We start from the raw sequence: 72089 nt of genomic DNA, 5'->3' as shown, positions 1-72089 counted from the left end.
AAATATATGAATGTTTGCAACACGTATCTACAAACCCTAAAAAATCCAGATCCAAATTTGATATACACATTGAGAAGCAAAAAAGACAAACCTGTTGTGAATAGTGTAGCTTTTCACACTTTTCATGTTTTTTTTCTTTATCGACACTATTTATGCTGAATTTATCACGGAAGCATCTAAGTGATGGTATCATCTGCCATTCTCCCCTGTGTATTGCTCCTGCAGCTCGTCTAGTGATTTTTTTTTTCATTTTTTATCTATTGAAATTTATGATGCATTAGAAGTGTAAATATTCTTTTTTATGGTTCCGATATGCGGGGTTTGTTCGGCCGTAACCCGTGCGAGCCCGCAAAACGCGTGTTTTTTCTTCTTCTGAATTTGACACATATCTCATATATTACACAAAATTATGAATTTAAAAAACATAAAATGTGAATATTATGAATCCAAATGACAATAACAATTCAAATCACTGAATAAAACTAATAATTCAATACAACAATTGTCCCGAATACAACAAATGGTACCGACTGTCGGTGGCAAAACCGGCATATCTCGGGTAGGGGGTCCCGAACTGTGCGTCTAAGGATCGATGGTAACAGGAGACAGGGGACACGATATTTACCCAAGTTCGGGCCCTCTTGATGGAGGTAATACCGTACTTCCTACTTGATTGACTTTGATGAGTATAGGGGTTACAACAGTTGATCTATCACGAGATCGTAATGGCTAAACCCTAGATGTCTAGCCTATATGATTATGATTGTGATTGCCTTTATGGACTAAACCCTCTAGTTTATATAGACACCGGAGGGGAATAGGGTTTGTACAGAGTCGATTTACAGAGAAAGAAATCTTCATATCCGCAGGCTAAGCTTGCCTTCCACGCTAAGGAGAGTTCCATCCGAACACGGGGAAAGTCTTTCGTCTTGTATCTCCACGGCCCATTAGTCCGGCCCATATCACTTAGCCCGGACGCCCGAGGATCCCATAATACTAGACTCCCTCAGTAGCCCCTGAACCAGTCTTCAATGACGATGTGGCCGGCGCGCAGATTGTCTTCGACGTTGCAAGGCGGGTTCCTCCTCCGAATACTTCAAATCAGTTGATCGTCAGTACTATATTTGGCTCTATACAACAATCATACCTCTGAATTACAAGGGCAGAATACAGATAAGCTCTGTCTTCTGAAGATTTCACTAGTGAGACATTACGTCCGGCCATTTTGTTACTTCAAACCATTTCTTGTTGGTTTAGTGATTCTCTCGTGTTTCCCCTTGTGTTTCCCCTCGTGTTTACCCTCGTGTTCTTCGTGTTCATCGCGGGATCCACTCCTTTCGTGAAAGATCGGCCCCTAGGGTTCCCACCCTACATCATCTTGGTATATAGAGCCATGTTGATCACGATTTCGGATTCTCCCTATTGTGTTTCTAGCCTTGTTTTTGTTGATTTTGTCCCTAATTCAAAAATTCCCCACAAAAATAGCCCCAATTTTTTTGTGATTTGTTGGTGTGATGTGTTGGATTTGATCCATGGATTTCATGTGTTGCAGGTAGATCTAACTTTCAATCCACTTTTCCCCAATTTCCGTTCACAAATTCCTTCAAATTTTGCCCGGATTTGCCACCTTCCACGCGGAGTTCGTCCGGGTCTAGAGCTCGGACATCCGGCCCGATAGCCCGGACATCCGGCCATCAAGCCCGGACATCCGGCCCCTGGCAGCAACATCTCCATCCACCGCCCTATTTTCCGTCCATATTTCGCCAAATATTGTTCCGGTACCCACATACACTTCCGCATACCACCACCACTTCCGCATAGCACCGCCATATACCACATACACAACCATCGCTTACCACTACCAACTACGACAATTTTGTCACTTTTTGCCTTGAGAATTTGAGTTGCGGTTACGTGTCCTATTTGTGTTTCGGCTATTTAGGTACGGTTCGACATCAACATCACCGCCGCTCATCTTCGCCACGAACGCGTCATCGACAACAACCAATAAACCATTTTGACACCATACCGTAAGCAAGAAGCGGTAACCTCATCTTGATATTGGATACATCATTCTTGCCATTACATTGATAGCCATCATAGCCTTACTCTTTTGCGTCGCTTACCCATCGAGACTAGCCTTTGAGTATTGCCGGGAACGTGACTTGTGCACATTAGTGATCATACTTCCCATAGCATACATACATCTCATGGGTGCATATCTTGGTATCATCTTTTGTGTCACAAGGTTGTCATTGCATGCACAATTGCTATATTGGTCCGTGAAGTATTGCATGAGAAAAGAGCTCAAACACGAAGAGCCAAACAAGCTTTTAAGCACAAGGGAAAGATAAGCAAAGAGCTTTTAAGCAAGAACCATAGCATCATACAACATTAAGATTGTCATACTAGATCATCTTGGATCATATCATTGAAACACCATACATAGAGCATACTTGGGATAGAAGTCATTGCATTTTTGCTTAGTAGTTTGTGCACAAGTCTTTCGTATCTGCCTATTGTGCAATCGTGCTAGCGTCTCTCTAGTGTTGTGCAACACGAGCATTTTTGTGGATTTCACATTTTGGCTCATCCTTGGTTGCACGACCCCATTTATCTCTTTGCGCATGTGTTTCCGTGTACCTTATATTTCTTGGTCTACTTGTTGCATTGCAAACTTGCGAATCTTTTCCAACATTATTGAATCTCACTAACAATTGCATCAAATTTTGTGCCACCATCCTAACCAAGCTCCACCATAAGCTTTTACTTGTGTAGGTGTGAGAGACCGACAAGAATCGGTACCAATTGTGCTATTTCCTTGTTCCACATTGGAGTGATCTTTGATCCACCTTCAACTTCGGTCAAGGTACATTTGGTATACGTTCTTCTATTTCTACCACTCACATATTTCTCTTAGAATGATGGATAGGCCAAGCACTTCTACCAACCCACTTTTCATCGGGCAAGACGATGACATGAACTCCTACGTCATAAAGAGCCACCTCTTTGGTGCACAACGTGCTTTGCATCAAGAGAAACAAGCAATGAGTGAACGCATCGACAACCTCGCCACTGACTTGCGACTCTCTGAGCAACGTACAAGAGACTACTTCGACCACAAGCTTGACAATCACAAGCAAGAGAACAATGCAAGAATGGACGAGATTCGTGCTTTGTTACTCAACCGCTCTTCTTCCACTTCGTCCTCATCAAGACAGACCCGCTCAAGTCGACACTCCGACTTCACCCTCTCCGGCTCAAGTACACCGACATCGAACACTCTTCGTCGTGCCACGTGCAACGATCGTCAAGCAAGCCTCAATCCTCTACGTGACACCGACTCTCAAGAGCACCGACACCGTCAAAACCAAGCTACCTTTGCGCAAGCACGAGAACGGCAACAACTACGCCAACACGGAGAGGAAGAGCGAGCACGCCTTCACCAAGAAGCACAAGATGCCGAGGCACAACGTCACAAGTAACAATTGCGATATGCTCAAGCATTTGAGGCGTAACAAGCCCTCTGAGAATCAAGGAGAGCCGTAGCCAATCGAGGTCGGCAAGCTCGTGAACATGAAGAAGCAGTTCGCGAAGAAGCTCACGAATGACGATATCAAGCTCGCGTGCAATGTCAAGCTCGACAAGTTCCTCCACAAGCTCGCCAACAACATCAAGTTCACCAAGAGCATGAAGACAATGGAAATCATCCACAACAAGAGAAACATGTGGTCGACAACCCTCCTCGCCAAGAGCAACACGAGTTTGACAATCCTCAACAACATGGGCGTCATCATCCCCGACCCCAACACAATGAAGAGCAATGCTACGGCAAGCTAAAGTTCACCATGCCCAAGTTCAATGGAAGAAACGATCCCGAAGAGTACCTTTCATGGGCATTGAAGGTCGACAAAATCTTCCGCTTGCACAACTATGAAGAAGAGAAGAAGATCGCGATGGCATCCCTTGAGTTCGAAGACTATTTCCTCATTTGGTGGGAACAAGTCATCGAGCGCCATGAGGCAAAAGGTGAACCACCCATCACTACTTGGGCGCAAATGAAGGATGTCATGAGAGCACGCTTCATGCCCACCTACTACAACCGCGACCTCTTCAAGAAACTCCAACTACTCAAGTAAGAAACCAAGAGCGTTGAAGAGTACTACAAGGAGATGGAGATTTCCATGATAAGAGCCAATGTCACGGAAGATGATGAGCAAACTATGGCACGTTTCTTGAATGGACTCAACCATCCTATCAACAAGATCGCCGACTTCCAACCATACTCGAACCTCATCAAGCTAGTGCATCAAGCTACCAAAGCGGAACGCCAAGTGGAAGATGATTACAAGCATGCCAAATTCTCATCCAAATCATATGGTTTCTCCAACACCCAAGCTTCAACGAATCCAATAACGCCTTCGTCAACAAAGCCTTCTACAAGCAACGTCGACAAGCCGAATTACAAGAAAGCTTCGTCAACCCCAAGTCATCCTTCTACGACGAGCAACTTCAAGCCGAGAGTTTCATCATCATCCACCCCAACCGATGAGACCGTCAAGACAAGTTCCTTCAAATGCTTCACATGCAGAGGTCGAGGCCACAAGTCCTTTGATTGTACCAACAAGCGAACCATGATCCTCAAGGACGATGGTACATACGGCTCCATGAGCGAAGGAGAAACGGAAGCACTTGAGCAAGTCACCATGCACCGGCAAGTGAACGATGAAGAGGAACAAGTATTTTGTGATGAAGATTCAAGTCCCGCTCTAGTTTTCTCCAAGGTCTTGACTCTTAAACATCACCAAGAAGAATACCAACGATGCCACATATTCCATACCAAGGCCGGCATCAATGGAAGATCCGTCAAGGTCATCATCGATGGAGGGAGTTGTCATAACCTCGCAAGTGAAGAACTTTGCTCCAAGCTCCAATTGCCCAAGATGAAGCATCCACATACCTACAAAGTTCAATGGCTTAGCGACTCCGACACTATCTAAGTTGAGCATCGAGTACAAGTCTCCTTCAAAATTGGCGCTTACGAAGACACTTTGGAGTGTGATGTAGTTCCAATGACCGTTTGTCACCTTCTTCTGGGACGCCCATGGCAATTTGATAGAGGTGTCATCCACAACGGCCGAACGACCCACTGCATCTTCAAGATGAAAGGAAAGGAATACGTACTTTGTCCTATGTCTCCAAGACAAGTGATCGCCGACAAGCAAGCCACCCATCGTGGAGAGAATGGCGAGAGAGCGAACCACCAAAAAGAGAGTGAGCGCCACAAGCCCAAATTGAGTTCCTCCATGATGAGGGAAAAGAAGAACCTAGTTCTATTTGCCACCAAAAGTGAGATATGAGGAGTGTGTGAGAACCCATCTAGTGTCCTACACTATGTCCTTTTGCGCAAGGACAACGCACCAAAAGCTAACACCTCTCATGCTCTACCTTTAGTGTTGTCTTCTCTTTTGCAGGAATTCCAAGATGTTTTCCCCGACGAGCTACCTCTGGGACTACCTCCACTATGAGGCATCAAGCACCGCATCGACCTCATCCCTGGAGCACCTCTTTCGAACAAAGCTCCCTACCGAGTCAACCCCGACGAAATGAAAGAAATACAAAGGCAAGTATAACACCTCATAGATCATGGCCATGTACGCGAAAGTTTGAGTCCTTGTGCCATTCCGGTCATTCTTGTGCCAAAACGAGACGGTAGCTTTCGCATGTGCTCTGATTGTAGACCTATTAATGCCATCACCGTTCGCTATAGGTATCCCATTCCAGGCCTTGATGATATGCTTGATGAACTTAGTGGTGCCACCATATTTTCTAAAATCAATCTTAAAAGTGGTTACTATCGAATCCGCATACACGAGGGTGATGAATGGAAAACCGCTTTCAAAACAAAGTTTGGTTTGTATGAGTGGTTAGTCATGCCTATGGGTCTATCGGAAGCACCGGGTACTTTTATGCGTCTTATGAATCATGTCTTTCGCCCTTACAGCCGTGAGTTTGTTGTGGTCTACTTCGATGATATCCTTGTTTATATCAAATCTCTTCAAGATCATGTTACGCATGTGCGAACCGTTTTGCAACCTCTTCGAAAAGGGCATCTCTATGGTAACATGGAAAAGTGCCTTTTTGGCGTTGATAAGCTCGTTCTTGGGTTTTGTTATTTCCTCTAAGGGTGTTCATGTTGATGACTCTAAGATCAATGCTATTGAAACTTGGCCCCAACCAACAAATTTGCAACAAGTGCGTAGCTTCCTTGGTCTAGCCGGTTTCTATCGTAGATTCGTGAAGGACTTTAGCACCATTGCTTCACCTTTGCATGCTTTGAGCAAGAAAAATGCGCCTTTTGTTTGGGGACCATCCCAAGACACCACTTTTAATGAGTTTAAGAATTTGCTCACTCATGCTCCCGTGCTTGCATTACCCAACTTTGACAAACCCTTTGAGATTCATTGTGATGCTAGTGGTAATGGCATAGGAGGTGTGTTAATGCAAGAGAAGCGCCCCATAGCTTACTTTAGTGAGAAACTTTCCGGAGCGCAACTCAATTACCCCATCTATGACAAAGAGTTATATGCTTTAGTGCGAGTTTTGCATGAATGGGAACACTATCTTCACCCTCATGGATTTATCATTCATACCGATCATGAAACGCTTAAATACCTTAAGGGTCAAACCAAGTTGAACAAGCGTCATGCTAAGTGGAGTGAATTCATTGAGTATTTTCCTCATGTCATCAAGTACATCAAAGGTAAGGAAAATGTTGTGGCGGCTGCTCTTTCCCGCATATGCATGCTTGTTACTCAACTTGAATTGGATGTCATTGGCTTTGAGCACATAAAAGACTTGTATGAGCATGATCCTACTTTTGCTATTCCTTATGCCAAATGTTTGAAGCATACCTCTTGGGACCGCTATTACATCAAAGATGGATATCTTATGAGAGCTAACAAGCTTTGCATCCCCGAGTCTTCCCTTCGTTTGTTGCTTTTGCAGGATTCTCATGGAGGAGGACTAATGGGACATTTTGGATGCGATAAGACTTATGCTACGCTCTCCAAGAACTATTATTGGCCCAAGATGTTTCGCGGCATCAACCACTTCACCAACCGATGCTCTACATGTCGCAAAGCTAAGTCTAAAGCTCAATCCCATGGCCTTTACATGCCTCTCCCAATTCCATACCAACCATGGGAAGATATTAGCATGGATTTTGTACTTGGATTGCCTAGAACTCGAAATGGAAAGGATTCGGTACTTGTTGTTGTGGACCGTTTCTCTAAGATGGCACATTTCATTCCTTGCAATAAGATAGACGATGCTTCACATGTTGCCAATATCTTTTGTAGGGAAATATTGCGTCTATATGGAGTGCCAAAGACTATTGTCTCAGACTGCGACATCAAGTTCCTAAGCTACTTTTGGAAGATCCTATGCGCCAAGCTCGGAATCAAGCTACTCTTCTCCACGGCTTACCATCCTCAAACCGATGGCCAAACGGAGGTGACCAACCGCACACTCTCCGCTCTACTTCGAGTGCTCATCAAGAAGAACATCAAGGAGTGGTAGGAGTGTCTACCTATCGCCGAGTTCGCCTACAACCGCGCAAGACACTCAACAACCGGCAAGTCCCCCTTCGAGGCCGTCTACGGATTCAACCCTTTGTCCCCATTGGACATTCTACCTCTACCACTACAAGAGCGCATCAATATGGATGCAAGTGCACGTGTGAACAATCTCAAGAAGGTGCATGAAGATACAAGGCAAACCATCAAGCGCCAAGTACAACGACTTGCGACCAAGCGCAACATCAACAAGAACCCCATGGTATTCAACATTGGAGATCTTGTGTGGCCACACCTTCGCAAGGACTGCTTCCCCCATGAACGCAAGTCCAAACTTTGACCACGAGCGGATGGACCCTTCAAGGTGCTTGAACGCTACAACAACATCACCTCAAGATCGACCTCCCGCGCGACAAGTACTTCGTGAGCGACATCTTCAACGTCAAGGATCTCTTGCCCTACCATGGCGATGAGGATTTTGATCCGAGGTCGCATCTTCCCCAAGGGAGGGGATACGATGCGGAGAATCCTACGGTCATCCCCATGGACCTACCATCGTCTCACAAAGTGCCAAGAGGACCCATGACTCAAGCTAGAGCTAGAGCTCTCGAGACCGAGGTGACTTCTCTCCTTAGTGATATTACATATGATCCTCTCGAGACATGGCTACTACCTAAGTCCGAGATGTTGTGCATGATTAGGTACCAAGAGGACCCTCCTGAAGATGCACATGAAGACGGACAAGCCGCCAAGTCCACGGATGAAGAGGAACGACGAAAGAAGAAGAAGGCATCTCCAGGGCCCGGACATCCGGCCCCGAGCCCGGACATCCGGCCAATGGAGACATCAGCTACAGCAACCTCCCAGCCGCTGGACATCTACAGGCCCCGGACATCCGACCTCAGCCCGGACATCCGGCCCCGGCCCTGAAATCCGGCCTCTCGCCCGGATATCTGGACAAGCTGCAACAGAGAACAGAAGGAAACCCCCGCCAGCCCAGAAATCCGGCCCCTCCAGCCTGGACATCCAGCCTTCCACGAACGCCCGGACACCCGGCCCGACGCCCGGATGTTCGGCCTCCCTTGTCTGCGCACAGTGTAAGGGCCCGAGGCACGTGTACCCCTTCGCCCAGCTAGACTATATATACTCTTCTCCTACCTACGTTTTAGGGTTAGCATTGGTTTAGCTCATACTTGAGATAGAGCTTTGCTCATCCACATCGGATCTACTCCATGCGAGAGACCGCAACCCCTCTTCGGAGAAGATCCCTTTGGATTCAAGACCTCCTTGTGGAGAAGACCATCAAGACCTCCTCACGGAGAAGACCCGTTACCTTTTGTATCGTCCTTAGTTGACCGTGGATCATGTGATCTCTTATGTACTCGAGGATCTAGCATATGTGTGACTATTTCTTGTTGGTTTAGTGATTCTCTCTTGTTTCCCCTCGTGTTTACCCTCGTGTTCTTCGCAGGATCTGCTCCTTTCGTGAAAGATCGGCCCCTAGGGTTCCCACCCTACATCACAAATGTACACCAAGAAAGGTAAATACCATCTGTAAGATAGTACCCCTTTGTAAACTCATGCCCATTCACCGTGAAGTTGCAAGCAGGAGCATCACCACCGGCAAGTCTAGCAAACATATGAGACCGTTGAAACACATTGATATCTTTGAGAGTACTCGAATACCAAAAAACATTGTCAAATCCATAAATCCTTGTATGCTACGGCCTCTAGCACAATTGTTGCATCACGAGACTTCCCACAATATTGCTCGTGCCATGCCTTCGGGCAGTTTTTCCAAGTCCAATGCATGCAATCAACGCTCCCTAGCATGCCAGGCCAATCTCACCTCTTGTTGGTTGCCATCAACTTTTTTGTGTCTTTCATGTTGGGTGCACGAAGATATACATGACCAAAGACGCGGATGATCACTTTGGCGAACCTACACACTGACTCAATTGTGGTATCTTCGCCAATGCGAAGATACTTGTCGGCATAGTTAGCCGGAATGCCATATGCAATTACCCGCATAGCTGCAGAGATTTTTTGATATGCGCTAAAACCCAACAAACACACGACGTTTCTCCTTTGAGTAAAAAATCGAGAATTAACCTCGCAAGCTTGCACAATTTTTATGAAGAGGGATCGTCGCATTCGATACCATCTCCGGAAGAGGTTTGGCAGATAGGTAGGATTGTCTGCGAAGTAGTGCATCAACATCATGCCGAGATGGTGGTTGGCGAAGGATGCAAAGACGGCCATCGCTTGGTCCTTGCCGTCTCTTGCAGTTTCGATCCTCGACCACTTTCATGGCTAGGACCGCCACCACCATCTGCTGCCGATGGAGCTCGAGCATCGATTCCACGTTCAACTCGTTGGACGAGGATGAATCCTCAAGAAAAAATTGCTCGCAAAGGCTTAAATCCATCTAAAAATGACATTCGAGCTTGCATCAACAAAAATTCACCCGCGATTGAGCTAAAGGGGGAGAAAAGGGGCTCACTGGTGCGGCGGCGACCGGGGGCTCACTCGGCGAATCCGGGGAGGGCGGCAACTTGTTGGCAGTCGATCCAGGGTGACGGTGACCGGGGGCTCACTCGGCAAGTCCGGGGAGGGTGGCTACTCGTTGGCGGTCGATCCAAGGCAGTGGCGACCCGAGGGCGGCTCGGCTCGGCGGATCCGGGGCGTCGATGAGTGGACCCGGGTGTAGTGTGGCCCAGCTGCGCGATTCCACTGGGGGAAATTGTCGGGGAACGTAGCAGAAATTAAAAAAAATTTCCTACGAATCACCAAGATCTATCTATGGAGAGACCAGCAACGAGTAGAAGGAGGAGTGCATCTACATACCCTTGTAGATCGCTAAGCGGAAGCGTTCAAGTGAACGGGGTTGATGGAGTCGTACTCGTCGTGATTCAAATCACCGATGATCAAGTGCTGAACGGACGGCACCTCCGCGTTCAACACACGTACAGCCCGGTGACGTCTCCCATGCCTTGATCCAGCAAGGAGAGAGGGAGAGGTTGAGGAAGACTCCATCCAACAGCAGCACAACAGCGTGGTGGTGGTGGAGGAGCGTGGCAATCCCGCAGGGCTTCGCCAAGCACCATGGGAGAAGAGGAGGAGGGAGAGGGGCAGGGCTGCACCAACGAGAGATCAAATCATGTGTTATGGGCAGCCCCTAGGCCTCATATATATAGGGGAAGGGGAGGGCTGCGCCCCCTTTAGGGTTTCCCACCCCAAGGGGCGGCGGCCAGCCTTCAGATGGGAAAAGGGCGGCGGCCAAGGGAGGATTCCCTCCCCCCCAAGGCACCTAGGAGGTGCCTTCCCCTCCTAGGACTCTTCCTTAGGGTTCCCCCTTGACCCTAGGCGCATGGGCCATGAGGGAAGTGGCGCCCCAACCCACTTTGGGCTGGATCCCTTCCCACTTCAGCCCATGGGACCCTCCGGGATAGGTGGCCCCACCCGGTGGACCCCCGGGACCCTTCCGGTGGTCCCGGTACAATACCGATGACCCCGAAACTTGTCCCGATGGCCGAAACAGGACTTCCTATATATAAATCTTTACCTCCGGACCATTCCGGAACTCCTCGTGACGTCCGGGATCTCATCCGGGACTCCGAACAACATTCGGTAACCACATACAAGCTTCCTTTATAACCCTAGCGTCATCGAACCTTAAGTGTGTAGACCCTACGGGTTCGGGAGACATGCAGACATGACCGAGACGTTCTCCGGTCAATAACCAACAGCGGGATCTGGATACCCATGTTGGCTCCCACATGTTCCACGATGATCTCATCGGATGAACCACGATGTCAAGGACTCAATCGATCCCGTATACAATTCCCTTTGTCTATCGGTATGTTACTTGCCCGAGATTCGATCGTCGGTATCCAATACCTTGTTCAATCTCGTTACCGGCAAGTCACTTTACTCGTTCCGTAACACATCATCCGGTGATCAACTCCTTGGTCACATTGCGCATATGATGATGTCCTACCGAGTGGGCCCAGAGATACCTCTCCGTTTACACGGAGTGACAAATCCCAGTCTCGATCCGCATAAAACAATAGATACTTTCGGAGATACCTGTAGTGCACCTTTATAGTCACCCAGTTACGTTGTGACGTTTGATACACCCAAAGCATTCCTACGGTATCCAGGAGTTACACGATCTCATGGTCAAAGGAAGAGATACTTGACATTGGCAAAGCTCTAGCAAACGAACTACACGATCTTTTGTGCTAGTCTTAGGATTGGGTCTTGTCCATCACATCATTCTCCTAATGATGTGATCCCATTATCAACGACATCCAATGTCCATAGCCAGGAAACCATGACTATCTGTTGATCACAACGAGCTAGTCAACTAGAGGCTCACTAGGGACATATTGTGGTCTATGTATTCACACGTGTATTATGATTTCCGGATAATACAGTTATAGCATGAATAAAAGACAATTATCACGAACAAGGAAATATAATAATAACACTTTTATTATTGCCTCTAGGGCATATTTCCAACAGTCTCCCACTTGCACTAGAGTCAATAATCTAGTTCACATCACCATGTGATTAACACTGACAGGTCACATCACCATGTGACTAATACCCAAGAGTTTACTAGAATCAGTAGTCTAGTTCACATCACTATGTGAGTAACACTCAATGTGTTTTATGTTTGATCATGTTGCTTGTGAGAGAGGTTTTAGTCAACGGGTCTGAACCTTTCAGATCCGTGTGTGCTTTACAAATCTCTATGTCATCTCCTAGATGCAGCTACCACGCTCTATTTGGAGCTATTCCAAACAACTGTTCTACTTGGAGCTATTCTAAATTATTGCTCCATTATATGTATCCGGTCTCTTTACTCAGAGCTATCCGTATAGGTGTCAAGCTTGCATCGTCGTAACCCTTTACGACGAACTCTTTTTACCACCTCCATAACCGAGAAAATTCCTTAGTCCACTAGTGATTAAGGATAACCTTGACCGCTGTCCTGTGAGCCATTCTTGGATCACTCTTGTACCCCTTGACTGACTCATGGCAAGGCACACTTCAAGTGCGGTACACAGCATAGCATACTGAAGAGCCTATGTTTTAAGCATAGGGGACGACCTTCGTCCTTTCTCTCTATTCTGCCGTGGTCGAGCTTTAAGTCTTAACTTCGTACCTTACAACTCAGGCAAGAACTCCTTCTTTGACTGGTCCATCTTGAACACCTTCAAGATCATGTCAAGGTATGTGCTCATTTGAAAGTATTATTAAGCATTTTGATCTATCCTTATAGATCTTGATGCTCAATGTTCAAGTAGCTTAATCCAGGCTTCTAGAAATTCTACATCATCTCTGATCAACAATATGTCAACAACATATACTCATCAGAAATTCTATAGTGCTCCCACTCACTTCTTTGGAAATACAAGTTTCTCATAAACTTTGTACAAACCCAAAATCTTTGATCATCATCAAAGCATACATTCCAACTCCGAGATGCTCACTCCAGTCCTTAGAAGGATCGCTGGAGCTAGCATACCTTTTAGCATCCTTAGGATCGACAAAAACTTTCTGATTGTATTACATACAACCTTTCCTTACGAAAACTGGTAAGAAAACTCGTTTTGACATCCGTCTGCCAGATTTCATAAATGCAGCTAATGCTAACATGATTCCGACGGACTTAAGCATCGCTACAGATGAGAAAATCTCATCGTAGTCAACTCCTTGAACTTGTGAAAAAAACTCTTCGCCACAAGTCGAGCCTCATAGACGGTGACATTACCATCCACGTCCGTCTTCTTCTTAAAGATCCATTTATCTTAATGGCTTGCCGATCATCTGGCAAGTCCACCAAAGTCCATGGATCCGTTCTCGGATTTTATGGCCTCGAGCCATTTATCGGAATCCGGGCCCACCATCGCTTCTCCATAGCTCGTAGGTTCATTGTTGTCCAGCAACATGACTTCCAAGACAGGATTACGTACCACTCTGAAGTAGTACGCATCCTTGTCATCCCACGAGGTTTGGGAGTGACTTGATCCGAAGTTTCATGATCAATATCATAAGCTTCCACTTCAATTGGTGTAGGTGCCACAGGAACAACTCCCTGTGCCCTGTCACACACTAGTTGAAGAGACGGTTCAATAACCTCATCAAGTCTCCACCATCCTCCCACTCAATTCTTTCGAGAGAAACTTTTCCTCGACAAAAGGACCCGATTCTAGAAACAATCCATATTGCTTTCGGATCTGAATTAGGAGGTATACCCAACTGTTTTGGGTTTCCTATGAAGATGCATTTTATCCGCTTTGGGTTCGAGCTTATCAACCTGAAACCTTTTCATATAAGCGTCGCAGCCCCAAACTTTTAAGAAACGACAACTTAGGTTTCTCTAAACCATAATTCATACGGTGTCATCTCAACGGAATTACGTGGTGCCCTATTTAAAGTGAATGTGGTTGTCTCTAATGCCTAACCCATGAACGATAGTGGTAATTCGATAAGAGACATCATGGTACGCACCATATCCAATAGGGTGCAACTATGATGTTCGGACACACCATCACACTATGGTGTTCTAGGCGGTATTAATTATGAAACAATTTCCACAATGTCTTAATTGTGTGCCAAAACTCGTAACTCAGATATTCATCTCTATGATCGTATCATACACATTTTATCCTCTTGTCACAATGATCTTCTACTTCACTCTGAAATTACTTGAACCATTCAATAATTCAGACTTGTGTTTCATCAAGTAAATATTCTCAACATCTACTCGAATCATCTGTGAAGTAAGAACATAACGATATTCACTGCATGCCTCAGCACTCATTGGACTGCACACATCAAAATGTGTTACTTCCAACAAGTTGCTATCTTGTTCCATCTTACTGAAACCGAGGCTTTTCAGTCATCTTGCCCATGTGGTATGATTTGCATATCTCAAGTGATTCAAAATCAAGTGAGTTCAAACGGTCCATTTGCATGGAGTTTCTTCATGCATATATACCAATAGACATGGTTCACATGTCTCAAACTTTTCAAAAATGAGTGAGTCCAAAGATCCATCAACATGGAGCTTCTTCATGCATTTTATACCATGATGACTTACATGGCAGTGCCACAAGTAAGTGGTACTATCATTACTATCTTATATCTTTTGGCATGAAAATGTGTATCACTACGATCGAGATTCAATAAACCATTCAGGTTTAATACTAATCTTGATGGTAGAGGGAGCGTGCGATGCTTGATCACATCTAGCTTGGAAAAACTTCCAACACATATCGTCAGCTCACCTTTAGCTAGTCTCCGTTTTATTCCGTAGCTTTTATTTCGAGTTACTAACACTTAGCAACCGAACCGGTATCTAATACCCTGGTGCTACTAGGAGTACTAGTAAAGTACACATTAACATAATGTATATCCAATATACTTCTATCGACCTTGCCAGCCTTCTTATCTACCAAGTATCTAGGGTAATTCTGCTCCAGCGGCTATTCCCCTTATCACAGAAGCACTTAGTCTCGGGTTTGGGTTCAACCTCGGGTTTCTTCACTAGAGCAGCAGCTGATTTGCCGTTTCATGAAGTATCCCTTCTTTCCCTTGCCCTTCTTGAAACTAGTGGTTTCATCAACCATCAACAATTGATGCTCCTTCTTGATTTCTACTTTCGCGATGTCAAACAACACGAATACCTCAAGGATCATCATCTCTATCCTTGATATGTTATAGTTCATCACGAAGCTCTAGCAGCTTGGTGGCAATGACTTTGGGGAAACATCACTATCTCATCTGGAAGATCAACTCCCACTCGATTCAAGTGATTATTGTGCTCAGACAATCTGAGCACAAGCTCAACGATTGAGCTTTTCTCCCTTAGTTTGCTGGCTAAGAAAATCGTCGGAGGTCTTATACCTCTTGACATGGGCACGAGCCTGAAATCCCAATTTCAGCCCTCGAAACATCTCATATGTTCCGCGATGTTTCAAAAAACGTCTTTGGTGCCTCTACTTAAACCATTTAACTGAACTATCACGTAGTTATCAAAACGTGTATGTCCGATGTTCGCAACATCCACAAACGACGATTGGGGTTCAACACACTGCACGGTGCATTGAGGACATAAGCTTTCTACTGTCCGCATAATTGCTACTATCAACTTTCAACTATATTTTCTCTAGGAACATATCTAAACAGTAGAACTATAGCGTGAGCTATGACATAATTTGCAAAAGGTCTTTTGACTATGTTCATGATAATTAAGTTCATCTTATGAAATCCCACTTAGATAGACATCCCTCTGGTCATCTAAGTGATCACATGATCCGAGTCAACTAGGCCGTGTCCGATCATCACGTGAGACGGACTAGTCATCATCGGTGAACATCTTCATGTTGATCGTATCTACTATACGACTCATGCTCGACCTTTCGGTCTCCGTGTTCCGAGGCCATGTCTGCACATGCTAGGCTCGTCAAGTTAACCCTAAGTGTTTTTGCTGTGTAAAACTATCTTACACCCGTTGTATGTGAACGTAAGAATCCATCACACCCGATCATCACGTGGTGCTTAGAAGCGACGAACTGTAGCAACGGTGCACAGTTAGGGGAGAACACTTCTTGAAATTTTGTAAGGGATCATCTTATTTACTACCGTCGTCCTAAGTAAACAAGATGCATAAACATGATAAACATCACATGCAGTCAAATAGTGACATGATATGGCCAATATCATTTTGCTCCTTTTGTTCTTCATCTTCGGGGCTCCATGATCATCATCGTCACCGGCACGACACCATGATCTCCATCATCATGATCTCCATCATCGTGTCTTCATGAAGTTGTCACGCCAACGACTACTTCTACTTCTATGACTAACGCGTTTAGCAATAAAGTAAAGTAGTTTACATGGCGTTCTTCAATGACACGCAGGTCATACAAAAAATAAAGACAACTCCTATGGCTCCTGCCGGTTGTCATACTCATCGACATGCAAGTCGTGAATCCTATTACAAGAACATGATCAATCTCATACATCACATATCATTCATCACATTCTTCTTGGCCATATCACATCACATAGCATACCCTGCAAAAACAAGTTAGACGTCCTCTAATTGTTGTTGCATGTTTTACGTGGCTGCTATGGGTTTCTAGCAAGAACGTTTCTTACCTACGCAAGACCACAACGTGATATGCCAATTGCTATTTACCCTTCATAAGGAGCCTTTTCATCGAATCCGTTCCGACTAAAGTGGGAGAGACTGGCACCCGCTAGCCACCTTATGCACCAAGTGCATGTCAATCGGTGGAACCTGTCTCACGTAAGAGTACGTGTAAGGTCGGTCCGGGCCGCTTCATCCCACAATACCGTCGAAAGAAGATTGGACTAGTAACGGTAAGCATATTGAACAACATCAACGCCCACAACTACTTTGTGTTCTACTCGTGCAAAGAATCTACGCAATAGACCTAGCTCTGATACCACTGTCGGGGAACGTAGCAGAAATTCAAAAAAATTTCCTACGAATCACCAAGATCTATCTATGGAGAGACCAGCAACGAGTAGAAGGAGGAGTGCATCTACATACCCTTGTAGATCGCTAAGCGGAAGCGTTCAAGTGAACGGGGTTGATGGAGTCGTACTCGTCGTGATTCAAATCACCGATGATCAAGTGCCGAACGGACGGCACCTCCGCGTTCAACACACGTACAGCCCGGTGACGTCTCCCACGCCTTGATCCAGCAAGGAGAGAGGGAGAGGTTGAGGAAGACTCCATCCAACAGCAGCACAACGACGTGGTGGTGGTGGAGGAGCGTGGCAATCCTGCAGGGCTTCGCCAAGCACCATGGGAGAAGAGGAGGAGGGAGAGGGGCAGGGCTGCACCAACGAGAGATCAAATCATGTGTTATGGGCAGCCCCTAGGCCTCATATATATAGGGGAAGGGGAGGGCTGCGCCCCCTTTAGGGTTTCCCACCCCAAGGGGCGGCGGCCAGCCTCCAGATGGGAAAAGGGCGGCGGCCAAGGGAGGATTCCCTCCCCCCCAAGGCACCTAGGAGGTGCCTTCCCCTCCTAGGACTCTTCCTTAGGGTTCCCCCTTGACCCTAGGCGCATGGGCCATGAGGGAAGTGGCGCCCCAGCCCACTTTGGGCTGGATCCCTTCCCACTTCAGCCCATGGGACCCTCCGGGATAGGTGGCCCCACCCGGTGGACCCCCGGGACCCTTCCGGTGGTCCCGATACAATACCAATGACCCCGAAACTTGTCCCGATGGCCGAAACAGGACTTCCTATATATAAATCTTTACCTCCGGACCATTCCGGAACTCCTCGTGACGTCCGGGATCTCATCCGGGACTCCGAACAACATTCGGTAACCACATACAAGCTTCCTTTATAACCCTAGCGTCATTGAACCTTAAGTGTGTAGACCCTACGGGTTCGGGAGACATGCAGACATGACCGAGACGTTCTCCGGTCAATAACCAACAGCGGGATCTGGATACCCATGTTGGCTCCCACATGTTCCACGATGATCTCATCGGATGAACCACGATGTCAAGGACTCAATCGATCCCGTATACAATTCCCTTTGTCTATCGGTATGTTACTTGCCCGAGATTCGATCGTCGGTATCCAATACCTTGTTCAATCTCGTTACCGGCAAGTCACTTTACTCGTTCCGTAACACATCATCCGGTGATCAACTCCTTGGTCACATTGTGCATATGATGATGTCCTACCGAGTGGGCCCAGAGATACCTCTCCGTTTACACGGAGTGACAAATCCCAGTCTCGATCCGCATAAAACAATAGATACTTTCGGAGATACCTGTAGTGCACCTTTATAGTCACCCAGTTATGTTGTGACGTTTGATACACCCAAAGCATTCCTACGGTATCCAGGAGTTACACGATCTCATGGTCAAAGGAAGAGATACTTGACATTGGCAAAGCTCTAGCAAACGAACTACACGATCTTTTGTGCTAGTCTTAGGATTGGGTCTTGTCCATCACATCATTCTCCTAATGATGTGATCCCATTATCAACGACATCCAATGTCCATAGCCAGGAAACCATGACTATCTGTTGATCACAACGAGCTAGTCAACTAGAGGCTCACTAGGGACATATTGTGGTCTATGTATTCACACGTGTATTACGATTTCCGGATAATACAGTTATAGCATGAATAAAAGACAATTATCATGAACAAGGAAATATAATAATAACACTTTTATTATTGCCTCTAGGGCATATTTCCAACAGAAATGGCCGGAATCGCAGGCGGTGATAACCCACAAGTATAGGGGATCGCAACAGTTTTTGAGGGTAGAGTATTCAACCCAAATTTATTGATTCGACACAAGGGGAGCCGAAGAATATTCTCAAGTATTAGTAGCTGAGTTGTTAGTTCAACCACACCTGGAAACCTAATATCTGCAGCAAAGTATTTAGTAGCAAAGTAATATGATAGTAGTAGTGACGGTAGCAAAAGTAATAGTTTTGGTTTAATAGTGATTGTAACAATAGCAACGGAAAAGTAAATAAGCGAAGAACAATATGTGAAAAGCTCGTAGGCATTGGATCAGTGATAGATAATTATGTCGGATGTGATCCCTCATGCAATAGTTATAACATAGGGTGACACAGAACTAGCTCCAGTTCATCAATGTAACGTAGGCATGTATTCCAAATATAGTCATACGTGCTTATGGAAAAGAACTTGCATGACATCTTTTGTCCTACCCCTCCCGTGGTAGTGGGGTCCTATTGGAAACTAAGGGATATTAAGGCCTCCTTTTAATAGAGTACCGGACCAAAGCATTAACACATAGTGAATACATGAACTCCTCAAACTATGGTCATCACCGGTAAGTATCCCGATTATTGTCACTTCGGGGTTAACGGATCATAACACATAATAGGTGATTATAGACTAGCAAAATAGGATCAAGAACTCACATATATTCATGAAAACATAATAGGTTCAGATCTAAAATCATGGCACTTGGGCCCTACTGACAAGCATTAAGCATAGCAAAGTCATAGCAACATCAATCTTAGAACATAGTGGATACTAGGTATCAAACCCTAACAAAACTAACTCGATTACATGATAAATCTCATCCAACCCATCACTGTCCAGCAAGCTTACGATGGAATTACTCACGCACGGCGGTGAGAATCATGAAATTGGTGATGGAGGAAGGTTGATGATGATGATGGCGACGGATTCCCCTCTCCGGAGCCCCGAACGGACTCCAGATCAGCCCTCCCGAGAGAGATTAGGGCTTGGTGGCGGCTCCGATCATAAAACGCGATGAATCATTGTCTCTTATTTTTTTCTCCCCGAACACGAATATATAGAGTTGGAGTTGAGGTCGGAGGAGCACCAGGGGGCCCATGAGGCAGGGGGCGCGCCCAGGGGGTAGGCCCGCCCCCACCCTCGTGGACAAGGTGTGTCCCCCTGGCCTTGATTCTTTCACCAATATTTTCTATATATTCCAAAAATAATCTCGGTTGATTTTCATGCCATTCCAAGAACTTTTATTTCTGCACAAAAATAACAGCATGGTAATTCTGCTGAAAACAACGTCAGTCCGGGTTAGTTCCATTCAAATCATGCAAGTTAGAGTCGAAAACAAGGGCAAAAGTGTTTGGAAAAGTAGATACGATGGAGACGTATCAACTCCCCCAAGATTAAACCTTTGCTTGTCCTCAAGCAATTCAGTTGACAAACTGAAAGTGATAAAGAAAAACTTTTACAAACTCGGTTTGCTCTTGTTGTTGTAAATATGTAAAACCAGCGTTCAAGTTTTCAGCAAAGATTATGAACTAACCATATTCACAATAACATTTAGGTCTCATGTTTACTCATATCAATGGCATAATCAACTAGCGAGCAATAATAATAAATCTTGGATGACAACACTTTCTCAAAGCAATCATAATATGATATAACAAGATGGTATCTCGCTAGCCCTTTCTGAGACCGCAAAACATAAATGCAGAGCACCCCTGAAGATCAAGGGCTGACTGGAAATTGTAATTCATGGTAAAAGAGATCCAGTCATACTCAATGTAAACTAATAATAATACATGCAAATGACAGCGGTGCTCTCCAACTGGTGCTTTTTAATAAGAGGGTGATGACTCAACATAAAATTAAATGGATAGGCCCTTCGCAAAGGGAAGTAGGGATTTGTAGAGGTGCCAGAGCTCATTTTTGAAATAGAGATGAATAATATTTTGAGTGGCAATACTTTCATTTTCAACATAACAAATGAGAGATCTCGATATCTTCCATGCTACACACATTATAGGCGGTTCCCAAGCAGAATGGTAAAGTTTATACTCCCCCACCAACAACAAGCATCAATCCATAGCTTGCCTGAAACAACGGGTGCCTCCAACTAACAACAATCCTAGGGGGTTTTGTTTGCAATTATTTTGATTTGGTTTGAGCATGGGACTGGGCATCTCGGTGACCAGCCATTTTCTCGTGAGTGAGGAGCGGAGTCCACTCCTCTTGAGAATAACCCGCCTAGCATGGAAGATACAGATAGCCCTAGTTGATACATGAGCTATTCGAGCATACAAAACATAATTTTAATTTGAAGGTTTAGAGTTTGGCACATACAAATTTACTTGAAACGGCAGGTAGATACCGTATATAGGAAGGTATGGTGGACTCATATGGAACAACTTTTGGGGTTCATGGAATTGGATGCACAAGCAGTATTCCCTCTTAGTACAGGTGAAGGCTAGAAAGAGACTGGGAAGCGACCAGCTGTCATGAACATGCATTACAATTAATCAATACCGGATGCAAGCATGAGTAGGATATAAATCACCATGAACATAAATATCGTGGAGGCTATGTTGATTTTGTTTCAACTACATGCATGAACATGTGCCAAGCCAAGGCACTCGAATTGTTCAAAGGAGGATACCACCCTATTATACCACATCACAATCATTTTAATAGCATGTTGGCACGTAAGGTAAACCATTATAAACTCCTAGCAAATTAAGCATGGCATAAGAAACTATAATCTCTAATTGTCATTGCAAACATGTTTCATTCATAATAGGCTGAATCAGGAATGATGAACTAATCATATTTACAAAAACAAGAGAGGTCGAGTTCATACCAGCTTTTCTCATCTCAGTCAGCTCATCATATATCGTCATTATTGCCTTTCACTTGCACAACCGGATAGCGTGAATAATAATAATAATAGTGCATGTGCATTGGACTAAGCTGGAATCTATAAGCATTCAATTCAAGGGAGAAGACAAGGTAATATGGGCTCTTTGTTAGATCAACAATAATGCATATGAGAGCCACTTAACATTTTCATGATGGTCTTCTCCTCTCGACCCCCAAAGAACAAGAAAAGAAATAAAAATATTTACACGGGAAAGCTCCCAACAAGCAAAAGAAGAACAAGAAATCTTTTTAGTTTTTCTTTTTAATTACTACTACTACAGGCATGGAAAGTAAATTAGATAAAATCTACAACTAATTTTTTTGGTTTTTCTATTAAGGTTTTTCAAACACACGAGAAGAAAGCTTAAAAAGAAAATAAACTAGCATGGATGGTACAATGAAAAAGTATGAGCACCGACAACTGGCATGAGTGTGTGAACATGAATGCAATGTTGGTGAGAGATATGTACTCCCCCAAGCTTAGGCTTTTGGCCTAAGTTGGTCTATGCCCATGGATCAAAGTTGTAGCTGGGGTCGTACTGAGATGCAACGGCAATTGCCTCATGAGCTGCAGCTTGGAGGCGAGCTGCCTCCGTTCTCCTCTCGTACTCGTTCGCCTCCTCCCTGGTTATAACAAATCTCCCTTTTGTCTGAAAATCAAAGAAAGTAGGAGCAGGGAGAGCAACATGGAAGGTGCACCGTCTATCAAAGATTAGTTGGTACTGGAGGAACTGATCGTTCCTCTCAACAAACTAATGACAAACCATAGCATTATAATCCAGATAAGTAGGGGGCAACTCCATATCATACCCACGTATGGGTACCTCAAGAAAATTAGCTAAACAGGTTGCGTAAATTCCACCGAACAAATCTCCATTAATACTGTTATTATGCAACCTACGTGCAACAATAGCCCCCAAGTTATATTGTTTATCTCCTAATACAACACTCTTGAGAACACTAAGATCGGGAACACACATGTGACTTGCCTCATCCTTACCGTTAATGCATCTACCTATAAAGGGAGCAAAATAATATATGGCAGGAAAATGAATGCTCCCTATGATAGCTTGTGTTATTTCTCTAGATTCCCCCACAGTGATACTAGCAAGGAAGTCTTTAAATTCAGATTTGCGAGGTTCACTAACACTACCCCACTACGGGAGTTTACAAGCAGTATTAAAATCTTCTAAGTCCATGGTATAAGATTTATCATAAAGATCAAATAGGACATTGTGAGAATTACGCGAGGATGTAAACTTAAACCTTATCACAAAGGAATCAGTTAGGTGATAATATTGGGGGCACTTATCTGACACGAAGCCCTCAAGTTCAGCATTACGCACACACGTGTCAAATTCCCCCTTAATTCCTGCTTGGACCATAAAATCTTCTGACGGACATTCACAAGGCCGCACTTGAGCTTCTCTTGGTAGTTCATGTCTGGCTCACGTATCGCGGGCCTGGGTCCTTGCTTCCTTGAGGAACCACCTTGGTACATTTTTCTAAACATATTTCTTCCTCTGAAAAATTTCTGAAATTTTTAGTGACTCAAAATAAAAGTGAACCAAACTCAACAAAACTGATAGCAACTACTCCTACAAGTGCCTAGAGGCTATATCATGCATTAAAACTACTTTTGACCACACAAATTTGACATGCAAGCTCAAGAATAGGGTGACCTAAGCAGCAAAAATTTGCAATAAATAAAGCACTAGAACAAAAACTAATTGGACTATTGGAGGAGTCTCATACCGAAGAACAATCCCCCAAAGCAGTTTTGTGAGTGGAGCTTTGAGCAAGGAGATCGAAAATGGCAGCAAGATGATCTAGAACTCGGGTTTGAGCTGGTGGGTGATTTTTTCTGGAGGAAGACGAAGTGTGTGGGTGAAATAATAAGTGGAGGGGACCCACGTGGGGTCCACGAGGCAGGGGGCGCGCCCTCCACCCTCGTGGGCACACGGTGGGTCCCCCTGGAGTGTTCTTAGTGCCAAAAATTCTTAAATATTCTAGAAAAAAATATATTTTATTTTCAGGGCATTTGGAGAACTTTTATTTTCGGGGTATTTTTTATTGCAAGGATAATTCAGAAAACAGACAAAAAATACTATTTTTTACTTTATTTAAGATAAATATCAGAAAGTAAAAAGATGGTACAAAAGGTTGTGCTTTCTAACTTCATCCATCTCATGCTCATCAAAACGAATCCACTAACAAGGCTGATCAAGTCTTGTTAACAAACTCATTCCGAATCGCATGAAACCGGAGAAATTTCGAATAACACTAGGTTACCTCAACGGGGATATGCACATCCCCAAAAATAAGAATATCATATTTCTTCTTGACAGTAGGAAGATGAAATTCAAAACCTCCAATAGTAATCGTTGAATTTTTTCCAATAGAATTGATACTGTGGACTTGAGGTTGTTTCCTCGGAAAATGTACCATTAACATGAAAAGTGACATCGCCTTTGTTGCAATCAATAACAGCCCCTGCAGTATTCAAAAAGGGTCTTCCCAGAATAATGGACATACTACCGTCCTCAGGAATATCAAGAATAACAAAGTCCGTTAAAATAGTGATGTTTGCAACCACAACAGGCACATCCTCACAAATACCGACAGGTATAGCAGTTGATTTATCAGCCATTTGCAAAGATATTTCAGTAGGTGTCAACTTATTCAAATCAAGTCTACGATATAAAGAGAGAGGCATAACACTAACACCGGCTCTGTTGGGGATATGACTATTAGGTATGACCCGCCCAGGAGGGGCCGGGTCATCCCTATGGCGATTCATCTCCATGAAGCCCAAGAGCGTATTAACAATGGGCGGTTCATAGATAGGCTTAGTAGAGGGCCCAAACCCGAAGGCGGATTAAGGCCCATGGATATAAACCTCCATGTATGTAAACTTGTATTGTAAGGTATGTAAGAAAGGTCACTGAGCCGGATACATTGTATGAGCCGGCCGGGACTCTGTAGGCCGCAGGGCGTCGACCTGTGTATATAAGGAGACGACCCAGTGGCGGCTTAGGAGAAGAAAAACAATAGATCGAGAGCTAGGTTAATCGTATTCGCTCCCTACTCATCGAAACCCTAGCAATACCACCTCAAACTGGATTAGGCTTTTACCTTCACCGTAAGGGGTCGAACCAGTATAAACTCCTCTTGTCCTTTGTCCTGATTAACCCCTTTAAGCTAACCCCATTGAGATGGATGCACGACTAAGTCCTCAGACTAGGACACCTGCCGTGACAATTCCATGACAGTTGGCGCCCACCCTGGGGCTATCGCACGATGGCTTAAAGTTCTTAGAGGGCAACTTTGAAGGGATCAAGGGATATGCCGTGGGCCAGATGACCAAGAGTCGCTGCGGTAAGCTCTACATCGACGACGCAGGCTAGGGCCCCGAGGCCGGCTCAATTGAGTACGGGTACCGGGTCCCATTCGGCGGAATTCACGTCTTCATCAGCAAGATCGATGAACCGGGCCGTGAGCCGGATATCTGCACCGACATCATCGAGACGGCTCAGCGTGCGAGACCCGCCCAGGTTTGGCCCGCCATGAATCGCGCCTTCGTAGGATTTATCCATGGAGCGAAATCTGAGGATAGATCGACATCTGGTGGTGAGACCGTCGTTTACTCTGATGGTGAGTCATCCACCGGTGAGACCGAGTCATTGTATCAACTGCAAGACGGCCGGTGATACTTCTCCAACGTATCTATAATTTTTGATTGCTCCATGCTATATTATCTACTGTTTTGGACTATATTGGGCTTTATTTTCCACTTTTATATTATTTTTGGGACTAACCTATTAACCAGAGGCCCAGCCCAGAATTGCTATTTTTTTGCCTATTTCAGTGTTTCGGATAAACAGAATATCAAACGGAGTCCAAACGGAATAAAATCTTCGGAAACGTGATTTTCTCACCGAACGTGATCCAGGAGACTTGAACCCTACTGCAAGGGATCAAAGAGGTGGTCACGAGGGTGGGGTGCGCCCCCCTAGGGCGTGCCCCCTGCCTCGTGGGCCCCTCGGTGCTCCACCGACGTACTCCTTCCTCCTATATATACACACGTACCCCCAAACGATCAGAACAGGAGCCAAAACCCTAATTCCACCGCCGCAACTTTCTGTATCCACGAGATCCCATCTTGGGGCCTGTTCCGGAGCTCCGCCGAAGAGGGCCGTCATCACGGAGGGCTTCTACATCATCCTAGCCCCTCCGATGAAGTGTGAGTAGTTTACCTCAGACCTTCGGGTCCATAGTTAGTAGCTAGATGGCTTCTTCTCTCTCTTTGAATCTCAATACAAAGTTCTCCCCCTCTCTTGTGGAGATCTATTCGATGTAATCTTCTTTTTGCGGTGTGTTTGTTGAGACCGATGAATTGTGGGTTTATGATCAAGTCTATCTATGAATAATATTTGAATCTTCTCTGAATTCTTTTATGCATGATTGGTTATCTTTGCAAGTCTCTTCGAATTATCCGTTTGGTTTGGCCAACTAGATTGGTAGTTCTTGCCATGGGAGAAGTGCTTAGCTTTGGGTTCGATCTTGCGGTGTCCTTACCCAGTGACAGAAGGGGCAGCAAGGCACGTATTGTATCGTTGCCATCGAGGATAACAAGATGGGGTTTATTTCATATTGCATGAATTTATCTCTCTACATCATGTCATCTTGCTTAAGGCGTTACTCTGTTTTTAACTTAATACTCTAGATGCATGCTGGATAGCGGTCGATGAGTGGAGTAATAGTAGTAGATGCAGAATCGTTTCGATCTACTTGTCACGGACGTGATGCCTATATACATGATCATGCCTAGATATTCTCATAATTATGCACAATTCTATCAATTGCTCAACAGTAATTTGTTCACCCACCGTAGAATACTTATGCTCTTGAGAGAAGCCACTAGTGAAACCTATGGCCCCCGGGTCTATTCTCATCATATCAATCTCCATCACTTTTATATTGCTTTGCTATTTACTTTGCCTTTACTTTTTACTTTGCATCTTTATATAAAAAATACCAAAAATATTTTATCTATCAGATCTCACTCTTGTAAGTGACCGTGAAGGGCTTGACAACCCCTAATCACGTTGGTTGCGAGTAGCTATCGCTTTGTGCAGGTACGAGGGACTTGAGCGTGGGCTCCTACTGGATTGATACCTTGGTTCTCAAAAACTGAGGGAAATACTTACGCTACTCTGCTGCATCATCCCTTCCTCTTCGGGGAAAACGAACGCAATCTCAAGACGTAGCAAGAAGGATTTATGGCGCCGTTGCCGGGGAGTCTACGCAAAAAGTCAACATACCAAGTACCCATCACAATCCCTATCTCTCGCATTACATTATTTGCCATTTGCCTCTCGTTTTCCTCTCCCCCCAATTCACCCTTGCCGTTTTATTCGCCCTCTCTCTCTCTCTCCATCCTCCCTCTCTGTTTGCCTTTTTGTTTGCTCGTGTGCTAGTTTGTTTGCTTGTCGTCATGGCTAGTCTCATATCTTCTCCATTGTTTCCCGAGAGTGAAGTTCTAAATTTTAAACAAAGGGAGGGAGAAAATCTAAAAGGTGCTTGGTATAGAATTTGCAATGCTCAAAATAGATCTACCAGGAAACAATCTACCTTAGTTCTTCTTCGCAATTTTTATGTAGGTGTTAATCCTTGGTATAGATATATCCTCGATACCATTACTGGAGGGAACTTCTTGGGTAGCCATACTTTTGATTCTTATAATGCTATGATAGATTTATTTTGCTCACCACCTCTTTTGGTTAATGGAACCATGTTAACTTTGGAGCATGTTATGCAAAGACTTGAAATTATTGAAAATAAAGTTGCTACTATTGAATCAATTGAAAATCTAGATAAAAAGATCCACAATCAAATTACTCAATATGGATCTAAGGTAGGAATGACATTGGAAAATATTAAGGAAAAGGAACCCATAGTTAATGAGAAGATGAACTTAGATTCTACTAGAATTGATAAACTTGAGGGTATCATTGCAAATTTGGGAACCGCTTTTTCTTCCGTAAAGAATACTCCTAGTCCTGCTACTAAAATTGCCAAGCTTATGTATGTTCCTAAAAATAAGGGTGAATCATCTAGTAAGGAAACTGCTGATCTTAAATCTATAAGTATTCATCCCAATCTTTTTGCTATCATTAAAGAACCATTTATTACAAATGAATTTTTCGATCTTGTGCCTAAAATTTTGATAATTAATAAAGAGAAAGAAATTCCTAAATATGGTAGATGCCTAATTTAAGAATTACCTACCAAAGATGGCAATACCTAGATCTATTCTTGCTCGTTATGCCTAGCTAGGGGCGTTAAACGATAGCGCTTGTTGGGAGGCAACCCAATTTTATTTTTATTCCTTGCTTTTTGCTCCTGTTTAGTAATAAATAAATTATTTAGCCTCTGTTTTTGTTGTATTTTTTGTGTTTAATTAGTGTTTGTTCCAAGTAGAACCGTTGGGAAGACTTGGGGAAAGTCTTGTTGAACTTGCTGTAAAAAATAGAAACTTTAGCGCTCACGAGAACTGCTGTCATTTTTATTTGAAGAGTGATATTTAGTTAATTATTTTTGCATATGATTAATAGATAAATTCCTCACGTCCAGCAATTTATTTTAGAATTTTTGGGGTTCCAGATCTTGCGCTAGCTACAGATTACTACAGACTGTTCTGTTTTTGACAGATTCTGTTTTTCGTGTGTTGTTTGCTTATTTTGATGAATCTATGGCTAGTAAAATAGTTTATAATCCATAGAGAAGTTGGAATACAGTAGGTTTAACACCAATATAAATAAAGAATGAGTTCATTACAGTACCTTGAAGTGGTCTTTTGTTTTCTTTCGCTAACGGAGCTCACGAGTTTTCTATTTTGAGTTTTGTGTTGTGAAGTTTTCAAGTTTTGGGTGAATTCTTTTGATGGATCATGGAACAAGGAGTGGCAAGAGCTTAATCTTGGGGATGCCCATGGCACCCCAAGATAATCCAAGGACACCAAAAAGTCAAAGCTTGGGGATGCCCCGGAAGGCATCCCCTCTTTCGTCCACTTCCACCGGTAATTTACTTGGAGCTATATTTTTATTCACCAACATGATATGTGTTTTGCTTGGAGCATCTTGTATTATTTGTGTCTTTGTTTGTTAGTATGCCACAATCATCCTTGCTCTACACACCTTTTGAGAGAGCCATACATGAATTAAAATTTGATAGAATACTCTATGTGCTTCACTTATATCTTTTGAGCTAGATAATTTTGCTCTATGTGCTTCACTTATATCTTTTGAGCTAGATAATTTTGCTCTATGTGCTTCACTTATATCTTTTGAGCCAGATAATTTTGCTCTATGTGCTTCACTTAGATCTTTTAGAGCACGGTGGTGGATTCGTTTTAAAGAAACTATTGTTCTCTCATGCTTCACTTAAATTAATTTGAGAGTCTCTTAATAGCATGGTAATTTGCCTAATAATAATATGCTTGGTATTCAAGATTTGTGAAACTTTCTTTTGAGTGTGTTGAATACTAAGAAAAGATTGAAGCATGATAATTGTTTTGAGATATGGAGGTGATAATATTAAAGTCATGCTAGTTGAGTAGTTGTGAATTTAAAGAATACTTGTGTTGAAGTTTGTGATTCCCGTAGCATGCACGTATGGTGAACCGTTATGTGATGAAGTCGGAGCATGATTTATTTATTGATTGTCTTCCTTATGAGTGGCGGTCGGGGACGAGCGATGGTCTTTTCCTACCAATCTATCCCCCTAGGAGCATGCGCGTAATACTTTGCTTTGATAACTTCTAAATTTTTGCAATAAGTATATGAGTTCTTTATGACTAATGTTGAGTCCATGGATTATACGCACTCTCACCCTTCCACCCTTGCTAGCCTCTCTAATACCGCGCAACTTTCGCCGGTATCATACACCTACCATATACCTTCCTCAAAACAGCCACCATACCTACCTATTATGGTATTTCCATAGCCATTCCGAGATATATTGCCATGCAACTTTCCACCATCTAGTTCATCATGACATATCCATCATTGTCATATTGCTTAGCATGATCATGTAGTTGACATAGTATTTGTGGCAAAGCCACCGTTCATAATTATTTCATACTTGTCACTCTTGATTCATTGCATATTCCGGTACACCGCCGGAGGCATTCATATAGAGTCATACTTTGTTTTAGTATCGAGTTGTAATCATTGAGTTGTAAACAAATAGAAGTGTGATGATCATCATTCAATAGAGCATTGTCCCAAAAAAAGAGAAAGGCCAAAGAAAAAAAGAAGGCCCAAAAAAAGGGGCAATGCTACTATCCTTTTTTCCACACTTGTGCTTCAAAGTAGCACCATGATATAGCGAGTCTCATATATTGTGCTTCAAAGTAGCACCATGTTCTTCATATAGAGAGTCTCATATGTTGTCACTTTCATATACTAGTGGGAATTTTACGTTATAGAACTTGGCTTGTATATTCCAATGATGGGCTTCCTCAAATTGCCCTAGGTCTTCGTGAGCAAGCAAGTTGGATGCACACCCACTAGTTTCTTTTGTTGAGCTTTCATACATTTATAGCTCTAGTGCATCCGTTGCATGGCAATCCCTACTCACTCACATTGATATCTATTGATGGGCATCTCCATAGCCCATTGATACGCCTAGTTGATGTGAGACTATCTTCTCCTTTTTGTCTTCTCCACAACCACCATTCTATTCCACCTATAGTGCTATATCCATGGCTCACGCTCATGTATTGCGTGAAGATTGAAAAAGTTTTGAAAAAGTTAGAGTATGAAACAATTGCTTGGCTTGTCATCGGGGTTGTGCATGATTTAAATACTTTGTGTGGGGAAGATGGAGCATAGCCAGACTATATGATTTTGTAGGGATAACTTTCTTTGGCCATGTTATTTTGAGAAGACATAATTGCTTTGTTAGTATGCTTGAAGTATTATTATTTTCTATGTCAATATAAACTTTTGTCTTGAATCTTTCTAATCTGAATATTCATACCACAATTAAGAAGATTTGCATTGAAATTATGCCAAGTAGCACTCCGCATCAAAAATTCTCTTTTTATCATTTACCTACTCGAGGACGAGCAGGAATTAAGCTTGGGGATGCCTGATACGTCTCCAACGTATCTATAATTTTTGATTGCTCCATGCTATATTATCTACTGTTTTGGACTATATTGGGCTTTATTTTCCACTTTTATATTATTTTTGGGACTAACCTATTAACCGGAGGCCCAGCCCAGAATTGCTGTTTTTTTGCCTATTTCAGTGTTTCGGATAAACAGAATATCAAACGGAGTCCAAACGGAATAAAATCTTCGGAAACGTGATTTTCTCACCGAACGTGATCCAGGAGACTTGGACCCTACTGCAAGGGATCAAAGAGGTGGTCACGAGGGTGGGGGGCGCCCCCCTAGGGCGCGCCCCCTGCCTCGTGGGCCCCTCGGTGCTCCACCGACGTACTCCTTCCTCCTATATATACACACGTACCCCCAAACGATCAGAACAGGAGCCAAAACCCTAATTCCACCGCCGCAACTTTCTGTATCCACGAGATCCCATCTTGGGGCCTGTTCCGGAGCTCCGCCGGAAGAGGGCCGTCATCACGGAGGGCTTCTACATCATCCTAGCCCCTCCGATGAAGTGTGAGTAGTTTACCTCAGACCTTCGGGTCCATAGTTAGTAGCTAGATGGCTTCTTCTCTCTCTTTGAATCTCAATACAAAGTTCTCCCCCTCTCTTGTGGAGATCTATTCGATGTAATCTTCTTTTTGCGGTGTGTTTGTTGAGACCGATGAATTGTGGGTTTATGATCAAGTCTATCTATGAATAATATTTGAATCTTCTCTGAATTCTTTTATGCATGATTGGTTATCTTTGCAAGTCTCTTCGAATTATCCGTTTGGTTTGGCCAACTAGATTGGTAGTTCTTGCCATGGGAGAAGTGCTTAGCTTTGGGTTCGATCTTGCGGTGTCCTTACCCAGTGACAGAAGGGGCAGCAAGGCACGTATTGTATCGTTGCCATCGAGGATAACAAGATGGGGTTTATTTCATATTGCATGAATTTATCTCTCTACATCATGTCATCTTGCTTAAGGCGTTACTCTGTTTTTAACTTAATACTCTAGATGCATGCTGGATAGCGGTCGATGAGTGGAGTAATAGTAGTAGATGCAGAATCGTTTCGATCTACTTGTCACGGACGTGATGCCTATATACATGATCATGCCTAGATATTCTCATAATTATGCACAATTCTATCAATTGCTCAACAGTAATTTGTTCACCCATCGTAGAATACTTATGCTGTTGAGAGAAGCCACTAGTGAAACCTATGGCCCCTGGGTCTATTCTCATCATATCAATCTCCATCACTTTTATATTGCTTTGCTATTTACTTTGCCTTTACTTTTTTACTTTGCATCTTTATATCAAAAATACCAAAAATATTCTATCTATCAGATCTCACTCTCGTAAGTGACCCTGAAGGGCTTGACAACCCCTAATCGTGTTGGTTCCGAGTAGCTATCGCTTTATGCAGGTACGAGGGACTTGAGCGTGGGCTCCTACTGGATTGATACCTTGGTTCTCAAAAACTGAGGGAAATACTTACACTACTCTGCTGCATCATCCCTTCCTCTTCAGGGAAAACCAACGCAAGCTCAAGACGTAGGAGCAGGCTTGGGGGCTGTTCCGATGGCGACAGTATTCCGGACCCCTGTGAGCCACCGAACCGGGTTGTAATCTTCATGGCCGGTACACAGCCCGTGCAGCACTAATCAATGGCAGCAGAGATGATTTCTAGGCCGGCGGCGGCAGCGGCTGCTGGGGCAGGAAGCCCTGAGCGCCCGTCGGCTCAGGTCTTAACCGACTTACTGGATAAACTAACAGCGCTGTTAACAGCGGTGGTTAACCCGGCGGATCAAGATCAGCATAATGCAACAGTCACGAAGTTGCGTGATGAGATAGCACATGCCAAGGAGGGGCTAAACGCAGAAAATGCTAGGATGGCCGAGGAGCGGGCTGCTTTGGATGCTGAGGCACAACGAATTCAGTCACAGTCTTACCGGCTCATGCTAGATCAGAACAGTTCAAACGAAGTCATGAGGAGGAGGCATCAGACTCGTCTGCCGTCGGTTTATGAGGCAAGAAATCTCTTTAACACGCCAGGAGCAGGAACCAGTGACCCGGCAGTGGTAAATCGGGTCGAAGCACCTGGGACAGGTATGCCGGTTCAGCCATGCATGACGGACCCGCCTCGTCAGAATAATAACCCGCCGCAGCACGTGCCGATGCCACCGGGTCATTATTCTAACCCTTTAGATAACATGATCGATGCGGCGTCACGATTGGCGGCTCTCCCGGTTGATGGTGAGTGGCCGACGACAGTTGAAACACGGAGGGCTAGAGAGCTTCTTTAGACAGCACTGACTCAGCAGCAGGCTTATTCTTACAGTCGTGAAAGGATTCACTCCACCCCTCGCCCAAGCCAGAGTTACAACAGACATATTGACGAGCCGGCTGTGTCAAGCAGTGGACGGAACCATAACCCGCCTCGTGGACATAACCCAGCGGGCGAAGGTGCTGATGCTCAAAATGTAGTGGATCAAGGAAGAGCACGTCGAGAGGCCGAGCTGGCGGCACAGTATGCAGCCTGTCAGGCTACTCCGGTTCGTCCAACCACTTCTGTGGAGCCAGGTGTGACCTTTAGAAATTTGGGCATGCCATGCTTAGTACCGGATCTACGTAATGAGCGTCTGCCCAAGGATTTCAAAGGTCCTCGCAAGGTGCCTAACTATACAGCCAATTTAAGTCCTGAGGCATGGGTTGAGAGTTATGAGATGGCCATGGAATTGCTAGATGTCAGCGAGGCTGCGTGTGCTAAATATTTTCCCCTGATGCTGGAAGGAACAACCCACACTTGGTTGAAGGGGCTCCCTGCCAATTCCATCGGGTCATGGGCTGAGTTAAAAGCCCGGTTCATCCAGCATTTCAAGGATACATGTAAGCAGCCCATGTCAATTGTGGATTTAGCCTCCTGTGTCCAAGAAGAAGGTGAGTCGACAACCCATTGGGTGTGTCGTGTCTCAACAATCCTGCACTCGTCGGATCGTATCAATGCCGACTCAGCGGTGTTGATGTTGGAGAACAACTGTCGTTTCACGCCCCTAAAGCAGAAGCTAGGGCGGTTCAAATGCCAGTGCAATGACATGGGGACACTCATGGCGGCTCTGGTTACGTATGCCGACTCTGATAGTACCAAGGACCCCGAGTCTGATGATGAAAATCCGGGAAAGGGAAAGAAGAGCAGCAAGACCAAGGGGTAGCAGCATAACTCGACGAACCAGGGAGGCAACGGTAAGCTCAAAGCTGATAGTAGTTTTTACTTTGTGGCTAACATCAATGGACAGAATAATGGTCAGCATTGTAAGGGTAAACCGCCCCCATTGGCCGGAGGATCCGGTGTCAATCTTGAACAGATGTTAAATCAGCCTAGCCCAAGACATGGTACGCGAGAAAGACTGTCCGAGCACATCTGGAAGGATTGTTACATTATGAAGGAGTACAAGAATTCCAATCTTTTTCAAGACAGTCATGGGCCAGGTGGCGGTTCAGGATCTGGCTCTCTCGGACCGGGTTATGGCGGTGGCGGCTCTAACTCTGGATTCCAAGGAAATCTTCGGGAACGTGATTTTTGGAACGAACAAGATCCAGGAGACTTGGACCCTACGTCAAGAAACCAACAGGGAGCCACAAGGTAGGGGGCGCACCTACCCCCCCCCCCCCAGGCGCACCCTCCACCCTCGTGGGCCCCCTATTGCTCCACCGACATACTTATTCCTCCTATATATAACTACATACCCCCAAATGATCAGATACGGAGCCAAAACCCTAATTCCACCGCTATAAGTTTCTGCATCCACGAGATCCCATCTTGGGGCCTATTCCGGAGCTCCGCCGGAGGGGGCATCGATCACGGAGGGCTTCTACATCAACCCCATAGCCCTTCCGATGAAGTATGAGTAGTTTACCTCAGACCTTCGGGTCCATAGTTATTAGCTAGATGGCTTCTTCTCTCTTTTTTGATCTCAATACAAAGTTCTCCCCCTCTCTTGTGGAGATCTATTCGATGTAATCTTCTTTTGCGGTATGTTTGTTGAGATCGATGAATTGTGGGTTTGTGATCAAGTTTATCTATGAACAATATTTGAATCTTCTCTGAATTCTTTTATGTATGATTGGTTATCTTTGCAAGTCTCTGCGAATTATCAGTTTGGTTTGGCCTACTAGATTGATCTTTCTTGCAATGAGAGAAGTGCTTAGCTTTGGGTTCAATCTTGCGGTGTCCTTTCCCAGTGACAGTAGGGGCAGCAAGGCACGTGTTGTATTGTTGCCATCGAGGATAACAAAATGGGGTTTTCATCATATTGCATGAGTTTATCCCTCTACATCATGTCATCTTGCTTAAAGCGTTACTCTGTTCTCTTGAACTTAATACTCTAGATGCATGCTGGATAGCGGTCGATGTGTGGAATAATAGTAGTAGATGCAGGCGGGAGTTGGTCTACTTGTCTCGGACATGATGCCTATATACATGATTATACCTAGATATTCTCATAACTATGCTCAATTCTGTCAATTGCTCAACAGTAATTTGTTCACCCACCATAAAATACCTATGCTCTTGAGAGAAGCCACTAGTGAAACCTATGGCCCCCGGGTCTATCTTCCATCATATTAATCTTCCAATACTTAGTTATTTTCATTGCTTTTATTTTACTTTGCATCTTTATCATAAAAATACCAAAAATATTATCTTATCATATCTATCAGATCTCACTCTCGTAAGTGACCAAGTAGGGATTGACAACCCCTTATCGCATTAGCTGCGAGGATTTATTTGTTTTGTGTAGGTGCGAGGGACTCACGCGTAGCCACCTACTGGATTGATACCTTGGTTCTCAAAAACTGAGGGAAATACTTACGCTACTTTGCTGCACCACCCTTTCCTCTTCAAGGGAAAACCAACGCAAGTGCTCAAGAGGTAGCAGCGCCCAATTTGATCATGAAGGCAATTCTGCACATATCTCTGATAAGTCGCCTGGGCACTCTTAAGCCCAAAAGGCATAGACACATAGCAGAAGGCTCCAAAGGGAGTTATGAAAGTTGTCTTCTCCTGGTCCTTAACTACCATCTTGATCTGATGATAACCAGAAAAGCGTCCAAAAAACTCAAACGCTCACAACCCGCCATAGCATCGATAATCTGATCAATACGAGGGAGAGCAAAAGGATCAGCCGGACAAGCCTTGTTTAAATCCGTGTAGTCCACACACATAAGCCAAGTGTCGTTCTTATTAAGTGGCATCACCTGGTTAGCCAACCACTCAGGATGGAAAACTTCAATGATAAACCCGGCTGCCCAGAGCCGGGCCACTTCCTCTCCAATGACCTTCTGCCTCTCCTTGTTAAATCGGTGAAGAAACTGCTTAACCGGCTTAAATTTTGGATCAATATTAAGAGTGTGCTCAGCGAGTTCTCTCGGTACAGTCGGCATGTCTGAAGGCTTCTATGCAAAGATGTCCCGGTTCTCACAGATGAACTCGATGAGTGCTCTTTCCTATTTCAGATCCAGATTGGCACTGATACTGAACTACTTCGACGAATCGCCAGGAACGAAATAAACTATCTTAGTGTCATCGGCTGACTTAAATTTAAGTGAAGGATCCTGCTCTATGGTTGGCTTCTTCAGAGACGTCATGTCCATTGGGTCAACATTATCCTTATAAAATTTCAGCTCCTCAGTTGCACAATCCGACTCAGCATAAGCAGCGTCTCGTTCCTCACACTCCAAAGCTATTTTCCGGCTCCCATGCACCATGATGGTTCCCACGTAACCCGTCATCTTGAGCTGCAGATACACATAACAAGGCCACGCCATGAACTTGGAATAAGCCGGCCGCCCAAACAGAGCGTGATATGGGCTGTGGATCTTGACTACTTCAAAGGTCAATGTCTCCGACCTAGAGTCATGATTATCTCAAAAAACAACTTCTAGAGTTATCTTACCAACTGGGTAGGCCGACTTACCAGGTACCACGCCATGGAAGACAGTGTTTGATTGCTTAAGATTTTTATCAGTCAACCCCATGCAACAGAAAGTTTCATAATAAAGGATATTGATGCTGCTCCCTCCGTCCATGAGTACCTTGGTGAACTTATACCCTCCGACCTGAGGTGCGACCACCAAAGCCAAGTGACCCAGATTATCAACTCGGGGCAGGTGATCTTCCCGACTCCACACAATGGGCTGCTCAGACCAGCGTAAGTAATGGGGAACTGCCGGCTCAACATCATTGACTGCCCTCTTATGAAGATTCTGGTCACGCTTACATAAGCTAGTGGTGAAGACATGATACTGTCCACTATTCAACTGTTTCGGGTTGCTCTAATAATCAGACTATTGCTGCTGTTGACTCCCCTGATTACTCTGCTGATTGTAACTACCCTGGTTGCCGTGATTATCTTTCATTCCGTTTGGACTCCGTTTGATATTCCTTTTCTTCGAAACCCTAAAATAGGCAAAAAAAAAACAATTCTGGACTGGGCCTCCGGTTAGAAGGTTAGTCCCAAAAATAATATAAAAGTGTACAATAAAGCCCAATAATGTCCAAAACAGTAGATAATATAGCATGGATCAATCAAACATTATAGATACGTTGGATACATATCAAGCATCCCCATGCTTAATTCATGCTCGTCCTCGAGTAGGTAAATGATAAAAACAATTTTTTTGATGTGGAATGCTACTTGGCATATTTTCAATGTAATTCTTCTTAATTGTGGTATGAATATTCAGATCCGAAAGATTCAAGACAAAAGTTCAATATTCACATAGAAATAATAATACTTCAAGCATACTAACTAAGAAATTATGTCTTCTCAAAATAACATGGCCGAAGAAAGTTATCCCTACAAAATCATATAGTTTGGCTATGCTCTATCTTCACCACACAAAGTATTTAAATCATGCACAACCCCGATGACAAGCCAAGCAATTGTTTCTTACTTTTGACATTCTCAAAACTTTTTCAATCTTCATGCAATACATGAGCGTGAGCCATGGACATAGCACTATAGGTGGAATAGAATGGTGTTTGTGGAGAAGACAAAAAGGGAGAAGATAGTCTCACATCAACTAGGCGTATCAACGGGCTATGGAGATGCCCATCAATAGAAATCAATGTGAGTGAGTAGGGATTGTCATGCAACGGATGCACTAGAGCTATAAGTATATGAAAGCTCAAAAAGAAACTAAGTGGGTGTGCATCCAACTTGCTTGTTCACGAAGACCTAGGGCATTTTGAGGAAGCCCATCGTTGGAATATACAAGCCAAGTTCTATAATGAAAAATTCCCACTAGTATATGAAGGTGATAACAAAGGAGACTCTCTACTATGAAGATCATGGTGCTACTTTGAAGCACAAGTGTGGTAAAAGGATAGCATTGTCCCTTTTCTCTTTTTCTCTCATATTTTTTTATCTGGGCCTTTTCTCTTTTTTATGGACTCTCTTTTTTATCGTCCGGAGTCTCATCCCAATTTGTGGGGGAATCATAGTCTCCATCATCCTCCTCACTTGGGACAATGCTCTAATAATGATGATCATCACACTTTTATTTTATTACAACTGAAGAATTACAACTCGATACTTAGAACAAAATATGACTCTATGTGAATTCCTCCGGCGGTGTACCGGGATATGCAATGACTCATGAGTGACATGTATGAGAGAATTATGAATGGTGGCTTTTCCACAAATACAATGTCAACTACATGATCATGCAAAGCAATATGACAATGATGGAGCGTGTCATAATAGACGGAACGATGGAAAGTTGCATGGGAATATATCTCGGAATGGCTATGGAAATGCCATGATAGGTAGGTATGGTAGCTGTTTTGAGGAAGGTATATGGTGGGTGTATGATACCGGCAAAAGGTGCGCGGTATTAGAGAGGCCAGCAATGGTGGAAGGGTGAGAGTGCGTATGATCCATGGACTCAACATTAGTCATAAAGAACTCATATACTTATTGCAAAAATCTACAAGTTATCAAAGCAAAGTATTACGCGCATGCTCCTAGGGGGATAGATGGTAGGAAAAGACCATCGCTCGTCCCCGACCGCCACTCATAAGGAAGACAATCAATAAATAAATCATGCTCCAACTTCATCACATAACGGTTCAACATACGTGCATGCTACGGGAATCACAAACTTTAAAACAAGTATTCCTCAAATTCACAACTACTCAACTAGCATGACTCTAATATCACCATCTCCATATCTCAAAACAATTGTCAAGCATCAAACTTCTCATAGTATTCAACACACTCATAAGATAATTTTATTGTTAATCTTGTATACCTAGCATATTAGGATTATTTAAGCAAATTACCCTGCTATTTAAGACTCTCAAAATAATCTAAGTGCAGCATGAGAGATCAATAGTTTCTATAAAACAAATCCACCATCATGCTCTAAAAGATATAAGTGAAGCACATAGAGTATTCTAATAATTTCCGAATCATGTGTGTCTCTCTCAAAAGGTGTGTACAACAAAGATGATTGTGGTAATCTAAAAAATAAAGACTCAAATCATACAAGACGCTCCAAGCAAAACATATATCATGTGGTGAATAAAAATATAGCTCCAAGTAAAGTTACCGATAGAAGTAGACGAAAGAGGGGATGTCTTCCGGGGCATCCACAAGCTTAGACTCTTTCCACTCCTTGTTCCATAATCCATCAAATCCTTACCCAAAACTTGAAAACTTCACAACACAAAACCTAAAGTAGAAAATCTCGTGAGCTCCGTTAGCGAAAGAAAACAAAAGACCACTTCAAGGTATTGTAATGAACTCATTATTTATTTGTATTGGTGTTAAAACTACTGTATTCCAACTTCTATATGGTTTATAAACTATTTTACTAGCCATAGATTCATCAAAATAAGCAAACAACACACGAAAAACAGAATCTGTCAAAAACAGAACAGTCTGTAGTAATTTGTAGCTAGCGCAAGATCTGGAACCCCAAAAATTCTAAAATAAATGGCCGGACGTGAGGAATTTATCTATTAATCATCTTCAAAAATAATTAACTAAATATCACTTTCCAAATAAAAATGGCAGCAATTCTCGTGAGCGCTAAAATTTCTGTTTTTTACAGCAAGATTAACAAGACTTTCCCCAAGTCTTCCCAATGGTTCTACTTGGCACAAACACTAATTAAACACAAAAAACACAATCAAAACAGAGGCTAGGTAAATTATGTATTACTAAACAGGAGAAAAAATCAAGGAATAAAAATAAAATTGGGTTGCCTCCCAACAAGCGCTATCGTTTAACGCCCCTAGCTAGGCATAAAAAGCAAGGATAGATCTAGGTATTGACATCTTTGGTAGGCAATCCATAAGTGGCTCTCGTAATAGATTCATAAGGTAATTTAATTTTATTTATAGGAAAGTGTTCCATGCATTTCCTTAACGTAAATTGGAATCTAATATTTCCTTCCTCCATATCAATAATTGCACCAATCGTTCTAAGGAAAGATCTACCCTGAATAATAGGACATGAAGGATTGCAATCTATGTCAAGAACGATAAAATCTACGGGCACATAATTACTATTTGCAACAATAAGAACATCATTAATTCTTACCATAGGTTTCTTAATAGTGGAATCCATAAGCTGCAAGTTTAGAGAGCAATCATCAAAATCACGGAAACCTAACAAATCACACAAAGTCTTTGGAATCATGGAAACACTAGCACCCAAATCACACAAAGCATAGCATTCATGATCTTTAATTTTAATTTTAATAGTTGGTTACCACTCATCATAAAGTTTTCTAGGGATAGAAACTTCCAACTCAAGTTTTTCTTCATAAGATTGCATCAAAGCATCAACGATATGTTTGGTAAAAGCTTTATTTTGGATATAAGCATGAGGAGAATTTAGCATGGATTGTAACAAGGAAATACAATCTATCAAAGAGCAATTATCATAATTTAATTCCTTGAAATCCAAAATAGTAGGTTCATTAACATCTAGAGTTTTGATCTCTTCAATCCCACTTTTATCAAATTTAGCATCAAGATCTAAAAACTGTGAATTTTTGGAACGCCTTCTAGGTAAAGGTGGATCATATTCAGTCCCATCATTATCAAGATTCATATTGCAAAACAAAGATTTAATAGGGGACACATCAATAACTTTTAGATCTTCATCTTTATTATCATGGTAACTAGAAGAACACGCTTTTATAAAGGAATCTTTCTTAGCACGCATCCTAGCGGGGTTCTTTCTTTGCACTCATCAATGGAAATTCTCATGGCTTTGAGAGACTCATTGATATCATGCTTAGGTGGAATAGATCTAAGTTTCAAAGAATCAACATCAAGAGAAATTCTATCAACGTTCCTAGCCAACTCATCAGTCTTAAGCAATTTTTCTTCAATCAAAGCATTTTAATTCTTTTGCGAAGTAATAAATTCTTTAATATTAGATTCAAAATCAGAGGGCATCTTATTATAATTTCCATAAGAATTGTTGTAGGAATTATCATAATTATTAGAGGAATTGGTAGGATAAGGCCTAGGATTAAAGTTTCCTCTATACGTGTTGTTACCAAAATTGTTCGTACCAACAAAATTCACATCCATAGATTCATTATTATTCTCAATCATAGTAGACAAAGGCATATCATTAGGATCAGAAGAAACACTTTTGTTCGCAAATAATTTCATAAGTTCATCCATCTTTACACTCAAAACATTAATTTCTTCTATCGTATGCACTTTCTTATTAGTAGATCTTTCAGTGTGCCATTGAGAAAAATTAACCATAATATTATCTAGGAGTTTAGTAGCTTCTCCTAAAGTGATTTCCATAAAAGTGCCTCCCGCGGCCGAATCTAAAAGATTTCTAGAAGCAAAATTCAATCCGGCATAAAATTTTTGTATAATCATCCACAAATTCAAACCATGAGTAGGGCAATTACGTATCATTAATTTCATCCTCTCCCAAGCTTGTGCAACATGTTCATGATCAAGTTGCTTAAAATTCATAATACCGTTTCTAAGAGAGATGATCTTAGCGGGAGGAAAATACTTAGAGATAAAAGCATCTTTGCACTTATTCCAAGAGTCAATACTATTTTTAGGCAAAGACGAAAACCAAGCTTTAGCACGATCTCTAAGCGAAAAAGGAAATAACTTCAATTTAACAATATCATTGTCCACATCTTTCTTCTTTTGCATATCACACAAATCAACAAAGCTATTTAGATGGGTAGCGGCATCTTCACTAGGAAGGCCAGAAAACGGATCTTTCATGACAAGATTCAGCAAGGCAACATTAATTTCACAAGATTCAACATCGGTAAGAGGAGCAATCGGAGTGCTAATAAAATCATTGTTGTTGGTATTGGTAAAGTCACACAATTTAGTGTTATCTTGAGCCATCGTGACAAGCAAGCAATCCAACACACAAGCAAATGAAAAAATGGGCAAAAGGAGGCAAATAGAGAAAGAGAGGGAGGATAGAGAGAGAGGGCGAATAAAACGGCAAGGGTGAAGTGGGGGAGAGGAAAACGAGAGGCAAATGGCAAATAATGTAATGCAGGAGATAAGGGTTTGTGATGGGTACTTGGTATGTTGACTTTTGCGTAGACCTCCCCGGCAATGGCGCCAGAAATCCTTCTTGCTACCTCTTAAGCACTTGCGTTGGTTTTCCCTTGAAGAGGAAAGGGTGGTGTAGCAAAGTAGCATAAGTATTTCCCTCAGTTTTGAGAACCAAGGTATCAATCCAGTAGGAAGCTACGCGCGAGTCCCTCGCACCTACACAAAACAAATAAATCCTCGCAACCAACGCGATAAGGGGTTGTCAATCCCTACACGGTCACTTACGAGAGTGAGATCTGATAGATATGATAAGATAATATTTTTGGTATTTTTATGATAAAGATGCAAAGTAAAATAAACGCAATGAAAATAACTAAGTAATGGAATATTAATATGATGGAATATAGACCCGGGGGCCATAGGTTTCACTAGTGGCTTCTCTCAAGAGCATAGGTATTTTACGGTGGGTGAACAAATTACTGTTGTGTAATTGACAAAATTGAGCATAGTTATGAGAATATCTAGGTATGATCATGTATATAGGCATCACGTCCGAGACAAGTAGACCGACTCCTGCCTGCATCTACAACTATTACTCCACACATCGACCGCTATCCAGCATGCATCTAGAGTATTAAGTTCAAGAGAACAGAGTAACGCTTTAAGCAAGATGACATGATGTAGAGGGATAAACTCATGCAATATGATGAAAACCCCATCTTGTTATCCTCGATGGCAACGATACAATACGTGCCTTACTGCCCCTTCTGTCACTGGGAAAGGACACCGCAAGATTGAACCCAAAGCTAAGAACTTCTCCCATTGCAAGAAAGATCAATCTAGTAGGCCAAACCAAACTGATAATTCGAAGAGGCTTGCAAAGATAACCAATCATACATAAAAGAATTCAGAGAAGATTCAAATATTGTTCATAGATAAACTTGATCATAAACCCACAATTCATCGGTCTCAACAAACACACCGCAAAAGAAGATTACATCGAATAGATCTCCACAAGATAGGGGGAGAACTTTGTATTGAGATCCAAAAAGAGAGAAGAAGCCATCTAGCTAATAACTATGGACCTGAAGGTCTGAGGTAAACTACTCACACTTCATCGGAAGGGCTATGGGGTTGATGTAGAAGCCCTCCGTGATCGATAACCCCTCCGGCGGAGCTCAGTAACAGGCCCCAAGATGGGATCTCGTGGATACAGAAAGTTACGGCGGTGGAATTATGGTTTTGGCTCCGTATCTGATTGTTTGGGGGTACGTAGGTATATATAGGAGGAAGAAGTATGTCGGTGGAGCAACAGGGGGCCCATGAGGGTGGAGGACGCGCCTGGGGGGGGTAGGCATGCCCCCTACCTCGTGGCCTCCCTATTGGTTGCTTGACGTAGGGTCCAAGTCTCCTGGATCTTTTTCGTTCCAAAAATCACGTTCCCGAAGGTTTCATTCCGTTTGGACTCCGTTTGATATTCCTTTTCTTCGAAACCCTAAAGTAGGCAAAAAACCAGCAATTCTGGAGTGGGCCTCCGGTTAGTTGGTTAGTCCCAAAAATAATATAAAAGTGTATAATAAAGCCCAATAATGTCCAAAACAGTAGATAATATAGCATGGAGCAATCAAAAATTATAGATATGTTGGAGACGTATCAGGCGCAATGTTCATGCTTATGTGGATGATATTGTGGTGAAATCTAGAGAGAAAGAGACATTGATAGATGATCTGAAGGAAACTTTTGGTAATCTCCGAGTTTATAAAATGATGCTTAACCTGGCCAAGTGTGTTTTTGGTGTGCCGACAGGCAAACTCTTGGGTTTTTTGGTGTTTAACAGGGGCATTGAAGCTAATCCGGAGAAGATCAAAGCCATCACTTCTCTGGCTAAACCAGCGTGTATCAATGATGTGCAATGTCTGGCAGGTCGTATTGCGGCATTAAGCCGGTTCATAAGCCGGTTGGGAGAGAAGGCTATCCCTCTGTATCAAATGATGAAAAATATAGATAATTTTGTCTGGAGTGATGCTGCTAATACAGCATTTGAGGACTTAAAGAAGCAGTTGGCTGAGCCACCTATTCTGGCTGCTCCTGTTGATAAAGAGTCATTGTTATTGTACGTGGCTGCCACTGCCCTGGCTGTCAGTGTGGCTATTGTGGTGGAACGGAAGGAGACAGGCAAGGAATATCCGGTTCAACAGCCGATTTATTATATCAGTGAGATGCTTATTGAGTCCAAGCAGAGGTACCCACATTGGCGGAAGCTTGTGTATGGGGTTTTCATGGCAAGCCGGAAGCTTAAGCAGTATTTTCAGGGTCATCCCATCACTGTGGTTAGCTCTGCTCCTTTGGGAGATATCATCCAAAATAGAGAAGCAACTGGCCAGGTTGCTAAGTGGGCCATTGAGCTTGGACCTCACGGGTTAAAAATATGTGCCTCGTATGGCTATCAAGTCTCAAGCGCTTGTGGATTTCATCAATGATTGGATAGAGTTGCAGGCACCGGAGGAAAAGCCGGATAACACATGTTGGACTATTCACTTTGATGGATCTAGACAGCTAGAGAGCTCAGGGGCTGGAGTTATCTTGACTTCCCCACGAGGTGATAAATTTTGTTATGTTCTCCGTTTAATGTTCCCTTGCACTAACAATGCAGCTGAATATGAGGCCTTACTCTAGGGTCTTCGGATGGCTAAGGAGATGAACTCAAGCCGGGTTATGTGTTTTGGTGACTCAGATTTGGTTGCTCAACAACTCTCTGGAACTTGGGATTCTAAGGATCCACTCATGGCGGCTTATCAACGAGAAGTGAATGTCATTGCTGGTCACTTCAAAGGTTATCAAGTTGAGCATGTGGATCGGAGAAAAAATGAAGCGGCTGATGCCTTAAGCCGGTTGGGTTCTCAACATAAACCGGTGCCGCCTAATGTTTTTCTTGATGTTTTACATAATCCATCGGTCAAGTTACCCACAGAGGAGGATTTGGCTATTCCAGACCTGGAGGCTTAGTTGGTGGCAGCTCTTCATGTAATTTACCTAAGGATGAAACCTTAGCCAGGCAGATAACCCGACGGTCTAAATCAATGACAATTGCCAATGGAGAGGTGCATCACCGCAGTGTTACAGGGGCATTTCAATGTTGTGTTTCTCCAGAAGAGGGCTGTCAGATCCTGCGCGAGATTCATGAAGGAGACTGTGGTCATCATGCCGGTTCAAAGTCTCTCGTGGCTAAAGCTTTTTGTCATGGGTTTTATTGGTTAAGGGCTCATGCTGATGCTGAAGACCTGGTCAGCAGGTGTGATGGATGTCAGAAATTTTCACGATGAGCCCATGTGCCGGCTCAAGATTGAGGATGATTCCAACTACTTGACCGTTTGCGGTTTGGGGTCTTGATATGGTTGGACCTTTCGGAAGATCCAAGGATAAGAAGACCCACATTTTGGTGGCGGTTGATAAGTTCACTAAGTGGGTAGAGGCAGGGCCAGTCAGTAAGTGTGATGCAACAACGACTGTTCAATTCATGAAGAAGGTGATCTTCCATTTTGGCTTTCCACACAGCATTATAACAGACAATGGCACCAATCTCTCCAAGGGTGTTATGGAAGAGTTTTGTCAACGTGAGCATATATGCTTTATGTATCGTTAGTGGCTCACCCCCAATCTAATGTTCAAGCCGAGAGAGCTAATCAAGAGATCCTAAGAGCATCAAGCCCCGGCTTATGGTTCCCTTATAGAGGATGTCGGGTTGTTGGGTGGAGGAGTTACCTTCCATGTTATGGAGCATTAATACCACCCCAACAGATCGATAGGTTACACGCCTTTTTCATGGTTCATGGAGCAGAGACGGTTCTCCCTAGTGACACCCGTCATGATTCTCCTCGTGTGGCGGCTTATGTTGAAGCTGACAATGAAAAAACATGTCAGGAAGCGGTTGACCTGTTGGATGAGGAGCATGACATTGCGGCGGCTCGTTCGGCGATTTACCAGCAAGATCTGCGCCGTTATCACAACCATCGGGTTAAAACCAGAACTTTCCAAGAAGGCGATCTGGTGCTCTGGCTTATCCAGGATCAGATTGATATGCACAAGTTATCCCCACCTTGGGAAGGACCCTTTGTGGTCAGCAAGAATCTGAACAATGGGTCATATTACCTTATCGATGTTCGAGACCGCAAGGACTCACACACGTCGGAGGAAGAAACCCGCCGGCCGTGGAATATTGCTCATCTTCAGCCTTACTACACTTGAGCCACCGGCTCTTCTGATGTACATATTTTGACAATATATATATTATGATCAGTATAATAAATCCGACATCCCTAGTTAAAGCAGGGCCTATGTAGTTCTCTTTAAATACTATTTTTGGTCACTTGGGGGCTTTTGCTTTATAGAGTGAAGTTTTGATTACCCTTTGATCTGGCTTATTGGCCACAAAAAAAGGGCTTGAGGGCTTTTACCCAAGTTAAAGGGACCAAAGAGAGTCTGTTGCAAAAGCCGACATCCCTTTATAACCCTTGTCATAGGCTTAAAAGCCAGGCTTGGAAGCCAGGTGTAGTCACCTAAAACCCCGGGTTATCCTCCCTTTTTAAGTAAGCCACTCCGCCCAGGTAATCCTGGAATGACCCGCCGAACGTTTGACAAGTCAATCTTATGCAGACACCGAACTTGTCAAAGTTAAAACGATGATTGGTTATGTGAGATCCATCTTATAAGGTTTGTATATAGGTTTAACTCAGTGGCCTGGCAGCCCATGAAAAGCCTCGATTTTCGGCCTGGCAGCCCATGAAAAGCCTCGTTTTTCGTCTGTTTTTATTTGACAGAGTCTCTTTTTGAGGTTTATTTGATGAGGCTTATAAAGCTTTGTGATTATAATTCATCTAGTGTTTATTAACCCGGCCTGGCTTTTGACTATAAGTCTCCAGTTTGAGATAAGATAATACCCGGTGTTTATTAACCCGACCCGGCTTTGTTTATAAACCGGTAATCTTTGATAATTACCAGTGCTCAAATTTTGGGTTATCACCCTTACCACACTGGTTTGGTAAACCAACAGTGTGATCAAATATCATAGGTATGATATATTTTCAATCATACATGGTTATCATTCAGTTCAGCCTTGGTTATAAACTGTGATAGTTTCCTATGATTTATATCGGGCATTATAACTTGTCCAGCAGTAAATCGCCAGGACACTTTTCACCTGTTGTATGCAGGAACAGATTCAAAATTGCTAATATCATAAAGCATACATGGCATATCTTAATATGGTGGATGAACAGTGTCATGCACAGCAAAATATGCATGATGGCATAGCAGAATAAGAGTTTAAAGCTATCCTCTTACAAGGCGCTTGGTGCCGAAAAGGATAGTTGTTTTTAAGTCTTGCAGAAAGCAGATGATAAACCGGCCCCGGTTCATGAATCTTGGCCTAGCTAGCTTGAAGGTTGCGATTCATCCCTTGCCGGTTCGTCTTCCTCCTCCGCCGTCTGGAAGTTGGGCTTGGACCAGTCAAAGCCACACAAGGCGACGAATTCAGCTTCATCGTCAATCAGATTAGACAGGTCAATATCAGGGGCAAAAGTGTGCTTACGAATCGGCGGAACTAAATCCATCACTTTATACGAAGGAGTCTACATCTTTTGATTATCTGCATCGTAAGCCGGCTTGTACTTGGTGAGATTGGTCTTGCTACCTCTTGAGCACTGCGTTGGTTTTCCCTTGAAGAGGAAAGGGTGATGCAGCAAAGTAGCATAAGTATTTCCCTCGTTTTTGAGAACCAAGGTATCAATCCAGTAGGAGGCCACACGCAAGTCCCTCGTACCTACATAAACAAATAAGAACCTCGCAACCAACGCGATAAAGGGTTTGTCAATCCCTTCACGATCACTTACGAGAGTGGGATCTGATAGAGATGATAAGATAATTTTTTTGGTATTTGTATGATAAATATTAAAAGTAAAGATTGCAAAGTAAAAGGTAATAGAAATAGCTTGTTGACGGAAGATTAATATAATGGAGAATAGACCCGGGGGCCATAGGTTTCACCAGTGGCTTCTCTCAAGATAGCATAAGTATTACGGTGGATGAACAAATTACTGTCGAGCAATTGATAGAAAAGCGAATAATTATGAGAATATCTAGGCATGATCATGTATGTAGGCATCACGTCCGTGACAAGTAGACTGACTCCTGCCTGCATCTACCACTATTACTCCACACATCAACCGCTATCCATCATGCATCTAGAGTATTAAGTTCATAAGAACAGAGTGACGCATTAGGTAAGATGACATGTAGAGGGATAAACTCAAGCAATATGATATAAACCCCATCTTTTTATCCTCGATGGCAACAATACAACACGTGTCGTTTCCCTTTCTGTCACTGGGATCGAGCACCGCAAGATTCAACCCAAAGCTAAGCACTTCTCCCATTGCAAGAAAGATCAATCTAGTAGGCCAAACCAAACTGATAATTTGAAGAGACTTGCAAAGATAACCAATCATACATAAAAGATTTCAGAGAAGAATCAAATATTGTTCATAGATAGATTTGATCATAAACCCACAATTCATCGGATCTCGACAAACACACCGCAAAAAGAGTTACATCAAACAGATCTCCAAGAAGATCGAGGAGAACTTTGTATTGAGATCCAAAGATAGAGAAGAAGCCATCTAGCTAATAACTATGGATCTGAAGGTCTGAAGTAAACTACTCACACATCATTGGAGGGGCCATGGAGTTGATGTAGAGGCCCTCTATGATCGATGCCCCCTCCGGCGGAGCTCCGAAAAAGGCCCCAAGATGGGATCTCTTGGGTACAGAAGGTTGCGGCAGTGGAAATAGGGTTTCGTGGTGCTCCTGGATGTTTTCATGGTATATGAGTATATATAGGAGGAAGAAGTAGGTCGGTTGAGCCACGAGGGGCCCACGAGGGGTGAGGGCGCGCCTAGGGGGGCAGGCACACCCCCTGCCTCGTGGCCTCCTCAGTTGTTTCTTGATATCCACTCCAAGTCCTCTAGATCACATTTGTTCCAAAAATCACGTTCCCAAAGGTTTCATTCCGTTTGGACTCCGTTTGATATTCCTTTTCTGCGAAACACTAAAATAGGCAAAAAAAACAGCAATTTGCACTGTGCCTTGGGTTAATAGGTTAGTCCCAAAAATAATATAAAAGTGTATAATAAAGCCCATTAAACATTCAACACAGAATATATAATAGCATGGAACAATCAAAAATTATAGATACGCTGGAGACGTATCAAGCATCCCCAAGCTTAATTCCTGCTCGTCCTTGAGTAGGTAAATGATAAAAACAGAATTTTTGATGTGGAATGCTTTCTAACATATTATTCAATGTAATTTTCTCTATTGTGGCATGAATTTTTAGATCCGAAAGATTCAAGATAAAAGCTTAATGATGACATAAAAATAATAATACTCCAAGTATGCTAATCAAGCAATTATGTCTTATCAAAATAACATAGCCAAAGAAAACTTATCCCTACAAAATCATATAGTTTGGCCATGCTTCATTTTCGTCACACAAAATGCTCTCATCATGCACAACCCCAATGACAAGCCAAGCAATTGTGTCATACTTAGCCTTTTCAAAATCTTTCAACTTTTACACAATATATGAGCGCGAGCCATGGACATAACACTATGGGTGGAATAGATTATAATGATTGAGGTTGTGTGAGAAGGCAAAAGGGGAGAAAGTCTCACATTGACGCGGCTAATCAATGGGCTATGGAGATGCCCACCGATTGATGTCAATGCAAGGATTAGGGATTGCCATGCAACGGATGCACTAGAGCTATAAATATATGAAAGCTCATCGAAGAAACTAAGTGGGTGTGCATCCAACTTGCTTGCTCACGAAGACCTAGGGCATTTGAGGAAGCCCATCATTGGAATATACAAGCCAAGTTCTATAATGAAAAATTCCCACTAGTATATGAAAGTGACAAAATAAGAGACTCTCTATCATGAAGATCATGGTGCTACTTTGAAGCACAAGTGCTGAAAAAGGATAGTAACATTGTCCCTTCTCTCTTTTTCTCTCATTTTTTTATTTGGGCCTTCTTTACTCTTTTTTATGGCCTCTTTTTTTTATTTTTTTTATTTTCGTCCGGAGTCTCATCCCGACTTGTGGGGGAATCATAGTCTCCATCATCCTTTCCTCACATGGTACAATGCTCTAATGATGATCATCACACTTTTATTTATTTATAACTCAAGAATTACAACTCGATACTTAGAACAAAATATGACTCTATGTGAATGCCTCCGGCGGTGTACCGGGATTGCGATGAATCAAGAGTGACATGTATGAAAAGTTAAGCATGGTGGCTTTGCCACAAATACGATGTCAACTACATGATCATGCAAAGCAATATGACAATGATGATGCATGTCATAATAAATGGAACGGTGGAAAGTTGCATGGCAATATATCTCGGAATGACTATGGAAATGCCATAATAGGTAGGTATGGTGGCTGTTTTGAGGAAGATATAAGGAGGCTTATGTGTGATAGAGCGTATCATATCACGGGTTTGGATGCACCGGCGAAGTTTGCACCAACTCTGAAGGTGAGAAAGGGCAATGCACTGTCGTGATTCTAAGACTGACAGTAGAATAGGGGGTAGGAATGTAGATGCAAGATCCTAGCTATGGAGGAGTTGTACACACGAGTTTTATGAGTTCAGGCCCTTCTCGGAGGAAGTAACAGCCCTACGTCTCGGAGCCCGCAGGCGGTTGACTGAATATATGTGTGTGAATTACAGAAAGTGTGAACCCGTGTCCCAAAGGAGGGGAGTGGCTTATATAGAGTATGCCAGGACCCCAGCTCCCCTCCGTTACACAAGGTTCAATGCTCATAAAGGAGGGGCGTTACTGGTAACGTCTGCAGTAAAGTGTTGTAAATGCCCATAAAGCTATGGTTTAAATCCTAACTGTTGCAGAGTGGAGGGTTTCTCATCTTCTGGTGGTCGAGTGTCTTCATGGTGGTCGAGTGAGCACATCTTCATGGTCGAGTGGATGATGGTTTCTCTTCGACTGCTTTTGATTCTTTCTAGAGATGTCCATGGGGAGGGTATGTTCGACAGATCCATGACCCTACCTGTTGGTGTCAAAACCGGCGGATCTCGGGTAGGGGGTCCCGAACTGTGCGTCTAGGCCGGATGGTAACAGGAGACAGGGGACACTTTGTTTTTACCCAGGTTCGGGCCCTCTTGATGGAGGTAAAACCCTACTCCTGCTTGATTAATATTGATGATATGGGTAGTACAAGAGTAGATCTACCACAAGATCAAGGAGGCCAAACCCTAGAAGCTAGCCTATGGTATGATTGTTGATGTGTATGTCTATCGACTAGCCTGGCCTCGGTTTATATAATGCACCAGAGGCCTAGGATAACAAGAGTCCTAGCCGAATACGCCGGTGGGGTGGAGTCCTTGTCTTGATCGCCAAGTCTTGTGGAATCTTCCTTGTATGCGGTAGCTGTCCAAACTGGCCCATGAGTATGCAGCCATGGGGGTCCTCGGCCCAATCCAACTGATCAGGAGACGATGTGATGAGTACCCCCTAGTCCAGGACACCGTCAGTAGCCCCCTGAACCGGTCTTCAAGTTAGGGACGCTCCTCGATTCTTCCGAACTGTTCTTCATCTTCGGTTGACGGTCTTGAAAACTGGTTCAACAAATCTTCTCATCTTCGATCTTGAGGATCGCCGAAATGCATTCGGCGAGTTTACACGTCGGGTATCCTAGGAGCCCCTTTAAGTTTTCGGCCTTTACCAATGCCTTATTATTTTTATGCCACACCTCGGGTTTGAAGTTGTTCCCGTGAGGCAGTGTCCTCTTGCGTCCGAGCTCTAACGCCAGACTGTATTCGAGGTATCTTTTGCAGCCAAGCACCAATGCCGGACTGCTTCCCAACTCTAACGCCAGAATGTATCCGAGGTGTCATATCACCTTGGTTCAAAAAAGTTTGAAGGAGTTTAGCCGAGCTTAACGCCGGAAATGCCCTCTACGGAGCCAGCCACTAGCGCCCGAGCTTTATGCCGGACTGCTTCCGAGGTGGTGCACCACCCCGAATGTGGGCCGATTTTTGTGAATATTTTTTGTTGGTGCAATTTATTCTCTGCCGAGATATATAGCCAGTAGCCCTCAAGGTGTGTATCGGTCTAAAACCCGAGATGCACCTGAAGGATGACGTAAGAACGCTGATCCTAGTAGCCGCTGAGACTCAGGTTGATTTGCAAAATCGACCTGAGGATCAAGTCCAAGCTCGGCAGAATACTTTGGGTCACTAAAAGCGGCGTGCTCAGTCCTCGAGACTCAGGTTGGGTGCGGCCGACCAACCTGAGGATCAAAATCTCCTCGGAAACTATATTGCACATAAAATTTTCTGCATTGGACAAGCAATGCGGTAGCCCCCGAGACACTGGTCGGGTGGCAACACCAGATCAGGGGATCGATGTGCCCCTTTAATATTTGTAAATAATAAGCCCGAAGCCCAGTAGCCCCCGAGCCTTAATGCGGGCACGGGTGGCCGAATTAAGGATCAATATCCATAGTAAAATCACAAATTATGTGTAATGACTCTATGTATCCAAGTGCTTTACGTCATTAATGCTCAGATCCGCATTGTACAAAACTTTGTTAACCGACCATCGGCTTCCACCTCCTTGGCCAGTAGCCGAGGAGTGTTTGTCCTACTTTATTAAACCTTTATGAGGGCAAAGATTTACAACAAACAAGGCAATCTGGCCATACGGTTTTATAAACAAAGGTACACAGAGAGTTATATTACTGTTTAACAGAAGAAATGTCTTCCAAAGAAAATAGTCCCGCTATCGGTTCCTTTCTTTGGGTTGTCATGCTAAGCATGATCATTAAACCTCAGCTCTGATGTGAGAGCAAAATATTGAGGATTTAGTTTGGGAGGCCAGTTAATAGCCCCCGGTGGTGTTCGACGATAGTCAGGGTCAAGCCGTAAACACTTCGGCCAATGTTATGAATGGCCCATCATTTAACATAGTCATCGGATCGCTGACCAGTTTACGCTTATTGTGAAAGTCAGTTTTCGGCTTTCTCCACTGAGGTGCTTAACCATGTGAGCTGGAAGCACAATCGCAGTGGTTCTTCCTTTGCACGCCTAGCCGAACAAAACGGAACGTAGGAAGCGAATGCAGGAGCCGGGCAACCCAACTATTGACCGAAGACACAATTTGAAACCGATGCATATATAGCAATATCTGAGAATGTTTTTGCCGAAGCCCTAAAGGTGTCCGGCGTTGCACTGCGAGACTAATGCAGGGAAAGCACAAACAGTTTAAAAGTGCCAAAAAAGCTTGGAAAACCAAGAAACGTTAGTAAAAACATGACGTCCGAACAATATCAAGTGTTTGGTTCCAATCCGAAAATTGGTCTTAGAAAAAAAAGAGTGCTTCTGTCATGCTTTAACATTACACATCCGATCTCAAGACTTCAAGCGGGTCAGCCTACGGCTGGCTATTGACCACACACTCACATCGAAAAAGGAGCGATAGAAAAAGACTTTGCAATGACCAAGAAGAAAACACATTTACTATAAAATAGCTCATATAAATTTAAGAGCCCCCAAGTGACTTGGGTGAAAGAATGATTTCATGTACCAAAGTACTTATATCATATCTATGTTCAACCGAACTTTAAACGCGTCTTAACCGACCGTCAGCTTCTCCCTCTTTGGTCAAGGACCGAAAAGTGTTATGTACTCCATCGGTCGAGAATATCGACAGTGTTTCCAATAACCAGGCAATCAGGCCATAAGGCTGTAATAGACAAAGCGCGCTTAGGGAACTTATGCTATATTATTGCAAAGAGTAAGAAGCATCTTCGAAGAAAATAGTACCCCCACCGATACCTTTCTTCGGTGCTCATTGTTATTATGAGACTTGTGCAATAGATTTTTTGTACTCATGAGTTCCGTTGTGTGCCGACCATCATTGAATAACTATAAGAGCGCTAGCTTTCGGCTTCACCCAGTCTGAGGTCCGGCTCGGGTGACCCGATCGTGACAATCGCAGAGGTGCTCCCTTTACTCCCTAGCCGAACAATCAGGAACGTAGGGGTAAACACAGGAGCGAGGCAACCCAGCTTGCAAATCACTTAAGTCAATGTGGTGCATATTGTGGCGTAATACACGAACAAGGAACGAAGCCGTACAAGTATAATCATATGCAATAGGAAAAGCTTCATAAAGGAAGCCCCCAAGTAAACGGGGTATTTGAATTTATGCGTCACAAACAAAGTTTGGACAAGGAAAAAAATTTAGAAGCAACTTTTTTCCAAAAAAGTATAATGCTTGGTCGAACCGAACGCAAGTTAGAAACTAAAGCTTTGAGCATGAAAGCGACTTAGCTGGTTAATGTGTTCGGTATTGATGACGCAGTCCGAGCTTGATGCGGGGCAAGGTTCCATCCCTCAAGCCGGTCCCGAGGTGGCGGAGTGGAGAGCTTGACACGCCGAAGTGGTGACATAGCACGATCAATGCAGACCGATAGAGTGACGCCGAAGTCCCCGGATCATTTTCCTGTGCACAAAAAATAGTGCCAACCGGAGATAATAGTAATAATGATAATTAAAAAAAACGTTGCATAATAAATAATTTATTCAAAGTGAGTAATAAAAGAAATATGGCCTGGTGCCGTAGTCAATGTCGATGCAGGGCGTCGGCGTGATGTAGTAAAGGCGTGGCAAAGCCTGAATTCACAGGTCGGTCCGAGCTCCGGATGCGGCATTTGCCAGACTATGTACGGAAATTGATCGAACCACCACGCGACCGTCGTTAATGTGGTCACCATTTGATAGACCTGTGTACATATCATGGACAAACCAGAGTAATAATTCCTTGGGAAAATGAACCCAAACAAGCAAAAAATACTGGGATTAATAGCACCTGGTTTACTTGTTGTAGCAATCCAAAGGAAGGCGATTCCCAAAATTGGGACTCGCTCCGCACACCCATTGCCTGATGGGCGATAAAACGACGGCATGGCAATGCTGGTAAAGGTTGGCTCGCTGAGGCAAAGTCCTCGGTCCAGCTAACGTGACGGAGCTGGTCGGCTAGTGACGCCAAAGTGTCCGGAGTAGGTTGATGAAGAGATGGTGAAGCCCCCGGTCCAGCCGAGATGTCGAAGCCTCGACGTCAGCCGATGAGTCGAAGTAGGTCGGTGTGATGGACACCAGCTTGAAGAAGCAATAGCGCGGCCCTATCGATGCAGGTTGTGACATGGTCGATGCCGGCTTGATGAAGCGACCGTGCGGCGATGCCGATATGCCCGCTCCGTGTAATCCATGGGGCGGCGATGTTGGTGATGATTTATCCTTCGCGATGCCGGACTCTTGTTCGGCTTGCCGAGATGATGATCCGAAGAAGTTGAGCTCGGCTCAACAAAGTGATGTCGTGTCTAGCGCAGGTCGGCAGCCGTGGAGTAATATTGCCGGACTGGTTTGACACCAGCATGATGTTGAAGATCATGTTCAAAAGATCTTAAAGTTAGTGGGATGTGTTCGGGAACAAAACACAATACGCCATACAAAACTTCCTTCAAAAGGGATGTCCAAAATCCCGTTCATAAAAAAGATGAACTCGAGTCGGATTCGTTTTCGCGCAGAAAACAGATCCAAAAAGTGATGCACTAATCGGAAGGTTCCCGGAGTTTGGACGGTCGGATCGAGCTGAAATTTTGAGAGGGGGTAGATATAGGAATTCCGCAGCCGATCAACGGTTGGATCTTCCAAAGGACGTCCGAGCTAAAATCTGGACACCACGCCCTAAACTCATCCAAATTCCCGTTCAGATTTGACAGGGCTCCGGTATATCGTGGATTGTCAGAGATTCCTCCATAGGAACTCGACGAAATTTTCCAGGGTTGTTATAGACTCAATTCCGCACAATTCCACCAAAGCGATCGTCAAAGCGATACTCGAGGAGGTGGTGGCGGCAGATACGAGTTCGCTGCCCAAAAAAAACAGCACGGTCGCTTGAGGGCAATGTTGACGTTGAGCCCCCGAGCTCCATAGATGATTCCTCCGTGATCTTGATAGAGATCGGAGTTGATGTTTGATGAAGGCCCTCGTCCGAACATGGTGATCCGAACACGGGGCGTAATTCTTGGTCGAACCAAGGTGACCAGTCAAACTGGTGACGAAGACGCCGAAGTCGCAGTTGATCTGTAGGCGAGCCATCGATCCTTTTGTCGATCACACAGCGGAACTTTCAATGAAAGCACCAATGTCGGTGTCAAAACCGGCGGATCTCGGGTAGGGGGTCCCAAACTGTGCGTCTAGGCCGGATGGTAACAGGAGACAGGGGACACTTTTTTCTTACCCAGGTTCGGGCCCTCTCGATGGAGGTAAAACCCTACTCCTGCTTGATTAATATTGATGATATGGGTAGTACAAGAGTAGATCTACCACGAGATCAATGAGGCTAAACCCTAGAAGCTAGCCTATGGTATGATTGTTGATGTGTATGTCTATCGACTAGCCTGGCCTCGGTTTATATAATGCACCAGAGGCCTAGGATAACAAGAGTCCTAGCCGAATACGCCGGTGGGGTGGAGTCCTTGTCTTGATCGCCAAGTCTTGTGGAATCTTCTTTGTATGCGGTAGCTGTCCGAACTGGCCCATGAGTATGCAGCCATGGGGGTCCTCGGCCCAATCCAACTGATCGGGAGACGATGTGATGAGTACCCCCTAGTCCAGGACACTGTCACTACCCTAGGTACATAGCTTCATCATTAGCCCCCGAATGGATCAGGGTTTGAGTGAGGAAGGAGTTGGGAACACTTCCGACCCATTCTTTGCGCTATGAGTATATCTTGTTCTAGAACAATGAGTTGAGGTGACGACGTCGACTCGTTTCTCAGTCGCCTTGGTCCATTCTTGGTTTTTGTCGAGTGAATTTTCACAGTAGTATTCCGAATGATAATGTAGAGGATGTTTGTCTTCAATCTGACAGGTTGCTCTGCTCTCCGCGGATTTCGCGGGATTCGAATTTTGGGAAGTGCGCCGGACGGACGAAACCGAGGTTATCGGGACGGATTAGGCAAGTCTCCTCGATCCCCGTGCCACCTTTTTCGCCACGTACTGCGCGCGCGACTGTTGCGGGATTGTTTAGATCGTCTGGGTCCACCAGTCAGTCACTCGGGGGACGATCTTATAAAAGGCCCTGGAGCAGGCCTCTACCCCGTGCGCTCCCATTCTCTCTTCTTCTTCTCCCGATCTCTCTGTCGCGCTTGCTTCCGCTCTCATCGCTGGACTCTCGCTCAAGCTCGACCCGTCGCCATGGGGAAAGAGAAGACGGTGGCGCTGGAGCGCGCGAAGAAGGCGACCGCGAAGGCAAAGGGCAAGCAGACCAGCCGGGGCGGATCCTCATCGAGACCCGGCCTGCCGCCGGGCTGGATCCAGGGACCTCGATGACCTGGTGGAGGGGGGACTGATCCCCCACAAGTCGGCACCGCTCCCGGGGAGCAAAACCGAGCCGCAGCCAAGGGAGGGTGAGTGTGTTCTCCTCGCCACCCACATAGATCGCGGATTCTCACTGCCTCCCCATCCTTTATTCCGGGGTTTTTTGAACTTCTTTGGGGCTCAGCTTCACCATTTCATTCCAAACACCATAGTCTATCTGGCTGCTTTCGTGTTGATGTGTGAAAATTTCTTGGGCTGTCGACCGCACTGGGGTCTTTTCAAACACATCTTCACCTGTCGCTCCCAGTCGGTCAAAAAGGCCAATCCGAGTGACGAGAGGAAACAAGTGATCCAGATGTGCGGGGGGTCCGGGGATCCAGATGAGGAGCAAGAGTACCTTCCCAGCCATGATCCTTCCCGACTCGGTCCGGGGCTGGCAGTCGACTTGGTTCTACTACAAGGATCAGCCGACCCCGGGTCTGTCGACTGGACTTCCTCCCTTTTCCTTGGCTCGAGTGGATAAGCCCGCCCCCCTGAAGGTAGTTCCAGAAGAGAAGGCGCAGGTCAAGGTGCTGGTCGAGTGGGCCGTCCAACTCGTCCGCGATGGGGTGACCGGGATGGACCTGCTGGAGGTCTTTCTCGGACGACATTTCCAACCACTTCAGGCGCGTGATCATCCGATGTGGATGTACTCTGGGCTCGAGGATTCCACTTGGATCCACCCGGAGGATGGCATCGAGGATACCTTGGAGAAGTGGTTGATGGGGATCACCAGCAACAAAGACAACCCTCGGGGGTCTAGGAGGGTGATTCCATTCGACAACTCGCACCAGCCGGAGCAGGTATAATTCTGTTTTATCAAGTATCTTTCCGATTCACCGTGTGACATCTTGTTTATGGTCGACTGAATTTCCTTTGATCGTTGTCTTTTTAGGCCCTCATCGACATGTACTCAATGCCCAATGGAGTGCAGGAGCAAGACTTCGAGGAAGAAGCGAGCGGGGGCGAGAGCGGCGAGGGGCACTCGGATGCCGAGGAGGACGAGGAGAGCGACGAATCGACTAATGACGAAAAAGTCGACTCGCCTCCTCGCAGGGAGAGGAGATCCAAACACGCTCACGACCCGGCGAGCGCTCCGGACTTGGTGGCCGCGCCGATTGGACAGTCTTCGAAGCGTCCCAGGACGTCTTCCCCAATGCCGACTGAGAAGGCTCCAAAGCAGTCCAAAGTTGTGCCGCCTCCAGCGCCGAAAGCACCGAAAGCCACCTCCTCCAAACTGCCAAAAGCTTTGCCCAGGATCAAAGTGACCGTCCCTACTATCTCCGGGTAATCATCTAACTTGTCCTTTTCGTCGACTCGGTTAACCGGATGTAACCCATTGAATGCAGGTCTTTGCAGTGCTGCTACGTCAGGAACCTCTTCTCTCCAGTACCGGGACGAGGAGATGGAAGATGCGGTAACCTCCAACCCAGGTATAAACTCTTGTGATTTTGTTCTTGATTCCTTGCTCGATTGCGTTCTAGTGGTTCACTTGGGGTCGAATGATTTGCCTTGCAGCTCCACCCAACGTCATCGATCTTCCAGATGACGATGAAGATGTGGCTCTTAAGCCCAGGAAGAGCAAGAAGGTAGTAGCTGGGAGGATGTCTCGGCAAGAACCAACTACGACACCTCCCATCCGTCAACCTGAAGACGCGGGCAGGGCCTTTGTGACCTTCGCTGCACCCTTGTCGAGTGAGCACCCCGCACCGTCGACTGCGCCTGTGATTCCTTCAGTCGTTCAACTCCACGCCACGGAACTCCAAGCCGCCGCACCTGGGTCATCTGCTCACTTTTTCACCAGCTATCCCGCCCCGGACAACCACGGAAGCGGCTGCGGAAGCCATCCGACAGGATGACATGATGATGGAGCGGGTGAAGACGGTACATGAGAACAGCTAGGCTGCCTACGACCCCAGTGCTGCTCTTCGGGCCAATGTCCAGGTGAGTAGACTTTCCGACTGTTTTTGCTCTATGAGGAAATGTTACCTGAAAAATCTTCTTCTACGCAATCTCCTATTGTTTGTGTCGAATTAGAGCACCTGCTGGGTGTTTTGTTGTTTTTGGTAGTTTCATTCTTCCACTCGGTTTGGGCGAGTGGGATCTGAACCGGTGGGGGCACGCTAAGTGCACCCACTGGGTGTAGTCCCCGAGACCGCGGTCGACTACTGGCAGTCGACTGGGGTCTGAGTTCTACTTTCCTTTCTTTTTCACTTCTTACACTCGACTCAGGCGGACCGGTCGAGTAGGATCCGAACCGGTGGGGGCACGCCAAGTGCACCCACTAGGTGTAGCCCCCGAGATCGCAGTTGACTGCTGGCAGTCGACTGTGGTCTGAACAGCTTTTTTTGACTTGGTCCGGGCGGACCGGTCGAGTTGAGTCATAGTCAGCGGGGGCATGCCAAGTGCACCTGCTGGGTGTAGCCCCTGAGACCGCAGTCGACTGTGTGCAGTCGACTGGGGTCTAAGCGAACTTCTTTAGGTTTTATTCACTCGAAAGTAAACAACCTTTGATCTTATCGACTGATCTGTCTTTTACCTTCTGCAGAAGTCTTGTACTCTTATTTCTAAGTTTGGTGAACTTGAGGAGAAGCAGAGGCAACTCAACCTCGACTTGGAATTGGCCCAGCAGAATCTGAAGAAAGCTCAAGGCGAAGCCGCTGGTATCGAAGGTAACTGACTGTTGACTGACTTTCAATATATTTCTTTGATCTCTTCTTTGATTCGATTGTTTCTTTTGCAGAGAAAGTGAAGTTGGCTATGGAGAAGAAGGACTTGGACCTCGTCGCCGCGTAAAAAGTAGCCCAAGATAAAACTGCTCTCACAGACCAGAAGCTTGCTTCAATCGGAACACTGGAAGGGGAGGTGAACAAACTGAAATCTTGTCTTAATGAAGCTAACCGCGAAGTGACCAGTCTGAAGAGGGGCAAGGTTGTCCTAAATGAAAAGTTGGAGTCTGTGATCCGCAAGAGGAATGACATGGAAGCTTATCTGAGGACTCTTTCCAAGAAGCTCTATCTCACGCTAGAAGGTATGTCTTCTAAACCGACTGTGTTGATGCTTGCGATCGGATCTTGCTCGGTCGATTCACTAATTTTTGGCTGCAGAATTCTGCCAAGACTTCGACAAGGAAACTGGAGGGGTCGAGACGGGTCTGGACCCTATCGCTTCTCCAGTCTATGAAGAAACTACAATGAACGTGCTCCGACTGGAGTCCCGTATCGCCAGCGCCACAAGCTACCTCGTGCGCCTGAAGGAGGTAGTCTCCCGAATCGACTCATCGCTTTCACCGAGGGCGACGCCTCAAAATGACCTGGAATCCCTGATGACTCGACTGAACGAGATCCCTGACCGAGTGCAAGAATGGAAGAAATCCTCCGCCCGGTGTGGTGCTGACGTGGCGCTGTCCTTGGTGCGAGTCCATTGCAAGGAGGCTCGTGAAGACAAGCTGGCTGCGATCAAAGTCGCTAACACCAAAAAGCATGACTTCCAGTCCTTCATGGAGACTTTCATCGCTGCCACCACTCGGATCGCTGATGGGATCGACCTGGACTCATTCGTGGAGCCTGCCAGCCCTCCTCCGGCCGAGTGAACAAACTTATGAAACTTGAATCTGCTTTAAATTTGCCTCGGAATGCTGAGTGATTGCTGTAACCGTTGAACTCCTTCGGGCTTGATGCCCGAGTACTTAACTTTTAGGATTTATCTAAATTTGGTTTATCTCCGAATGTGCTTGCGTTTGCCTTCGAATGGACTTTGCTCACTTCTCGGAATAGTCTTTGAGCTGGAGACGCAGCTCTGAGGTGGCGGCTCCAGTCGACCTGCGCTTCGTCGTCCTTGCGGATAGGGATGGAGCGGACGTTGTACTTGTGCCGTAGCTCCGAAGGAGAAGGCTGCAGTCGACCTGCACCTCGTCGTCCTTGCGGATAGGGATGGAGCGTATGTTGTACATGTGTCGTAACTCCAAAGGAGAAGGTTGCAGTCGACCTGCACCTCGTCATCCTTGCGGATAAGGATGGAGCGGACGTTGTACTTGTGTCGTAGCTCCGAAGGAGAAGGTTGCAGTCGAACCGCACCTCATCGCCCTTGCGGATAGGGATGGAGTGCACGTTGTACTTGTGCCGTGGCTCCGAAGGAGAAGGTTGCAGTCGACCTGCACCTCGTCGTCCTTGCGGATAGGGGTATGTTTCGGACTCAGGTGAGTACTGGACTGTAGCTAAGACCCCCGAGTGGGAGGACTGCTCTCCACCCGGTAAGATTTTTTCAAACTTAGGTGACTACTAGACTGCAGCTAAGCCTCCTAGTGGAAGAACTTGGGCGGGTACTGGACTGCAGCTAAGCCCCCGAGTGGGAGGATTGCTCTCCACTCGGTAGGATTTTTTCAAACTTAGGCGAGTATTGGACTGCAGCTAAGCCTCCTAGTGAGAGAACTTAGGCGAGTACTAGACTGCAGCTAAGCCTTCGAGTGGGAGGACTACTCTCCACTCGGTAGGATTTTTTCAAACTTAGGCGAGTACTGGACTGCAGCTAAGCCTCCTAGTGAGAGAACTTAGGCGAGTACTAGACTGCAGCAAGGCCCCTAGTGGGAGGATTGCTCTCCACTCGGTAGGATTTTTTCAAACTTAGGCGAGTACTGGACTGCAGCTAAGTCTCCTAGTGAGAGAACTTAGGCGAGTACTAGACTACAGCTAAGCCCCCGAGTGGGAGTGAGGGAGTCCTAGATTAGGGGGTGTCCGAATAGCCAGAATATAACCTTTGGCTGGACTCTTGGACTATGACGATACAAGATTGAAGACTTCGTCCCGTGTCCGGATGGGACTTTCCTTGGCGTGGAAGGCAAGCTTGGCAATACGGATATGTAGATCTCCTCCCATTGTAACTGACTCTGTGTAAACCTAGCCCTCTCCGGTGTCTATATAAACCGGAGGGTTTTAGTCCATAGGACGAACAACAATCATACCATAGGCTAGCTTCTAGGGTTTAGCCTCTTTGATCTCATGGTAGATCTACTCTTGTACTACTCATATCATCAATATTAATCAAGAAGGAGTAGGATTTTACCTCCATCGAGAGGGCCCGAACCTGGGTAAAAACATTGTGCCCCTTGTCTCCTGTTACCATCCGCCTAGACGCATAGTTCGGGACCCCCTACCCAAGATCCGCCGGTTTTGACACCGACATTGGTGCTTTCATTGAGAGTTCCTCTGTGTCGTCACCTTTAGGCCCGATGGCTCCTTCGATCATCAACAATGATGCAGTCCAGGGTGAGCCCTTTCTCCCCGAACAGATCTTCGTGTTCGGCGGCTTTGCACTGCGGGCTAATTCGCTTGGCCATCTGGAGCAGATTGAAAGCTACGTCCCTGGCCGTCAGGTCAGATTTGGAAGTTTGAACTACACGGCTGACATCCGCGGAGACTTGATCTTCGACGGATCCAAGCCACAACCAAGCGCGCCGCACTGTCATGATGGGCATGACTTAGCTCTACCGTTGAACAGTGCCCTGGAGGCCACGCCCGCAACAGCTCTGACCCTTAGCTTGGAGCCAACAGCGCCGATCGAGGGCGGGTGGCTAGACACCGCCTCGGGGGCTGCAGTCTCAACGGCGATTGAGCCGAACACCAGCTTTATCCTCTGCGAAGCCCGTGACTCCAAGGTGCCGGACCCTGCTCCGGACTCCGAACCCTCCGCGCCCCTGCCAATCGAATCTAATTGGGCGTCGATTATGGAATTCACCGCCGCAGATATCTTTCAGCACTCGCCCTTCGGCGACTAAGGGAGTCCTGGATTAGGGGGTCTCCGGACAGCCGGACTATCTCCATTGGCCGGACTGTTAGACTATGAAGATACAAGATTGAAGACTTCGTCTCGTGTCCGGATGGGACTCTACTTGGCGTGGAAGGCAAGCTAGGCAGTACGGATATGGATATCTCCTCCTTTGTAACCGACCTTGTGTAACCCTAACCCTCTCCGGTGTCTATATAAACCGAAGAGTTTTAGTCCGTAGGACAACAACCATAACATACAATCATACCATAGGCTAGCTTCTAGGGTTTAGCCTCTCTGATCTCGTGGTAGATCTACTCTCGTACTACCCATATCATCAATATTAATCAAGCAGGACGTAGGGTTTTACCTCCATCAAGAGGGCCCGAACCTGGGTAAAACATCGTGTCCCCTGCCTCCTGTTACCATCCGGCCTAGACGCACAGTTCGGGACCCCCTACCCGAGATCCGCCGGTTTTGACACCGACATTGGTGCTTTCATTGAGAGTTCCTCTTTGTCGTCGCCATTAGGCTTGATGGCTCCTACTATCATTGATAGCGATGCGATCCAGGGTGAGACTTTTCTCCCCGGACAGATCTTCGTATTCGGCGGCTTTGCACTGCGAGCTAATTCGCTTGGCCATCTAGAGCAGATTGAAAGATACGCCCCTGGCCGTCAGGTCAGATTTCGAAGTTTGAACTACACGGCCGACATCCGCGGAGACTTGATCTTCGACGGATTCGAGCCACAGCCAGGCGCGCCGCACTCTCACGATGGGTATGACCTAGCTCTGCCGTCGAACAGTACCCCAGAGGCCGCGCCCGCATCAGCTTCGACCCTTAGCTCGGAGCCAACTGCGCCAATCGAGGACGGGTGGCTAGACACCGCCTCAGGGGCTGCAGTCTCGACGGTGATCAAGCCGAACACCAGCCTAACCCTCTGCGCAGCCCATGACTCCAAGGTGTCCGACTCTTTTCCGGACTCCGAACCATCCGCACCCCTGCCAATCGAATCCGATTGGGCACCGATCATGGAATTCACCGCCACGAATATCTTTCAGCACTCCCCCTTCGGCGACATCCTGAATTCACAAAAGTCTCTCTCTTTGTCAGGAGAGCCCTGGCCGGATTATGGCCAACAGGATTGGGATGCGGACGATGAAGAAATTCGACGCCCACCCACCACCCACTTCGTAGCCATTGTCGATGATTTAACCGACATTCTCAATTCGACTCTGAAGACATCGACGGCATGGATGACGATGTAGGAGACGAACATGAACCAGCACCTATAGGGCACTGGAAAGCCACCTTGTCATATGACATATACATGGTGGATACACCCAAAGAAGGCAATGGCGACGAGATAGCGGAGGATGGCCCCTCCAAGAAGCAACCCAAACACCGACGTCAGCGGCGCCGCTCTAAGTCCCGCCAAAGAAAAAGTGGTGATACCGGCACAGGAGATAATAACACTCCGGATAGTGCCGGAGAAAACAACAAACCCCTCCAGCAAGATTTAGAGCAGGAGGATGGAGGAGCCAGCTCTCCTGAGAGAGCGGCAGACGGAGAGGAGGAGGATGACAATCACATGCCCCCCTCCGAAGACGAGGCAAGCCTCGGCGACGATGAATTCGCCGTACCAGAGGATCCCGTCGAACAAGAGCGCTTCAAGCGCCGGCTTATGGCCACGGCAAATAGCCTGAAGAAAAAGCAGCAGCAGCTTCAAGCTGATCAAGATCTGCTAGCTGACAAATGGACTGAAGTCCTCGCGGCCGAGGAATATAAACTCGAGCGCCCCTCCAAGAGTTACCCAAGGCGCAGGTTACTACCCCGACTGGAGGAAGAAGCGTATGATACGGCTGATCGGCCACCTCGTGGCCGCGATAGAGAGGCATTCCAGCCAAAAGCTCAGCCTCCACCCCAACGCCATTCAAATAAAAAGGCATGGGGAGATACGCCAGACCTGCGAGACATATTGGAGGACAAGGCAAAGCATTCAAGATCGATCTACGGATCACGAGGGCGCACCACTCTGCGAGACGACAAACGTCACGCCGGATACAGTAAAAGCAAATCCGGCCGGGCCGAACACAGCGGGCAAGACCCATTCGAGCTGCGTCGAGATATAGCCCAATACAGAGGCGCCGCACACCCCTTATGCTTCACAGACGAAGTAATGGAACATCAATTCCCAGAAGGTTTCAAACCTGTAAATATTGAATCATACGACGGCACAACAGATCCCGCAGTATGGATTGAGGACTTCCTCCTCCACATCCACATGGCCCGCGGTGATGACTTACACGCCATCAAATACCTCCCACTAAAGCTCAAAGGACCAGCGCGGCATTGGCTTAACAGCTTGCCAGCGGACTCCATTAGCTGTTGGGAAGATCTGGAAGCCGCATTCCTCGACAACTTTCAGGGCACTTATGTGCGACCACCAGACGCCGATGACTTGAGCCACATAATTCAGCAGCCAGAAGAGTCGGCCAGGCAATTCTGGACTCGGTTCCTTACAAAGAAAAATCAAATCGTCGACTGTCCGGATGCGGAGGCCTTAGCGGCTTTCAAGCACAACATCCGAGACGAGTGGCTAGCCCGGCACCTTGGTCAGGAAAAGCCAAAATCTATGGCAGCTCTCACGACGCTCATGACCCGCTTTTGTGCGGGAGAAGACAGCTGGCTGGCTCGCAGTAATAACATATCAAAGAACCATGGTACCTCAGATACCAAGGACGGCAATAGCAGGTCACGTCGCAACAAGCATAAGCGCCGCATTAACAGCGAAAATACTGAGGATACGGCAGTCAATGCCGGATTCAAAGGCTCTAAACCCGGTCAGCGGAAAAAGCCATTCAAACAAAGTACGCCGGGTCTGTCCAGCTTGGACCATATACTCGATCGCTCGTGTCAAATACACGGCACCCCAGACAAGCCAGCCAATCACACCAACAGGGATTGTTGGGTGTTCAAGCAGGCCGGCAAGTTAATTGCCGAAAACAAGGACAAGGGGCCGCATAGCGATGACGAGGAGGAGCCCCAGCAGCCGCACACTGGAGGACAGAAGAGGTTTCCCCCGCAAGTGCGGACGGTGAACATGATATACGCAACCCACATCCCCAAGAGGGAGCGGAAGCATGCGCTCGGGGACGTGCGTTGGAGCCAGTCTCCCCAAAGTTCAACCCTTGGTCCTCTTGTCCGATCACCTTCGATCGCAGGGACCACCCCACTAGTATCCGTCATGGCGGATTCGCCGCACTGGTCCTAGACCCAATCATCGACGGATTTCACCTCACTCGAGTCCTTATGGATGGCGGCAGCAGCCTGAACCTGCTTTATCAGGACACAGTGCGCAAAATGGGTATAGACCCCTCAAGGATCAAACCCACAAAAACGACCTTTAAGGGCGTCATTCCAGGCGTAGAGGCCCATTGCACAGGCTCAATTACACTGGAAGTGGTCTTCGGATCCCCGGATAACTTCCGAAGCGAAGAGTTAATCTTCGATATAGTCCCGTTCCGCAGTGGTTATCACGCGCTGCTCGGGCGAACCGCATTTGCTAGATTCAATGTGGTACCGCATTATGCATACCTCAAGCTCAAGATGCCAGGACCTCGCGGAGTTATTACAGTCAATGGAAACACAGACCGCTCTCTCCGAATAGAGGAGCACACCGCGGCCCTCGCAGCAGAAGCGCAAAGCAGCCTCTCAAGGCAATCAACCAGTTCGGCGCTTCAAAGCCCGGACACCTTCAAGCGCACTCGGGGCAATCGGCAAATAGACCGCTTGGCGCGATCTGAGCTCGTGTAGCAATACGACAGCCACCCCAATCCCAGCCCAACAGCGATATTCGTGCCGCGCGTACATAATTACGCATTAAAAATACCATGGGCATAGGTGGGGAGGGGGGCACAACTGCGGCACACCCCAAAACGCGGCCTAAACCGCACTAGAGGCTTCCCGTTTGGTTATTTTTCTTTTTCTTTCAAGAACTTAATCTCTGGAAACACTGTCCGGCAGCACTATTGCCGAACACATGATGCAACAACCAAGGAGGCAGACAGCTACGTTATACCACGGAACTCCCAGGTTGATTACAGTAACAAGCAAAAAATTCAATTTAATATCATTCCTCACCTCGCCCTTGGAAGGGACATAGTCCTACTCTTTGCTTATCACACTATCTGTATCACTCTGCTTTAAACGCAATTTTTTAATAAACAATGCATGACATTACGACTATTATTGCACTCTTGTTATATATATATATATATATCTATGTGTCCATTAATGACGCCTTGCAACCGTACACTATGGTATGGCCAATACACTAGGGGCTTACGTACCCCACAATGCGGTGTGAAAAGTCCAAACACTTTCACAAGTGCGGCACCCCGAACTTATAGCATTATATGCATCAGCTCCGAATCATGTCTTTGGTCAAATGTTGGGTTTGCCCGGCTCCTATGTTTTGGTACCTTGCGTTCCGCTCTATCGGCTAAGGTAGCGCTAGGAGAACTACTGTGATTGTGCCCCGGTTCTGCTGGGTTCAGCACCTCAGTAGAGAAAGCTAAAACTGACTGTCATGATAAGGCGAGAGACTGGCCGCTGTTCGGCGAGGTTTTTCGAGTCCCTAAAGACTTATGCCGCTTAGGGCGAGGGGCCGGCCCTGTCCGGCTTACAGGCGTGTATCGCGCCCCGAATTCGGTCTTCCGAATACCACGGGCTTCGCCGAAATTTAAAATTATAGAATTCTATGGCTAAGCGAGAGTGATAAAGCATTATTAGTCCGGTTGCCTTGTTCGTCGTGCTGAGCACCTCCCTCGAAGGACCCAAATATGGGAACAAGAGTGCTCAGGTTTATCCCGAACACCCCAGCACTCGTGGCATGGGGGCAGAAGCCGAGGACTAGCCATCTCTCAGATTGGATAAACAGCCAAACAGAAGGTAATATTTTAAATTCAAACAAGCATTGCATAGCGCATATGAAACAAGTTTTCATAAATACAGGATAAAACGAGCAAGTTTACTCAAATATTACATCTTTTGAACACTCATCCGCGATGAGACAGGCACCTGGCAGAATACCCTCGTAGTACATCTCGGGGTGGTGGTGCTCCTTGCCCTTCGGTGGCCCCTCCTTGATCAGCTTCACGGCGTCTAGCTTGACCCACTGCAATTTCACATGGGCGAAAGCCCGGTGTGCACCTTCAATGCAGACGGATCGCTTGACGACCTCCAGCCGCGGGCAGGCATCCATACGCCACCTCACCAGGCCGAAGAAGCTGTTCGGAAGGGCATCACCCGGCCACACCTGGACTATAAAGCTCTTCATGGCCTGATCGTCCGCCTTATGTAGCTCGACCATCTGCTTCAACTGGTCGCTCATCGGCACCGGATGTTCGGCCTCAGCATACTGAGACCAGAACAGCTTCTCCGTCGAGCTTCCATCCTCAGCCTGGTAAAATTGTGCGGCATCGGACACACTGCGGGGCAAATCTGCGAATGCTCCTAAAGAACTCCGAATTCGGGTAAGTAATCAGTAATTTACTTTTTACATGCTTACTTTGCATATAGAAAGCCTTACCCGCCGCTATCTTATTCATCACGTCGATCTCTTGGAGGGCCTTTTGGGCTTCGGCCTTGGCACGTTTTACACTCTCGAGGGCCGCGACAAGCTCAGACTCTCGCGTCTTGGAGTCAAGCTCCAACACCTCGTGCTTCGCCACAAGAGCCTGGAACTCTTGCTGCACCTCGCCCACCCGAGCCTCGTGCTTCTCTCGCTTGGTGCGCTCCTTGGCCGCTTTATCTTCGGCCTTGGTCAGCGCTTGCTTCAGGGTCGCCACCTCGGTCGTGGCCCCTGGCAAACATACGATGATCCTGTCATTTTGCAATCGCGTCCTCTTTTATATATACATATCTATAGACAGGGTATTACTTACCGTTGTTCTCCTCGAGCTGCCTCTTGGCAAGGCCGAGCTCTTTCTTGGACCCCTCGAGGTCCTGCTTCAGTACGGCGACCTCCGCGGTTAGTGCGGCGGACGCTAGCAGCGAAGCCTGCATACGCATATTGACATACTTATATTAGACTCCTGCGATATTATTTGATCCTCTGTTCGGCTTTTCTTTGTGAACACCGAACAAAGCATCAGGGGCTATTGTCTATGTGGTAATATTTCTACTACATTTTAAAACACTTACCTCAAAGCCTTTTAGAAGGCTGGCATAGGCTTCAGTCAATCCGCTCTTGGCGGACTGAACCTTCTGGATCACCGCACTCATGATAGTGCGGTGCTCCTCGTCGATGGAAGCACTGCGCAGCGCTTCCAGCAGATTGTCCGGTGCCTCTGGATGGACAGAGGTCACCAGCACAGGCGTCTTGCCCCTCTTAGAAGGAGGCTGCCTGCCCGAGCCCGGAACCGCTGGAGGGTCTGGCACGGTGTTCGGCTGAGGGCCGAACTCAGAGCTCTCGGGGGCCCCGTCCCCGCGGCTCCCGGAGTCCGGAAGGTCGCCTTGAGGCGCCTCCAGGACTGTCTCCCCTCGATCCGATGCCTCTTGAGACAACACCTCAGCGTCGTCGGCAGGATGAGGGGAGGTGGCGGTCGGGAATGGATCGCTATCCATGTCCGACAAGCCCAAGGAGCCGTCCGATGATACATCGATACTGGCTCGTGGCGGCCTGCATAATTGCGTTCGGCGTTAGGGAAAGTAGTGCGACAAAGGAATCCTAGGAGTTACTCTGGTATCCGAATACTTACGACCTCCCGGGGGCTTGACCCTGGGCAACCACTCGCCTTCGCCTTCGTCGGCGGCGGTGGAACTGTCCGGAAGGAGAGTCCTTCCCTTCTTGGACCCTCCGACCTCCCCAGTTGGGGCGGCCTTCCTTTTCTTGTCTCCCCCAGTCGGTGGGGGAGCATCTTCTTCTTCCTCTTCCTTGTCTTCAGGGGAAGAGTGCGCCGCAGAGTCATCAGACGGTGAGTCCGATGACGCCTGGCGTTGGGAACTCTTTCGGGTTCCCTTGGCCTTCTTGGTCTTCTCCGACACCTTATAAGGGGCCGGAGTCAGCATCTTCGCCAGAAGAGCGTCTGCGGGGCCTTCGGGCAAAGGAGCCGGACAGTCGATCTGTCCGGCCATCTTCTACCAGTCCTGTCAAAGGTACGGGAGTTTAGATCCTGCATAGAGTCAATATATATAAAAAATGATTGTCCTGTGAAAGGTAAAGCAGCTTACCGCACTGGCTTGGTGCTCCGTGCTGAATCCATGATCCTCAGTAATAGGGGGGACCTCGGCACTTTTGAACAGCACCCTCCAGGCGTCTTCATGAGTTGTGTCGAAGAGCCTGTTCAAAGTTCGGTGTTGTGCCGGATTGAACTCCCACAAGTTTAACTCCCGTTGTTGGCACGGGAGTATCCGGTGGATGAGCATAACTTGGACTATGTTGACAAGCTTGAGCTTCTTGTCCACCATGTTTTGAATACATGTTTGGAGTCCGGTCAGCTCTTTCGAACTACTCCAGGACAGGCCCTTCTCTTACCAGGAGGTGAGCCGCGTGGGGATGCCAGATCGGAACTCGGGGGCCGCTGCCCATGCGGGGTCGCGCGGCTCGGTGATATAGAACCACCCCGATTTCCACCCCTTTATGGTTTCCACAAAGGAGCCCTCGAGCCATATTATGTTGGGCATCTTGCCCACCATGGCGCCTCTGCACTTCGCCTGGCGGCCGCCCACCACCTTCGGCTTGACATTGAAGGTCTTCAGCCATAAGCCGAAGTGGGGCTTGATGCGGAGGAAGGCCTCACACACGACGACAAACGCCGAGATGTTGAGGATGAAGTTCGGGGCCAGATCATGGAAATCCAGGCCGTAATAAAACATGAGCCCCGGGACGAAGGGATGGAGAGGGAACCCCAGTCCACGGAGGAAATGGGTGAGGAATACTACCCTATCATGGGGCCTAGGGGTGGGGATGAGCTGCCCCTCATCTGGGAGCCGGTGCACGATGTCGTCGGGCAGGTATCCGGCTCTCCTCAGTTTCTTGATGTCTCCCTCTGTGACGGAGGAGACCATCCACTTGCCTCCCGCCCCGGACATGATTGGAGAAGGTCGAGGTGGGAAGTGCGGACTTGGGCGCTAGAGCTCGAGTGTGCGAAAACGGATGGATAAGGGAGGAAGAAGGCGTGGATAGAAAGGTGAATTCTTATCACTTTATATGGGCGGATGAAACTAAGCATCCCCACTTGCCTGGTAAAACTCGCTTATCCCGCAAGCGCCGCAATTGAT

The sequence above is a fragment of the Triticum aestivum genome, chromosome 3A (genome assembly GCF_018294505.1).
Source record: "Triticum aestivum cultivar Chinese Spring chromosome 3A, IWGSC CS RefSeq v2.1, whole genome shotgun sequence".
Classification (NCBI taxonomy): domain Eukaryota; kingdom Viridiplantae; phylum Streptophyta; class Magnoliopsida; order Poales; family Poaceae; genus Triticum; species Triticum aestivum.
The sequence above is the reverse complement of the archived record's forward strand: the minus strand, read 5'-3'. Positions refer to the sequence as shown.